This window comes from Chlorocebus sabaeus, chromosome 10, assembly GCF_047675955.1.
Source record: "Chlorocebus sabaeus isolate Y175 chromosome 10, mChlSab1.0.hap1, whole genome shotgun sequence".
NCBI classification, from domain to species: domain Eukaryota; kingdom Metazoa; phylum Chordata; class Mammalia; order Primates; family Cercopithecidae; genus Chlorocebus; species Chlorocebus sabaeus.
This window is the reverse complement of record NC_132913.1, coordinates 116,315,645-116,387,733: the sequence shown is the minus strand read 5'-3', so window position 1 is coordinate 116,387,733 and position 72,089 is coordinate 116,315,645.

The following is a 72,089-nucleotide window of genomic DNA, read 5'->3' as shown; positions in this document are numbered from 1 at the left end:
AACTTTCATTGACAAGCTGCCTCATTCTTTCCCCCATCCAGTCCTGTCTCCAGAGGAAATTAATTGAATCTGTTTCTAATAATTCAGAAAGTCCCATCTCACATTTAATAATGCATGTTTATTTATTAATTTTAGATGTTATCTCCTGGGCTCCTGCTTTGATAAAAGATGATTGAGTGAACGTAGAGTACTTCCTCCTTTTCCCAATTTAGAAATATCACGATTCCCGGGTTCTCTATTGGATAGATTTGTAACATTAAGAAATATACTTGTATTAGTTTTCTAGGGCTGCCATAACAAAGTTCTACAAATTGAGTGGCTTCAGCAGGAAAAAAAAAATTTGTCTTAGAGTTCTGAAGAGCAGAAGCCCAAAATCAAGGTAGCAAGGAGGGTTAGTTCCTTCTGAGGGCTCTAAGGGAAAGATCTGCCCCAGGCCTCTCTCTTCAGCTTACAGATGACCATCTACTCACATCATCTTCCCTCCGTGCATGCATCTGTGTCCTACTTTCCCTGTCTTATAAAGATATGGGTTTGTATTGCCCACCCCCATCCCCTGAATGGCCTCATTTTAACCTGATTACCCCTGCAAAGACCCTGTCTCCAAAGAAGGTCATATTTCAAGGTACTAGGGGCTGGGACTCTAGCATATGTTTTGGGAGGTGGCGCAATTCAACCCAGAACAATTATTATATCTTGATATTATATCTTTATTTCCTGTTCCACTAAGATTTTCCCCAGACACTTCACTTTATAAGATGACAACTGTTAACATCCTTGACCTTCTTTTAAATTCTTCTAAATCCTCTGTCTGCATTTCACTTTTTTGTTTTTTAGAGACGTAGTCTCACACTGGCCCAGGCTGCAGTGCAGTGGTGATTATAGCTCACTGTAGGCTCAAACTCCTGGGCTCAAGGAATTCTCCCACCTCAGCCTCCTGAGTAGCCGGGATTATAGGTATGCACCACCACACCAGAAAAACTGTTTTTCTGTATTGTTGTTCATTTATTTGTCTGCTGCTGGTTTTAAATCTGGAAGGTTTTAGACTCTCTTTACTTTTGGCATTCTTATTTCACAATGGCGTACCTAGGTTTCTGTATGTTACATTTATTTTTCTAGTTATGTAATGTGTTCTCATAATCTTAAGACACATCATGCATAGCAGCCAGTTTGTAAGGGCTCCCAGGGGCCACATTTAAGATACCTATTTGTGTGTCTACAATAAAGATGGTAACAGTGGATAACAAGACATTGACTAAAAGTTCATAAAGACCCATGAATCTTTAATGATACCTGAAGAAAGAGAGAAAGAATGTCAGACAATAAATGTAAACGAAAAGACAACATTTGAAAATATCATTTCACTACTCTCAATGTGACGACTGGCAGGTAAGGATTGTCAATGAATGCTAGTGTTGACTGAACGAAAGGTGGCTGTGAAACAGAGCCCAATCTTCATAGTCTCGAAGTGCCACCCAAGAGTTATTTCTCAATTACATCACAGAAGACAAACCTTCTTAATAGATATATCCATTGTCCCCATCGTAATCAAGTCATCAAACTCAGTATCCTCAATGCTAGGAACAGTATTTTGAATTTCCAAGACCTCTTTCTTAGTTTCTGATTTTTCTTTTTCCTTGACACTATTTTGCTCTCTTATTTATATTTATGTAGTCTCTTCTCAAATAGCTCTAGAGAATAGTAATTTGAAATATTTTAAAATATTTTTGTGTTTATGAATGTCTCCTTCTCCTCCAAAGATATGTTTTATCCGTGATGATATTGGTCTTTGTCTTGTTTCTCTTGCAGGTTTTAATCAAATGCTTAGTATCTTCTGGTAGATGACAATGGGGCAATAAAGAAACACGAGCATCGTGCACTAAGCGAGGCTTCTTAACCAGGCAACGTAGGTGTAATGTGATGACTGGAAGGCGAAATTAATTGCTTCATAAGTTTTGAGCTCTATAGTTTTCTAGGTCCCAGATCTAACCTAAGTTCCTCCCAACCTAGTGGCAGCATCCCTGTGTGTTTCTTAAGCTGTGGTTTCACTTAAACTGTTCCAGTCAATACTCCTCCAAGAACTTTCCATCCTTCAGAAGTTTTTGAGTCTTTTTAACCTCAGATAGCCTTTCTGTGGCTCTTTTTATTATTGTGGGTTTATAGCATTTTTTCCCTTTTTTGTTGTTTTTCAGTTTGTTTTTGCTGCTGTAACCACCAACCACATTAACTCAGTGACTTACAATGTAGATTTATTTCCCACTTACGTTGTGTGAGGGCTCTGGGTCAGCGGCTGCTCTGCTTGACAATGCTGGGCTTGGCTGCCTCCTTATGTCTTCTCATTGTTGCTTCCAGGATGAAGGATCAGCCCCTGCCTGGGATGTGCTGTTCTCAGAGCAGACAACAGGAACACAGGAGTGATAGTGTCAAATCACACAAACCCATTTAAAATTTCTGCTTGGAACTTGACATTAAAACTTTCACTCATGTCCTATAGGCCAAAGAAAGTCACATGGCCAAGTCCAAAGTCAACACGGCAGTTTGACATAGTCCATTTAGAGGAAAGCACGCTCATGACAGGAGATGATATTTGTAAATAATACAAACCTGTCTGATTTGTTCATAAAATAATTTATCATTGGAAAAAATGATAATTATTATTTGTAAATATTAGAGCTTTTCAATACCATTTTAGTGGGTCTCGGTAGGAAGGGAGATGAAAAGATTACTCAATTCATGACTCACATGAAATCAATCAAGTTACTTAATTTCTCTCTGTCTCAGTTTCTTTTTAAAATGAAGATGAAAATAGTGTTTACATCAAAGTGTTGTTGTAAAGATTAAATGAATACATGTAGATAGGGAGATTACATCAGTGCCTAGTACAGAGTAAATAAGTAAATACTTAATAAGTCTTACACAGCATGATTTTGACTATAACCATGATTGATACGAAGAAGATCAATCTAATTCAAATTGATGAACGATCCATCTTTTTTCATCTTTTTGAAAGCTTTTCAATGTTTATTCATGAAAAACATTCTTCCATGGAATACTATGCAGCCATAAAAAAGGATGAGTTTGTGTCCTTTGTAGGGACATGGATGCAGCTGGAAACCATCATTCTTAGCAAACTATCACAAGAACAGAAAACTAAACACCGCATGTTCTCACTCATAGGTGGGAACTGAACAATGAGATCACTTGGACTCGGGAAGGGGAACATCACACACCGGGGCCTATCATGGGGAGGGGGGAGGGGGGAGGGATTGCATTGGGAGTTATACCTGATGTAAATGACGAGTTGATGGGTGCAGCACACCAACATGGCACAAGTATACATATGTAACAAACCTGCACGTTATGCACATGTACCCTACAACTTAAAGTATAATAATAATAAATAAATTAAAAAAAAAAAAAAAAAAAGAAAAACATTCTTCCAAAATGCATGAATATGTTTCAATCGTGGAAACTTCACCACTTGAAATTTACATGAATCATGGATACAGGCCCACACTTACAAGACCATTCCACTTTTTATCACCACTGGAGTTATAGTAGGAAACACACAAGTTGGGGAAGATGGAGATTCATTTCTATTTTTAGAACATACAGTGATCAGTTAAAAATGACTCAAATTCAGAACTCTCAGCACTAACAATACTTTTGCTTCTTTCATTTATGTCATATGAAACTTGAATATTAAACAAACTTGACATTTTGGCAGGGAGGCAAAGTTGCGTTCTGCATCTGGTTTCTCTGAGCAAAAGTATGTAAAGGAAAAGGAATGTGATTACTTTTGCTCCATTATTCTTGGAAAGATAATATCAAATAAGTGTTTGAGAGCTTAAAATGAGTTTTCCCAGGTTGGGGTTATATTTGTTCCTTTTCATTTTTTGTTTGCTTTTGTTAAATAAAATTTATTTATTGCATTATAACAAGTTTGCCATTTTTGGCATGTGTTTTATCGTATCAGTGTTTTTGTGTTACACACCCAGATTATCTGTCTTTGTGATAAGTCTCTGGCAAAAGGTGTGTTCTTACCAATTGTATTAGTCAGAGTTCTCTAAAGGGACAGAACTAATAGGATATATGTATTTTTGAAGAGAGTTTATTTTTGAGGAGAACTGATTCACATGATCACAAAGTGAAGTCCCATAATAGGCCATCTGTAAGCTGAGGAGCAAAGAAGCAAGTCTAATTCCTGAAACCTCAAAAGTAAGGAAGCTGACAGTGTAGCCTTAGTCTGTGGCTGAAGGCCTGAGAGCCCCTGGCAGATCACTTCTGTAAGTCCAAGAATCAAAAGCTGAAGAACTTGGAGCCTGATGTTCGAGAGTAGGAAGCATCCAGCACGGAAGAAAGATGAAGGCTGGAAGACTCAGCAATTCTAGTCCTCCCAACTTGCTCTGCCTGCTTTATTCTAGCCAAGCTGGCAGCAGATTAGATGATGCCCACTGAGACTAGAGGTGGGTCTGCCTCTCCCAGTCCACTGACTCAAATGTTAATTGCTTTTGGCAACACCCTCACAGAAACACCCAGGAACAATACTTTGCATCCTTCCATCCAGTCAAGATGACACTCAGTATTAACCATCACACCAATGCCTACTGCAAAACTTAAGAACTCATGAAGTTCATAAACCAAAACTTAGCACTTTCTCTAATTCTCGCTCCAAAAGGAACTGTATATTTTATACACTCTATTAATATATAGTTGGGATGCAAAATCCTTGTATGTAATAATAGTAAGAAATTAAACATGGAGCCACCCCAGATTTGCGTTCCTTGAAAGACTTTTATTTTGAGAAAGAATGGTAAATTATTTATAAATATTCTAGGATAATAATTAAACCAAACATTATTAGCTTTTATGCTTTGAATGCCATGTGCACAGAGCTAAAATTGACACCCTGGTACTTCAAACTCTCTGCACTTTTCAGAAGATTTGGAGAAAACGGGGCTAAATAAACATACCCACTTCTATCATGGGGGAGAAACAAATCTGAAACTTAAACAAAAATAAGGCCCTCATTTAGAAATTTCTGAAATCCAGAGATTTTCTCATTCACTAACATCCTAGGAAAGTAGCTATGAGAGAAATATCAGAAACTGCCCATAATATGCAAACCGTTGGGTCAGCTTGCAAATTCTGTGAACTTTGTGTTTTTTCTGGACTTCTTCAAGAGGCTAGAGCTCAGCAGAGATGAGTGCCAGAACATTCTGTTTGTAAAAACAGAAGTGGGGGAATAGTCAAAGATTATGTCTGGGCAGGGCAACTGGGTTCTGGTCTGTATACTGAACTGTCTTGTTAAATGACTTTCACACTTCATGCCTCAGTTCTTCTGTGGAATATGACCATATTCATGTTTTAAATGATTTTTAACAGTGTTTTCCAATTGTCCTACATGCTTTGTGGTTATACTTTGTTGACTTTTATTGCATATATGTGTTTTATCTTATAAGAAAATCACAAAGATATGTAGACCCATATTTTCACTTAATAAATAGGAATACCCAGTGTATATCATTCAACACTGCTCATTTATATCTCTAATGCACATTTCCTGCCCTAAAATGTGCATGGTTGCAAGCTTCTTCTGTCATGGGTATTTAAGCCAAGCTGGGTTATGACAGTACTATCATCACATTTTCTTAAATACACAGCCAAAACTCCCTTGAAATGAGAAGATACATATTTGAGGTATCAAGGAGATGTCACTCTCCCCCTCAACTTTAAAATTTTTCCTCAGCTTATAGGAACAGGGAAACACATTGGAGCTGATTGTCAACATCTGGTAATTTGTAGGGTCTTGAAACAATCCCATTAGCTTTGCAGCAGTGTAATTGAATGCAGACAGTGATCTCTCACTGCATAACTATGCATCCCACGGTAATGTCTGCAGAGGAGAGTTCTGGCAGCTTATGTACAGGATGATGCATTTCAGCTGCACTTGTCTCAGTGCTATGGTAATGGTGACCTCCATGCTGACAGGATGGCTGTCTTGGAGGCTAAGGATGTGGACAATCAAAAGAGGAACAGAAGTACAGAACTACTGTACTTACAGAATGTGGAGCACAAAGTGCTTCCTGGAATGGAATAAACCCAAATGGGCTTCTGGGTTTATTTTATACTCTGTGGGGTCTGCATGAGAGACAGCCTGCCAGTTTGTTGCAAGGATCCCATAGGACAAAGAGGTCATGTGTCTATGCTTGCAAAACGTGTCCATATTCAAACGTCCAAGCCTCAGACTAGAGCTGCTACAGGTAACAAGTATTTGCCGAAGGCCTACTATTCCCTGACACTGTTCTAGGTTCATTAGGGCAGAGTAAAACCTAAATAAAACCTGACAACATAAAGTATAAGGCAAATCGCACTCTCATGTACTGCTGGTAGAAGTTTAAATTGGTGCATACAGTTTTGGGGGACTACATCTGGCTAAACAAAAATCTGTACATATATACAAATCTCCAGATATTTCATTTAAAAAATTTAAGTTAGAACAAATATTGCACAAATAACTGAAGAAACATGAACAAAGATATTTATTTTAGCATCACTGGCATGTGTGACAAATTGGGAACTATTTAAATTTGCATCATTAGAACGTAAACAAATAAGAAGTTACATAAGACCATATAGCTATTTAAATAAATTTATTAGGTTTATAAGTAGCAATATGGATAGATCTCAAAATCAGGATTCTGAGTTAAAAAGAAGATACACAAAACATTATTTATATAAGGGAAACATTGATACTAAATATTGTATACAGACATATTTGTGTGAAGTATAAAAACTAACTACAAAGATAACTACCCACTTTATTCTTTTCATTTTTTTCTAGAGGTGAGAAGGACTTGAAAAAGATAACATTTAAAAACTTATTATTATGTTACATTTGTTTTAAAAATAACAGCACTTTAATACTTAGTAGTTTTGTATCATCATTCTGTGGTCCTTGGTTATAGTAGGCTTTGTCCTTTTTCTGTATTTGGTAAGCACTCACTGTTCCTGCCTGCATAGAATTTACAATCTAGGTTGGGATCCACATGTAACATACACAAAACAACTGGATAATAGTCAAGTGGTAAACTCTGCTATAAGGTTTCCTGACAAAAGCATTCAGAGAAGAGAGAAATGCCTCAGAGTCCCCAAGACTCTTTCAGGGGGCGCACAAATCCATAATAACACTGCGATAGCATTTGCCATTGTTACTCTCATGCTTTCAAAACTATACAGTGGAGTTTTTCTGAAGATACCTAGTGTAGGATATTGTAACCAATTGAATGCAGAATGAGATAAGAGAATCCAGCTGTCTTCTATTAAGCCAGACATTAAAGAGATTTTGGGAAAAGTAAGACGATAGTATTCTTCTCAATAAAAATGCTCTTGATTTGAAAAATGTAGTTTTTTAAATCAAAAAGTGTTATTTACATTAATGTATAATGGATTTATTTTATTATTTTAAATAAACTAATAAATAACTATTTCTAAATTTTTCTGTTTTAATTTCTTACACAATAAATATAAATAGCCATGCAACATGTAAACAAGTGCTCTTCTGAATTCCCAATAATGTTTAAGCATCTAAAAGTGCTCATTGCTTGGGCTACTTGGTTCTTGGAAGTGATCCTTAAATATGTGGCATTAAATTCATCAGAAGGAAGTAAAGAGTACTTTTCAAATGGTGTATCATGTATTTTAGTCAGTAATTATTCAGTAAATGTAGGCTTTTATTTTTTTCTTTTCTTTTTTTTTTAATTTTTTTATTTTTATTTTTATTTTTATTTTTTAGACCGAGTTTCACTCTTGTTGCCCAGGCTGGAGTGCAATGGCTCGATCTCAGCTCACTGCAACCTCCATCTTCTGGGTTCAAGCAATTCTCCTGCCTCAGCCTCCCAAGTAGTTGAGATTATAGGCATGTGCCACCAGGCCCAGCTAATTTTATATTTTTAGTAGAGATGGGGTTTCACCATGTTGGCCATGCAGTTCTCGAACTCCTGACCTCAGGTGATCCACCCGCCTTGGCCTCCCAAAGTGCTAGGATTACAGGTGTGAGTCACTGTGCCCTACCAATGCAAGCTATTTTTAAAGTTATGTGGTAGACACTGGCGCAACTGGAAGAAAAATAAGTTTTGTTTCCTGTCCTACAAAAACTCAGTTTAATGCCTATTTAGTTATAAAGTACTGTATTATAGATTGATGTATTGTGAAATGAAAGAGCAAAATACTTTGTAAGTTCATCTTTGATTCTTCCACCAGTATTTTGCTACTTTCTAGAAGTGTCTAGAAAAGTGAAGCCTTGTATGATAGCTTTGGATAAAGAGAAATATGAAGTTGCACGTTTGTTGCAGTCCGTTTGCTGTAACCCCTTTAATAAGCTCTGGTGTGCTCACACCAGTGGCCGTGAACATCCCAAAAGGATAGACCAGGTTAGCTGTGGTAACAAACAACCCTCAAATCTTAGTGACTTAGAACAACAAATGTTTATTTCTCCCTCATGCTCTCTGTCTGTCCACTGCAGGTCAGTGGGAGGCTCTGCTCAATATACAGTCACGTTCCACATAAGGACGTTTTGGTCTACGATGAATAGCATATATGATGGTGGTTGCATAAGATTATAAGTCTCCATTTTTACTGTACCTCTTTTATGTTTAGATATGTTTAGATACATGAATACTTACCACTGTGTTACAATTACCTACAGTATTCAGTAACACCTAGGAGCAATAGGCTATGCCACATAGCACAGGTGTTTAGTAGGCTTCACCATCTAGGTTTGTGTAAGTACACTCTATGATGTTTGCACAAGGATGAACTCACCTAAGGACACATTTCTTGGGGTATAATCCTGTTACTAAGTGACACATGACTGTTTTTATGCTATACCACTTTCCGGCGCTACAATTTCAACATGCACTATCGGTGTTCCCTGCAACGGGAAGAGAAAGGTTGGAAAGTCAACCACCAACAATTATTACAAAGCTTTCCTGGAAGAGGGATACATACCGCTCATATTTCACTACCTGAAGTTAGTTTCATGGCCCTACCTAACTACTCAAAGCAAGAGGGCAGGGGAAGTGGTGGGTAATGCTAATATTTTATTTAACTGGAAGAAGTGAACCAGACATCAGGGAAGTCTGTAGTTGCCTACCACAAACACTGCTTAAGAAAAATAAATGACAGTAAATGTCTAACGCAAGACCGGAGAATTTCTCCAGCTGAATCAAATTCACTAAGGATATTTCTCCAGCTGAATTAAATGTCTTCCAGCTGAATCAAACTTCCTATGGTGTCAGTTTCCCTTCTTTCCTAACCCTTCTGGCTTCATTTCTTGGCTCCTTCTTTCAGTCATTTGCTCTTGGGTTTAGTAGTCAAATTCAGACTATTTACCTTTATTTCTAATGGATAACCTTTATGACATTATTTATGTTCATTGCTTATCTCTATGAATTAAAATTGTGGTCAAGAAGTATTTCACTCCCTTGCCAAATCCAACCCTGCTCAGCTCCAGAATAACCACCAGTCAGGACCACAGTGCCAAATCTCATCATGAACTGGACATCAAGAAGTTTCTACATTCACTGCTATATATGTGTGTGGAGTCTGTCTAAATGTATTCAAATTCAGTTAAATTCCTCCAGTGTGGACATTTTATTTTAGTAGTTTTTTTTTCACTATATTTTAATATAGATAAACAGCACATAAAAAGACATTTAAAAAACAAAACAGAACACAAAGGCATATCTCATATCTAAACATGCCTAGTGCCCAGGAACCTCAACCACATTTTGTGCTTATGTAGGTAGAAATCTCAGGGTTCCTGGTAAATATTGGCCAGTACTTATTTACTGAGTCAACTTGGCTGGCTGAGAAATCTTTCTTTTCTGTTGCTGAGCTGTGCCAGTCTTGCCTGCTAGTGGACAAACCCACCTGGAAGACTGTGCAAGGTAGAAATGCAGGCAAGGGTTCTGCAGTCAGATAGACCTGGGTTTGGTACTTGAATCTTCTGATCAGAAGGAAGAGTACCATAAAGAACCTTCAATTGTGAAGGAACCCGTTCAGATTGGCAGGAGATCAGAGTCACCTGATTCTTTTGAATATTCCAAATTCATGGGCTGGGCACTCCAGAAGAAGAAACTCCACAGCCTTTTCCAGGGCATTTGGGCTGAAAGCACAAATCACTGCTGGTTTCTCTTTTCATTCACTGTAGGAAAAACGTAAAGTAGAAACTTCTTCCAGGAAGAGGATGTGAGGCATAAATAATAGGCAAAAATAATAGAATTAGAGAATGAGGTCTTGAAATTAGTCCACCTACCCATCTAATACTCAGATCTCTCAGTCAGCATTTCATCTAATTGGTCATATGCTTAAGGTTCCCCAGTGGCAGCAATCACAACTGCCCAATAGCATTCGTTATCTTTGGAAATTTCTGACAGTGAGAATTGTATCTTCTAATGTGCCAATGTCTATGACACAGTGATTTGGTCAAGATTTGCATGCATATTTGAAAGGAGCTATGCTGTTAAGATTTCTGAAAAGATGTATTTTATTGTCACATTTTCTTCTCACATAAACTCTTGGAAGAAAGTATTATCATTAGTTCCTATGCTAGAAATTAGAAAACAGAGGCTTGATGTGGTTAAATGACTTGCTCTAGGTGACTGCAGTGCCTTATGAACTGGGAATGAACAAATGTCTGTGCTTTTAAGTATCACCGTGGCAGAGAAAAAATATTAACCCTCTCGTCTTGAGTACAAACGCATTTATTTGCAACAGTGATACTGTTGTTAATACCATATTTGATCAAAAATGTGTGACAATGATTTCAAGTTGGCCATTGATAACTACCGTCATTGTTTTTTCTCTCAAGCTAGTTTTTAGATTTCCTGTGGATAGTCTGTCTTTTCAATATTTCAGTAAAGCTCAGTGCCAGCCACATAATTGCTCAGAACAAAATTGATGAAAGAGTATATGCATGAAATATTCTTCCAATACATCTTAACAAATGGACTGTTTTTGCAGAATAATGTTTCACTTTAATAAAATCAAAGTCTGTACTTTTTCTGAGGACCATAAGTACAGGAAAGCATTTTCAACTAAGTATGTGTGAAATCATCCAGAGATAGAGCTGAGTCACCTCTCAGGGGTCATTTCTCTAACATAACACGTCCAACAAACCAAGCAACCAATTAACCAATCAACCAACCCCCACCCACTGCACCAAAAACAAACAAACAAAAAATCAAACGAAGCTCTGAGCCAGGGTTGATGCAATTTATAAACATATACTAAAAAGTTTCCTGTGCTGTGTGTACATGATGTGCCATTTGCTTTCCCTGAACCACTATACTAAATCAATTGTCCTCCATCAAAGATATTAAAAAACAAGAACAGTGGTGGAGACATGGAACCTTGGCCTCCTGTTCCTGGGATACAATTATTTCTCCCCACTAAAACTTAGAAATTGTATCACTTTGGCTAATTCCCCAGGAAAGCAACAACAGGTGTGGAAGGGACCCACAAAAGGGAGGAATGTAATACATGTCGAGTTTATTTTGGCAGGTAATGAAGGCTCTGGGATTCTCACTTCATTTCTTCTTGTTTTTATTACTTCTAACATTCCTCTTTTTCAAATTTAAGTTTCTGCCATGAATTACACACTTTCGCTGCCCATATTCAGAGAGGTTTAGGTTTACACTCCATTGTGATCCAATGTTTCAATTTCATCCCATCCAATCCAGTCCTGGAATGCCTATATTTTCTGGAGCATTCTGAGCCCTTGAACTTCTAAACAGAAACAGCCAGGTTTCCCCTTTGTTCTGGAAATAGAAGCACAGCCTCCAGTAAGTACACGAGGTCACGATTAACCTCTTTAAACATGTCCTTTTGCCCTTCGAATGATCCAAATTCAATATCCTCAAAGTCCTAGGGCTGTGGGGTTTGAATAAATGCCAGGTGAATTAGAAAAGTACACAGCATTTTAGTCCTTATCAGACTAAAACTCCTTTTCAAAGGGAAGATGGTTGGGTTACAGAAAGCTGTAATCAATAACAATAGAGAATTTCCATTTAAGCACTCATTCAAGCAGAACTAGAGGGAAAAATGTGTTCTCGTACCCATTTGATCTACATGTGAATTAGTGGTTTTGTTTTTGTCTATCATTTTAAGGAATATAAAAAATCATACAACAAAATATTCTTAAGATTACAATCTTTAAATAACACATATGCTTTACTACTTTTACCTTTCTACTTCTATTTCACTAATTCTTATTGTCAGATTACTTTAGAATCCAACCCTTGCTTACACTTTTGAATGTATATACCATTTATCTGCCTCTATTTTTATTCTTTGGAGATTGTTTTCAATGTTTTTCTTTCCCTTTTGTCTGTCATTATGTACTGAAAGAATAATATGAGACCCCCAGGATTCATTGATGGGCCCCTTAGAGAAAAGAAAAGGGCTCAAATAAAGAGATTTGTTTTTGCATAGTCAAATTACTTATTCTTTTTATGCTTTTGATTCCTAGTCTATAGTCAGACTAATAACAGTATCTATCTCAAAAGTTTTTGAGGCTTAAATGATTCCAGTCAAGTTTTATATAATGCTGGGCACACAGTAAACACTAAATACCAGGCTTACTACTAACATTATTTTTGTCTTTGTTATTGAAAAAAAAAAATGTTGTATAAGATATTTGGCCAAGTGCTGTCAGGGATTCAAAATATTATTAAGCACAGATTTTGCCTTCAAAGAAAATACCATCTATGGTAAAGTTGAGGTACATACACAGATAACTAAGAGGAATTATAGAAAATTCTATAAGGGTGGTATTAATAAAGTGCTTGGGTAGTTGGGAAAGGCTCAGGGTTCCTTCTTCTTGGAGGAATCCTCGAAAGTTTTAATAGAGTGATGAAATGTTTTTCTAAATCTTAACAGAGCACTTAAGCATCCTTAAAATATTAGGGGAGAACATTCCAGGTAAAAAGTATGGTGCATACAATATGAATAATGACATGGGACTATGTAGGAAGAAGAATTGGTCACTTGATATGATTGCAATTAAGGTACACACAGTTGGAATGGGAAAGTACACTGGGAAAAGAGTAGACGCCTTTGAGCATTAAGCTAAAACATTTGATTTTCTTTCATTGGCATTGGGGCGATATTCAAAGTTTTGAAGCCAGCTGCTGAAAGAATATTGCAACAAAAATATTAAGCTGAAAATAATGGGACCGTAGACCTGGAAGGACTCATAGACATCATCTAGTCCTATCCTCACATTATATTTTTTGTAATTGGAAAAACAAAAGCACACTTGTGTGCACATGTACACAAAAGTGTTATATGCTCGTTACAGAAAAGAAAATCTACCTCTGAACTCACAAAAACTGAGTTATATTATTCTATATTATCTATAATTTGTATATGTTAAAAATAGTACTTGCTATTACTTACCTAATCTTTGTTTATCCGATTACTTTGTACATTATTCTATTGGTTATTTGTATTTGTGTGTCACTTCATGTTCTTAGCCTATTTCTTGTAAGACTTTCTCACAAATCTCTGTGTGTTTTTTATATTGTTTTGTAAAAGCACTCTATGTCTTATGGGTGACAAATATGTTAACAGGTTTCCTAATATCAACCCATCCTTCAATTTCCAAAATTCAGTTCTCTCAATTTGGCTATATTCCTTTTAAGTGCTGATATATTCAAATTTATACTTAATAAAATGTATAAATGGGACACTGTCTACATATTGGCAGTCTCCCCAAAGGCCATGCGTGAAGAAAATTAGTGCATTTCCCAGCTTCCAAACTGAGGTGCTGATCCACTTATACAGGGTTTGCAAAGGAAGTGATGAAAGCTTGTTTTTTCTCCTTAGCCCATACACACCTCTTGAAGGTAAAAAGAAATTAAGAAAGAAATGGAAATAAAAGAGAATCTCCTTGGAGACTGTTGTTGGCTTTTGTGTCATTTTTTTCTCTCTTCACTCCCCATGTGGAACAGAGGATGAAATGCTTTTCCTTACCTCGAGCTAAGTAACAAAGACTTGAACATATGACATCTGTCCCTAGCAGTATGGTTAAAAAAATATTCTTGGGATATTGCATTTTGCCAAGTTTATAGTAATACGATCTTACAGAACGTCACCTGTTGCCAAGAGAAAAGCCTGTTTCTCCTCCTATTGAACCAGGGTGTGATGTGACTGCTCTGACCAGAGAGCACAGAGAAATAATACTGCTGCTGTGCGACTTCTGAGGCTATATCATAAAATGAAAAAGCCTTTGTCTAACTTTCTTTCTTCAGGATGCTTATTCTGGGGATGCCAGTCGCCTTGCTTTAAGGAAGTCCAACTTAGTCCACATGGAGAGGATACCTGGAGAGGAGCTGAGACCCCAGTCAAGAGCCTGCATTAGGCACTGACATAAGTGAACTACCTTTAGCTGATCCTAGCCCCTAGGCTTCCAGTCTTGCAGCTGAGACCCTCAGCAAACTTCCTGGAATAGTCTCTTAGTACCTTGACTCAGAATCCTTTAGCATAATATATGGTCATCTGGCATGTGTAAGTTTTAAGGTAATTTGTTATGCAGTCCCAGCAACTGGAAGAGAAACACATTTCGTCCCTACCTGCGGAAGACTGAAAATGAAAGGCTGAACCTGGAGCTACATGGTCGTGGCAAAGCAAAGTTATAAAGGGCAATACGTGAGCAAACCACATGTGCAGGACAAGGATGTGCGATCTCTTGAAGAAGAAAGGACAGAAGAAAGACAGAAGAAGGGAAGAGGCCAAGAAGCCATCCTGAAAGAGATTTGGCAAGAGAGAGATGTCTAGAGAGGCCAAGTGACGATGTAGAGGGATGACTGACATTGCACAGTGGTTGAGGGAAAAACAGCCAGTGTAAAGGAAGACCTTAGGCTACCCATGCAGCATATCTAAGAAATCCCGATGAAGACTATAGGAAAAAAAAGGTTTATATGCCTTTGAAGCCCTCAGACACACATGTCATAATCCAGCTGTATTTGCCCAGTTCTATTGTATTCTTCACCACCTTGTCCACTTCCCTCAGGTCCACATGGAAGTTAGCAAGGAGGAGAGACGAAGGGAAAGAGCAAGTGAAGTGGAGATAGATAGTGGATCACATGCCTTAGCTCACTGCAGTCTTTCCAACAAAAAGTTGTATCCAAAGGAGGGAAGAGAGAAGCTTTAAGAAAAGCTCAGAATCATGATTACAATGGAATGGCCATTTTAGTTATGATGGAGCTTATATTCTACTTGGAGAGAAGAGGCAATAAGCAGATTAACAAGTAGAGTGCATAGTATGTGTACTGGGGATATTGCTAGGAAGGAAAATATAGAAGGGTCACTCTGAATAGACAGCAGCAGCAAGGAGAGCAATGTAAGCAAAAGAAATAAATCCATAAATTTGTACACACACACACATATACATGACAAATAGACACAGATGTTTATGTGTATTATGTTAGTTCAGGCTGCCATAACAAAAAAACCCACAGACTGGTTGTCTCAAACAATAGACGTTTATTTTCCCACAGTTCTGGAGGCTGAAAGTCTAAGATCAGGGTGCCAGCAGAATCAGGTTCTAGTGAGGGCTCTCTTCCTGGCTTGCAGATGGCCACCTTCTTGCTACGTCCTCACGTGGTGGAGAGAGCTGCTGTTTCTTCTTTTAAGAATACTCATCCCATCAGACAAGGGCCCAACTTTCAGGACCCCATCTAACTCTAATGGCCTCCCCAAAGGCACCATCTCCACAGTCTCCACACACCATCACATTGGGAGTTAGGGTTTCAACATATGAATTTGTGGTGAACACAAACATTTGGTCCATAACATGTACACACACACACACACACACACATGCACGTGTGTCAGGGGTGGCTCTCAAATTGTATTTGATCAGAGAGCTAAAGGAGGTGAGGTAGTGAGCCACAGGGTTACCTTGGGGAAGAGCATTCCAAGGAAAGGAGAAACTTGCTCAAAGACCAGCAAGCCAGAGTGTTCTTGGTGCATTCAAGGGACAGGGCAGAGGCCAGTGTGGCTGGGTAGATAGGAGAGAGCTAGGAAGAGAAAAATAACAGGTGACGGGATTAACAGGAAATTAGGGACTAGATCTGTGAGGCCTGTATTTAATCTGACTGAGAAGAAAAGTCACAGGAGACCTTTGAATAGAAGAGCGATACAGCATAAAAAGTAACCTTCAGACAATGTGATATGATGATTAGGAGCACAAATACTATAGGATTTTTGAAGCATTTTAAAATAGATAACAATAGGAGTTGCCCGATAAAAGAAATGCTTTAAGTCACATTTCATAGATATTTGATGACTTTGCTTTTAAACGAAGTCAGTGATATTTAGTCAGCTTTTAAATAAAAAAAAAAAAAAATCCTGCAATACACTCCCTAAACAATCTTTCTCCATTATTGTGAGCCTTCATTATTTAAATGTAATTTGTCAGAAGTTCAATACTTAATTAAAAATAGGTGAATGGTTAACATTTTAATCAATGTGACTATTATATGTGGATTCCAATGTAAAAATGTAGAATATTTTTCGGAATTATTGCCTATATATTATTACAAAGAAAAACAGAAAAATATACTATCAGGACCTTTTCATCTTGACCTTGAAATGAAACCGTGGCCTTCAGTTTTCTGTTTCCTTTTTGTATTCATAGCACAGCTTGCCCTTGCAATATCAATTTCTCAACATGTTTTGAAGGGAAGAAGTTGTAGAGGCAAACTTATAAAACAAAATTTCTGTGATCAGATATAATTCTCTCACCGGAGCCCAGGAGTCAGATACAATGCTGCCATGGAGCTATGATTTTTTTCCAGATTCCACTAGCCTCTAAGAAACTATGGAAGTTACTGTTGCTATTTTTCTCTCCTTTCTGTTCAGGTTCCACATGTATTCTCAGTGATACAAGTTTTCTATGTTATACAAAGCAAGGAGAATTCGAAGCAATCATGTGTTGAATAAAAAGAAAAAAGGGGGCCGGGCGCGGTGGCTCAAGCCTGTAATCCCAGCACTTTGGGAGGCCGAGACGGGCGGATCACGAGGTCAGGAGAACAAAATTTTCTTAGTTATGTACTGAGAAATAAAAGATAAATTGGTAAGCATATTTTATTTTTTAATTTGCTTATTACATTGCTACTTATTACATTCGTAGCAAATTTCAACAATGTCTGATATCTGAGGATTTTATAACACTGAATACAATTTGATGGGGCATTCTAAGAAAGGGATTACAAAATCCAGGATCACCCCGCCATTAAAACAGCACTGACCAGATTAACCAACTTTTCCACTAGCTGAGCAATTTCAAATCATATTGATACTGATTTCAAAGGTCCTATTATTTTTACGAAAGAAAAATGGTGGCAGGATTTCAATTATATGATGAAACAGGTTAAGAGACATCCCAAATAATCAATTTTGGCTTCTCTCATGAGCTGTCATGTGTTCTGGCATCACTTAGGCAGTGGCTTCAAATGTACTGATAAACTGGCTGCTCAGTTAAAGGAGCCTTCACTGCTCTGTGGAGAAATGGGTTGAGTAAAATGTGTTTGTTAGTTTGTTTTAAAATAGTAAATATATCCAAGTTAAAGGACTGTCCTTTATAAAAATTCTCTTTCCTACATTTTTGGTGTTAAAATATTTTTGTCCCTTAGAAAATGATTAGTAATTTTTTTTTTTCTGGAAGTGTCTTTCATTTGTTGCTATAATTTGGCTATTGTTCCCTTCCAAATCTCCTGTTGGAATGTGGTCTTCAGTATTGGAGGTGGGGCTTACTGGGAGGTGTTTGTATCATAGGGGAGATCCTTCAGGAATAGATGAATGCTCTCCTTGGGAGGGGGAAGTGAGTGAGTTCTCACCTTACGAGTTCCTGTGAGAGCTGGTTGTTAAAAAGGGCCTGGCACCTCCCCTCGTGCTCTGTTGCTTCTTCTCTCCAGATGTGTTCTCCGCACCCGCCTTTGGCCATGAATGCAAGCAGCCCGAGGCTCTCATCAAAAGCGGAGCAGATGGCAGTGCTAAATTTCTTAATTCATGAATGTATATTCCAGGCCACCATTGTAAGGTTTGTGACATACATGCAGGGGTATTTCTCTGATCAATAAATAAGTATTGACAAAGTGGTTATGCTCAAAACTGATCTAAAATATAATGAAAGAGGAGACTAGAAATGATAGTGGAAATGCTGTTTTCCTTTTTGGGAGTTCTTCCCCCAAATCACCTCATGGCATTTGCACTAGTTGGTGTCACTCTCTTTCCAGGTAAAGGGATGCTGAGTTTGCGGTAAGTTAGTGGTCACAAAAATTGACACTATTCTAGATATTGTAAACAGGAAAAAACTTAGTACCAAGAAACAGATGTGTGCAGAACTATCAGAAGTGTTGGAGAAGTGAAGGTCGAGGAAAACCTCTGCTAACATTTAGGGAATCAGGAATTACTGGGGTCATACGATGCTGCCTCCAGTGATTTCTGCTGCCTGCTGAAGAGGGCAATTCACAGAACTTCTGGAAGTGGCTGAACTTCTCATGACTGTAGTCTGCCCATCATATTATAGCTTCTGCTTTTCTCTCACTTTCTACATTTCACCGAATTGTCTTTCTTGGCTGGAGTTTGTGCCTGTATCATACAAGTAAGGATGTCTATAAAATATAGTTACAGGGTTTTAGCCTTTGAATTGTGGAGGAAAGCTGGGGGGACAGTGACGGTGGTTGCTAACAACAGATTTTAAGGACAGTCACCTAGCTGTGATCCTTTCCCATTTCCTTCTTTTTAACAGAGCCCTGATTGGGATCAAGCATCTACTTCATCCTTTGCTCCAGAAAGAGTTAAATTTTGTTGTCATGGAATTAACCCAGTGATGGTAAATGTGGTTGGAGTGGGCATATAACTTATGTGTAGGGGGCATATCTCTGTGTGTATTAGTGTGTTCTCATGCTGCTAATAAAGACATACCCAAGACTGGGTAATTTATAAAGAAAAGAGATTTAATGGACTCATAGTTCCACATGGCTGAGGAGGTCTCACGATCATGGCAGAAGATGAAGGAAGAGCAAAGGGACGTCCTACATGGTGGCAGCCAAGAGAAAATGCTTGTGCAGGGACTCCCATTTATGAAACCATCAGATCTTGTGAGGCATTCAGTATCACAAGAACAGCACAGGAAAACCTACCTTCATGATTTAATTACCTCCCAACAGGTTCCTCCCACAACACATAGGAATTATGGGAGCTACAATTCAAGATGAGATTTGGGTGGGGACACAGTCAAACCATACCACTGTGTCTCTGCTTTCTATTTAACAGGGACCAAGAAGCATATAACTTAAATTTTCACAGGCAGTCATTCTGAAGCCATGATAAGACCAGGATGAAGTAGGTATTAAGGAAAAAAATAGCGAGGAAACAGAAAACTATACCTTGTATTTTTTAAATTACATAATTTTGCAACTCTTCATATTATTTCTGAAGACTCCCTACTTCTGAGTATTTTATATGTAAAAGTAAGTTTCATTATTTTTTAAGCCAGTTTCTGTCCTGGTTTCTGCGACTTTTGAAAGCAACGTAACTATTAACCCTGACTCAATTTCTGTGCTTTGAAATCCAACAAACGATAGGTGACAAAGGAAGGAGGTAGACAGGTGTTTTCAGAAATTTCTCTGAGTAATTATTTCCATGGTGAAAATACCAGGTACCACAGAAAACTAAGACTTGGGGGGGTGGGTGTCATTGAACCCCTTGGTTCTATTCCGATTATCTGACAGCTCCCAGCTCTGAGTAGACACAAAGCCACATCCTTTCATATCTTTGCTTTGAAGGAGTCTGTATTTTAAAATCTCCCTATGTCCCTGCTGAGTAGGCTGAGCTAGAGGACATGAACAAGACCTTAAGGGCAAGATTTGATAATAAAACTCATGGTGGAATGGGACCCAGTCATTTATGGAGTGCAGTCATAGATGCTGTCTGCTTCCAGAGTGTTTTGACACTGTAAGCATGTTTTTATGGTACCTAGTGACAAAGACTCTCCCTGACCAAACTAGTCAGGCTTGTTTGAACCCTGTGTTCAACTAGGTCTTGGCCTTCCATCCTGGCAGAATCCGGTTTTAGCAAGAATCCTGCTAGGTCAGTTTAGCAAGAGCCCTCACGCCCTTGATCTCTGATCACCCTGGCCTGCTCTTAGCAAGAATCCTGTGTGGTCAGTCTAACAAAAATGTCCCCATCCTTGATGTCTCCTGTTAGTAATTTTCCCTCTGCCAACATCCATCCCCAGACTATCTGCTCCTTGGCTAGACATTTCCACTTGTTCTTGTATTTGAAGTGGAGCCCCATCTCTCCCCAGTTGCTTGCTACAGTTTTGACACTTATTGCAATAGTCCTGAATAAAGTTTTCCTTACCACTTTAGCAAGTGTCAGAATAACTTTTCTTTAACAATAGAATTGGTTCAAGGAGTTGGAAATGAGGTGACCTGAGCTTCAAGTGGATCCTGGTTTGTCCAGAAGTTTCTTTTTTCTTTTCTTTTCTTTTTTTTTTTTTTTTTTTTTTTTGGCACTAAATACCCACTTCTAAGAGACTAAAACTCTAGGCTCAAGAACACTGAGAAATGAAGTTTGTTGTGTAAGCCACCAAGTCTATGGCATTTTTGTCATAGCAGCTGGAGCTATGACAGTGTGTAAACTTTTTCTTTTCATGATTGCATTAATGCGAGTATTTTATGTGCAGAATGTGTTGTGGTGTAGGAATGAAGATGTTGAGCAAAGAAGCTAAGGGCTCCAAGATGAACACTTTTGTACACTTCTGATTGCTGTAGAAACACATCACTTATCTGAACTGTCAGTGCCTCAGACTCTTTACCAGGGAAATAGGATTGGCAATTTGTTTTGCTCATCACACTGAATAGCAGTGGACAATGCCTAATAATTTTGAACTGAGATGTAAAGGTTAATGGGATAAAAATAGGAGGGAAGCTTAGCCATCCAAAGACATTAGCAAACTGGAATTAAAGAAAACACAGGTGATGGACCAAATGCTTTAGAGGAGCTACAACATGCAGTTGGTTACTTCACATGAAAAACTTTCTCCTTCCCTCTCCCTCTTCCAGTCCGAACCTCATCTGACTTATCTGCATTTTGATCCCAATGGGAAGATCTCAATGTTTAGAAAAATCCCTCATTTTTTGCTGTTACTCATAAATAATCAATAGCCACAATAATGAAAAACATAACAGGAAGTTCTTTTTGGCAGTCATTCCTAACAATTTCAAGATGACTGCTCAGCTATTTATGATACAAAGCTGTTTAACTTGGGGAAACTGTAACACAGGTAAAATATGGTCTCAAAATGGAGGAATTTAGGCTTTTGAATATTTTTTAACTCTAGGTTTGGCCTTTCTAGACTCACGGACACTGAAGTCCTTATTAGCCTGTTTTATACACCAGTCAAACCAGTTGTGTTTTAAAATGCATCTGGCAGGCATTATAACCATACTAAGAAGACTTCATTCTAACAGTCCTGCCTCAGGCAGAAGGTTGCTTCCTGAAATGCTCTGGCAATTACTAAATCTTAATACTATATTCACTTAGACAAAGTGTCTCTCTTTTTCAGATATACCTATTTATTAATTCCCAAAAGTCTACCAACGGTAAGTCAGTACCCCACTTTCATTCCCTTGGAGATTGAATATTTCCTGAGCACCTGCTCTAAATCAGAAGACTGAGTAAACCTCTAATAACACATCAGTTACCCATTTCTGAGGCCTCTTTGATTCCCAAATTTCAGTGTGCATCACCTGCACAGCTTGTCAGATCATGGTTTCCTCAGTCTCGTTGCAAGATTCTGTTTTAAATGACTGAGTTGGGGCCTGAGACTGACTTTCTAACACATTTCTCAGTGATGCTGACACTAACTGTCCATGAACCATGACATGGAAGACACCAAAAGAACTTTCCATCTTGGACTTGAAGTGATAGTAAGCTATGACTCCTCATGCTGAGAGCTGGCGAAAGCCTGTTCCAAGCAGCGTACATGGGCACCATGACCCGCATTGCCATACCTACTGGTACTGCCATCCCAGTAACATACTCTGCTGCAGGAGCCAGGAGTTAGCAGCAGTGTTAAATATCAAGTTTCCCATAGCCTTGGTCAAACATGTTCCAAAGCTCATGGTGAGATACAGGGATCTCTGGGCACATACTAGCGATCAGAGCTACATTTTTACAAATTGGTTGGTAAGTCAAAGAAGTAGCCAAGTACAGAAACAGGATAATGAATTCCTTGTAATTTCATTTTTTAAAGACCCACAGGAAGTATACACTCACACACATGCCTATGCAATTGTATAAATGCATATATACATCTATAATCATATTTAATAATGTATATACACAATCATATATAAATATATAATACCTATATAATCATTTAATATATACATATGCTATCATATATGTGTGCACACATATGCACCACACACACACCATCAACCCATTCGTGCATTTTCACACACATCTGTCTTTAAGTTGATGGAACATTTTTCTCCTCTCATTTATTAGATGCTCATTGTCATTTGTATCTTGATTTCCTCTTCAAAGCTGCCTTTGATAGTCACCTTTTATAAAGATGCTGAGCAGTTGAGGGCTAGTGGTGTGGTACAATGTGATTCTGCTGGCTGGGCACTTTCTATGAAGGCACCTGACACTGGCAGAGAATAGCTACCATGTCCCTATTCTATGTAAGAGGAAGCCTAAAGGAAGAAGCTGGTCTCCGAGTTCTTGTCTCAGGCCTGTAGGAAATGTTAACTCCACTAAAGGAAAAGTTCTGATGGGAAAGGAGTGTCCTTCTCTCTTGAATCTCATCAGAAGGAGAAGTAGGAGCGCCCTAACCTATCTGTTGTTCAGAATATGACAAAGACACATTTTTCCTGAGAATACGATGTCAGAGACATGACTGTTCTCAACTCTTTTCTTAGAGTGCACGAAGGGTCATTTTTATTGGTTCTCTATGTAAACCAGGGCCATAAAGCCAAGGTGCAATTTAGTGAATGCAATTTGATAGAGGAAAGAATTGGAGAATTTCTGAGATTATTGATATTCTTCTATCTGTTGCCCTCTTCCTTGTGAATAGTCCAATTCAGCAACAAAGGTGAAGCCATGGGCAGGCTAGCTCTCTGTCCTTTCTTGACATTTATAAAGCTGGGCTGCTTTGTGTGAAGGTCAGGCAGTTTTCCTTTCAGTACGGATTCACATCTGGCTTCTCTGCTTTCATAAGAGGCCTTCAAGTCAAGGCTTAGTTCTGCTCTCTTCCAAGGGGTTGTCAGGGACTAAAACCCCAAACTCGCTGCTCCCAGTTCAGAGAACCTTATTTGTAGACAACTTCCTAAAGAATATGCTTTTGCCTTTTTCTCTAGACTCTCTAAAATTTGTCTTTGATTCAGTAGCACCAACAGAGAGCCGTTCATATATTAAGATGCTGGTGAAACTATTTCAACTTGACAACACTTTTTATTTGTTGGATATTACGTTGTCTAATTTAAGACATATCAGTAAGAGCAGAAGGGGTCTACTTATCCCACTGGTTTCATCAGCATCAAAAATAAAGTTCTGAATGGCATCTTGAAGTTTCTGCGATTTAAAATGTTCTCAGAATTCTCTTTGTGAGTAAATCATTGACTTAATGAAATTTAAATTGTAATTTGTATTTCTAAGTCTATCCAGTGAACATTTATTAGGCAGTTACATTTATGTTTATGAATTAGGAATTTAACCAATAGCAGTTTATTGGGCAACTCGTGAAACCAAGGGCTTTACATGGACCTCTCTTGGTACAAAATCACATTCATTGAGACTTCAACATGGTATAATACCTGTAATTGTAGAACTGCAAATTTTAAGTCTTTCGGAAAAAAAAAAAAAATGCTAAAAGGAAAGTTCCTCCTTTGTGCATAGTAAATTTTCTCCCAATTATCAGCTTTCTTGTATTCTTGAAAGAAACAATAATGACAGGCTGGGCATGGTGACTCACGTCTGTAATCCCAGCAGTTTGGGAGACTGAGGCAGGCATATCACGAGGTCAGGAGTTCAAGAACAGCCTAGCCAACATGGTGAAAACCCAACTCTACTAAAAAATACAAAAATTAGCCGGGCATGGTGGCACTGGCCTGTAATTCCAGCTACTCAGGAGGCTGAGGCAGGAGAATTGCTTGAACCTGGGAGGTGGAGGTTGCAGTGAATGGAGATCATGCCACTGCACTCCAGCATGGGTGACAGAGCAAAACTCTGTCTCAAACAAACAAACAAACAAAACAGCAATGACAACAAACCCTATTCATTGCTCTCTTCTCCTTGCCTTTCCAAGCCTCCCCTTCCCAGCTCGGGGGGCTGTCTTCCCCTCTCTTCCCATGCAGACGCCTCCCCACTGCAGTGCTCTCAGTCCTCCCTTTCAACACGGGATTGGTAACTAGAGGAAGATTCCAATACCTGACTTCTCCCATTGGGTACAGCCACCTAAAAATTGTAATTCTTCACCAGTTCCAACAGCTTTTCAGAAAGGAGAACCTCTCTGGTATTCTGCAGAGTATTTTTTTTTTCCTGTGGAATAATTTGTGTATCCATCCTACAGGGCTGCTTCATGGTCATGTGACTGTACAAGTGCACAGGGCCACGCTCTCTGAAGGGTCTGTTCCTTGGTGAAAGGCTCTGTTGTTACCATCTTGAAATTCCTAACACTTGTGAGTAAGGAGCCCTGCATTTCCTTGGTCACTGCACTTGCAGCTGGCCCTGCCCTTGTGGCATCCCTCTGTTCCAAGGAGTTTGAGAAGTGAGATAGCAACCAGAGGAAAGGAGGCAGGACTGAAAACATCACCAGATCTGGGTTCAAGAGAAAAGTTGGGGGAGGAAGGATAGGAGCAGTTTCCAGGTGCTGGTTTACAGAGCATCCCCACAGATTGCTTGTGCTTGCTTTATTGTGTGTCAGTGCTGGAACACTGACAGGAGTTTCTTTCTCCTCATTCTGAACCTGAGGCTGAGCAGTTAGACTTTTATCAAGAATTATTAGGATGTGATAGTGACTTACAAAACTTTGAAGCTCTGATGAAAGACCTGAGGAAATGCTGGTTTGAGTTCACACTGGAAATAAATCTAGCCTCTTTCAGTATTTATGCTGCAGGTCACATTTCACATTTAAACATTATAATAAATTCCCTATTAGGCTCCTCTGCTAGTAAAACGAAAAGCATTTTCTTTAATCCCTAATCAACTTATCATTTATTTATATGACAGTTGAAAATTTTGTTCCTCTTCCTTTTTTTAAAGAGTAATATAAAATTTTTTTTAATAAAAAAGTTATTTTATGTTGTTTTTGGTTTTATAGAAATGTTTGGGAACAATATATAGAGATGTAGTAAGCTTTGTTATTACTTCTAGAGTATTGTGTTGGACCAATGTTGATGGAGAGTTTATTACCTGAACTGAACTGCCACAGAAAGGAGCCCTTGTTTCGTCTTCATGCCCCCAGCGTAAAACAAGACCTGGCACACAAAAACACTTCATAAAAATTTATGGAAAGTATAACATTGAAAATTTTGTGGGGGAGTCACGCACAGTGGCTCATGCGTATAATCCACAGAGTGATACCTCATCTCTACTAAAATTAAGAAAAAAAAAATTAGCCAAGCATGGTAGTGAACATCTGTAGTACCAGCTACTTGGAGAGTCGACGTGGGAAGATCCCTTGAGCCCAGGAGGTTGAGGCTGCAGTGAGCCACGATCACACCACTGTACCCCAGCCTGGGGGGAACAGGTGAGATCCTGTCTTAAAAAAAATTTGAATTCCAATAAAAACGCACAAAAATAATTTTAAAATGGTTTGCTTTATAGTAATATGTACTATATTGATTTCCATTAGGCACTTTACATAAATTACCTACACTAAGCCTTATGTTAACCTTATAAATTACTATTATGAGTTCCATTTCGAGATGGAGAATTGAGGTTCAAAGAAATCAATAGTTTTTCCCAGGTCTACCTATTTTTAAAAGTTTCTTAATAGACTTTGGTAAGTATGTAACCTAATTATGAATAAGGATGTTTTCAATCAGAATAAGCTGTGGACTAATAACATTTTATACTCTACTGTAGAAAATTGAAGAATTGAAAATTGAAACATAAAGAAAAGTACAACATTCCAAAGAGCCTCCTCACTGACTCACTCAAAGGACGAGCAAAGGGACAGGAAACTACTAAAGAGGACGCATGCTTCTCAGCAGTCAACTCAGACCCCCTGGAACACTGTTGCAGCCTCAATCTCCCAGGAATGAGGGAAATTGTAAACATTGAGGTAGTAAACAATAATAGGCAGTTTATGATATATAGTGACTCCACCTTTTACTTCCGATGGCTCTTGGGTAACAGAAATTGACCCCAGGGTGAACAGGAAGGCAAGGTATAAGTCTGTGGTTCAAGCTACACAAAGGAACAGGGTACAGGGAGAGTTCTGGTGCCAGCTCCCCACCGGGGGGCTCAGCGCTTGTTCTTTTAAGGAAGTTGAGGTGGGAAAAAGGAGAGACATATAGGCATGTTTAGGCGGGGTCTTCTTTGCACTTGAATAGGAACTGTCATGCCATAACATGTGTTGCACATACAGAAAATGGCAGATAGGACCTGTCTTGGGCAGAGATTTTAGTATTACAATGAGATTATAATGAGAAAAAAGTCAACGAAAGGTTAAACAAAAGTCGGTGAAAGGTCAGCACTGAAGTCCCTCTTGTCCCCAAACAGCTGGATCTGGTGAGGTTCTTATTAGGAATGGCAGAGTCGCACGTTAGCAACCTTGGAAGACATTACTCCAGGAGATAAATGATTAGGTTCTTCCTTTTATGGTTAGGCATTTCGCCTGGTTGTCTAGGTTAGGAGGTGTCCCCCTTTCTGCTACTGATTTGGGTTAGCTCGTTGAGGGAGACAAGAAGGCAGGGGAGGGGATATGCACAAACCTGTGAGGTTCATTGGGATCCTAATTACCATGTCTCTCTTCGGCCAGAACCTAAACTGTCTTACTTCACTTTTAAGTATGAATTGAAAATGGCAGATTAAAACAAAAATGAATCTCCCAAGGAGATGATTTGCAAAGAATGTAAATAAATATCTGATATGGTTTGGCTGTATCCCTACCCAAATCACACCTTGAATTGTAATAATCCCCACATATCAAGAGCAGGGCAGGTGGACATAATTGAATCATGGGAGCAGTTTCCCCCATACTGTTCTTGTGGTAGTGAATAGTCTCATAAGAGCTGATGGCTTTATAAATGGCAGGTCTGCTGCACAAGACTTCCTGTCTGCTGCCATGTAAGACATGTTTTTGCTTCTCCTTTGCCTTCCACCATGGTTATGAGGCTTCCCCAGCCATGCTGAACTGTGAGTCCGTTAAACCTCTTTCCTTTATACATGACCCAGTCTTGGGTATGTTTTATTAGCAGCGTGAGAACACAGACACAATATCTGTCCTCAGGAAGGTGGAGGACAACTCTCCCCTCCTTAAGTGTTGGCTGCACGTAGTGACTGTCTTTCAAAGAGGACAGTATGGAAGGGGGCTAAAAGAGTCACTTGACAGTGGAGAAATCTGACAAATATGACTTCAGCCAGGTGATCAAGGTCAACATCAACAATAAAAAGTCACGTTGTTCTTGACATGAGGTCATGAGATGGTACTTTACCTCTACGGTCGCAATCTCCAAAATCCAAACCCCTATCTAACTAAGAAAAACATCAGACACACCCCAACTGAGGGAGGGTAGTTCTACAAAACACATGACCAGTACCCCTCAAAACTGTCAAAAAAACTGTTATAAGAAACAGAGACTATGAGACTCAGAGTCAAGAAGATCCTAAGGAGACATGATGACTAAATGTAATATGATATTCCAGAAGGGATCCTGGAACAGAAAAAGGATGAGGTAAACACTAAGGAAACTGGAAAAAGTTAGTGTAGTAAGTACCAATATTGGTTTATTAATTGTGACAACTGTAAAATATTAATAGTAGGGGAACTGTGTATGTGATTAATAGGCACTCTACAATCTCCTCAATTTTTCTATAAATGTAAAGCTATTCTAAAATAAAGTGTTTATTTTTAAAAAATGGAAAAGGGAGTTTTACTATAGACTTAGCCCTATTAAATTACTAGAAAGCTTTCTTGATTGAGTTGTTTTTGCTACAAAACCAAAAGACATGCTTGATGAACATTTCATAACCAACTTAATGATGATTACCTCCCACAAAACAGAAGAAACCATGCTGTCCCATAATGAACCTGTTGCCTCTAGCATGCACTCACCCCAGATTGAAAGCAGGGAGTCAGAGGCAGTTAGAAGGAGCAGGTGGTATCTGATGACTAGGCTGTGACTTCAGGTCTTTAGAAGGCCCAGGAAGTGAGGCAGTCTCCCTCCTAAGTGCCTACCCTTCCTGAAGCAAGGGCTGAAAGAGCCAGGAGGGTTTCGTTTAGTGTGTTCCAAATGAGTTAATGGGTGACATACCAGTGAGTATTTTCTATCACATTAATTTTAATGTATTCTACTTGTCTGATGTAAAAGACTCAAAATGACCTCCCGGTGTTCCTAATTAGTGCTCTCAGTACAACTTCTTTATTGTTTCTCAGAAGTGGTTTCTGTTATGTTTCTAAATTTAGAAAAAAATTATAATTTATATAAGTTTTGCATATACCTTGGGAATTGAACAGGAGATTAATATCTATGTGGAATTATCATAAGTAAAACAATTTATTAAGATAATACAGTGTTAGAAAAGGTTTAATGAGACTTTCATAAAGACATGTGAACCACAGATTTTCTGTGGCAGATGCATAGGCACATGTCTTGCTTGCGAAACACTGATTAAAAGTGCTATGTGGCATGGAAGATAAGAAAGGAGCCCATGTTTATAAAATCAAACTGTAAATTTAACCATAGGTATAAATCAATAATCTCAACTTTAAAAATAGTTCAAAGATTGCATATTTTGGTCTGTTATTTAAATTATTTTATAATTTGGAGGTAAGCAGAAGAAGATGGCAGAATAGAAGACTCCACCAATCATCCCCCAAAGCAAGGACAGTAATTTAACAACTATCTACACACAAAAAAATGCACCTCCAAATGAACCAAAAATCAGGTGACCACTCAGAGTACTTGGTTTTAACTTCATATCACTGAAAGAGGCACTGAAGATGTAGAAAAATCAGTCTTGACTTGCTGATGCCACCTTACCCCCAACCCCCCACAGTGGCAGTGTGGCACAGAGAGCATTTCTGTGGGCTGGAGTGTGGAAGGGCATGCAGCAATTGTGAGACATTGAATTCATTGCTGTCCTGTTAGAGCAGAAAGAAAAACCAGACCAAACTCAGCTGATGCCTGCCCATGGAGGGAGTATTTAAATTAACTCAAATCACAGGGGAATCACTGATCCCAGCTGTCAGAACTTAGGTTCCCACAAGCCTTGCCACCTCAGGCTAAAGTGCTTTGGTGCTGTAAATAAAATTGGCAGATGGACTACTTCCATAAACACTGATATTTTTAGGCAAGTCCTAGTACTGAACTGGGCCCAGAGCTAGTAGACTGTAGGGATGGCACACGACCTACTGAGACACCAGCAGAGGTGGCAAAAGGAATGCTGGTGTCACCCCTATCCTAACCACAGGCTATACAAGTCACAGCTCCAAAAGAGACCATTTCCTTCTGCTTGAGGAGAGGAGAGGAAAGAGTGGGGAGGACTTTGTCTTGCATCTTGGATACCGGTTCAGCTAACAGCAGAATAGAGCACTGGTCAGAGTGATGAGACCCCCTTTCCAAGCCCTAACTCCCAGATGACATTTCTACACACCCCTTGGGCCAGAAGGGAAACCACTGCCTTGAAGGGAAGAATCCAATTCTGGCAGCATTCATCACCTACTAACTGAAGAGCCGTTGGGCCCTGAATAACCAGCAGTGATACCCAAGTACTACATTGAGGGCCTTTGGTAAAACCTTGAGTTGTGCTAGCTTCAAGTGAGAGCACATTTTCAGCTGTTTTGGCTTCAGGGTGAGACTTCTTTTGCTTGAGAAAAGCAGAGGGAAAAGTAAAGGGCACTTTGACTTGCACCTTAGGTACCAGCTCAACCATACCAGGGTAGCACACCAAGCAGGCTGTTGGGTATCCTGATTCCAGGACTTGGCTTTTGAACAGAATTTCTGGACCTGCCCCGGGCCAGAGGGAAGCCCACTGCCCTGAAGGCCTAGGTCCAGGCCAAGCAGCATTAATCACAAGCTGACTGAAGAGCCCTTGGGTCTCAAGGGAAAATAAATGGTAGTCTGGTAGTACTCCTTGTGGTCCTGTGGTAGTGGTGGCCATGGGGTGAGGCTCCTCTGCCTTTAGAAAGGAGAGAGAAGAGTGGAAAAGACTGTGCTTTGTGGATTGAGTGCCTGCTCAGCTACAGTACAATAGAGCACCACATAGACTTCTAAGATTTTTTAGTCTAGTCCCTGGCTCCCAGCACCTCTGGACCTGCCTGAGACCTGGGGAATATAGCCACCCTGGAGGGAAGGGCATAGGCCTGGCTGGCTTAACCATCTACTGATTGTAGAGCCCCAGGGCCATGAGTAAACAGAAGAAGTAGCCAGGGAGTAGATACAGCAGGCCTTGGGTGAGACCCAATGTTGTGCTAGCTTCAAGACTGACCTAGTACAGTCACAGTGGTGGTAGCCACAGAGGTGCTTATGTCACTCCACCCCCAGCTTCAGGTGGTCCAAAATGCAGAGAGCAACTCTTTTTGTTATAGAGAAAGTAAGGGAAGAGAACAAGAGTTTGGTAATGCAGAGAATTCTCCCAGATCTTATCTAAGACCATCAAGGCAGTACCTCTAAGAGTCTAAAAGAACCATGATGTAACTGGGCTTGGGGTGCCCCCTAAAGCAGATATAGCTTAGATAACAACACCCAAGTCCTTTCGAATACCTGGAAAGCCTTCCCAAGAAGAATTAGTATAAAAAAGCCCAGACTGTGATGACAATAATAAATACCTAACTCTTCAATGCCTAGACACAGATGACTTCACCGAATGAACTAAATAAGCCACCAAGGACCAAACCTGGAGAAACAGAGGTATGTGACCTTTAATAGACAGAACTCAAAATAGCTATTTTTAGGAAACTCTAAGAAATTCAAGAAAACACAGAGAATAAATTCAGAATTCTTCTAAATAAATTTAACAAAGACTTTGAAATAATTAGAAAGAATCAAGCAGTAATTCTGGAGCTGAGAAAGAAAACTGGCATGCTGAAGAACATATCAAAGTCTTTTAATGGCAAAATTGATCAAGCAGAAGAAAGAATTAGTGAGCTTGACGATAGGTGGTTTGAAAATCTACAATGAGAGGAGACTAAAAAAGAAGGAAGCATGCCTCCAGAATGTAGAAAATAGCCTCAAAAGGGCAAATCTAAAAGTTATTGGCTTTAAAGAGGAGGTAGAGAAAAAGACAGACGTAGAGAATTTATTCAAAGGGATTACAGAGAATTTTTCAAACCTAGAGAAAGATATAAATAATCAAGTACAAGAAAGTTTTAGAACACGTGGAGATTTAACCCAAAGACTACCTCAAGGCATTTAATAATCAAACTCCCAAAGATCAAGGATAAAGAAAGAATCCTAAAAGCATCAAGGGAAAAGAAATAAATAACTTATAATGGAGCTCCAGTACATCTGGCAGCAGGTTTTTGAGTGGAAGCTTTCCAGGCCAGGAGAGAGTAGCATGACATATTTAAAGCTCTGAAGAGAAAAAATAAAAGCTTTACCCTAGCATAGTATATTCAATGGACATATTCTTCAAACACGAAGTAGAAATAAATATTTTCCCAGACAAATAAAAGTTGAGGAATTTTATCAACACCAGACATGTCCTGAAAGAAATGTTAAGGGGAGTACTTAAATCAGAAAGGATAGGGTGTTAATGAGAAATAAGTAATCACTTGAAAATACAAACTGACTATAATAGTAATAGTAGGTACACAGACAAACAGAATTATATAACACTGTAACAGTGATGTGTAAACTGCTCCTGTCCTAAGTGTAAAAATTAAAGAAAGAAGCAAACAAAAACAGTAACTACAACAACTTTTCAAGAAATAGACAGTACAATAAGATATAAATAAAAACGACAAAAAGTTAAAAAGCGGGGGGAAAGTAGAGGTGTAGAGTTTTTATTAGTTTTCCTTTTGCTTGTTGTTTATACAAACAGTTTTAAGTTGTTTTCAGGTTAAAACAATAGGTTATAAGATAGTATTTTCAATACTCATGCTAACCTCAAACCAAAAAAATGCAATTAATATCCAAAAATATCAATAAACTAAATCATATCATGTGAGACAATCACATTGACTAAAAAGAAGGCAGGAAAGAAAGAAAGAGAAAGAAAAGAAAGAAAGAAAGAAAGAAAGAAAGAAAGAAAGAAAGAAAGAAAGAAAGAAAGAAAGAAAGAAAGAAAGAAAGAAAGAAAGAAAGAAAGAAGAGAAGACAACAAAACAACCAGAAAAGAAATAACAAAATGACAGGAGTAAGTCCTAACTTATCAATAATAACATTGAATGTCAATGGACTAAACTCTTTCGATCAAAAGAAATAGAGTGGAATTGCAAATTGTGCTATAAACATGCGTGTGCAAGTATGTCTTTTCATATAATGACTTTGTTTCTTCTAGGTGGGACCCAGTAGTGGGATTACTGGATCAAATGATAGTTCTACCTTTACTTCCTTAAGGAATCTCCACACTGTTTTCCATAGTAGTTGTATTAGTTTACACTCCCACCAGCAATATAGCAGTGTTCCCCTTTCACCATATCCACCCCAACATCTATTGTTTTTTTTATATTTTGATAAGGGCCATTCTTGTAGGAGTAAGGTGGTATCGTATTGTGGTTTTAATTTGCATTTCCCTGATGATTAGTTATTTTGAGCATTTTTAATATGTTTGTTGGCCATTTTTATATCTTCTTTTGAGAATTGTCTATTCATGTTTTTAGCCTACTTTTTGATAGGATTGTTTTTGTTTGTTTGTTTGTTTGTTTTCCTCCTAATTTGCTTGAGCTCCTTGTAGATTCGGGATATTAGTCCTTTGTTAGATGTATAGATTATGAAGATTTTCTCTCACTCTGTCAGTTGTCTGTTTACTCTGCTGACTGTTACTTTTGCCATGCAGAAACTCTTTAGTTTAATTAAATCCCATTTATTTATCTTTGTTTTGGTTGCATTTGCTTTTGGGTTCTTAGTCATAACATTTTTGCCTAAGCCAATGTCTGGAAGAGATTTTTAATGTTGTCTTCTAGAATTTTTATAGTTTCAGGTCTTAGGCTTAAGTCCTTGACTCCCCTTAAGCTGATTTTTGTATAAGGTGAGAGATGAGGATCCAGTTTTATTCTCCTACATGTGGCTTTCCAATTATCCCAGAACCATTTGTTGAACAGAGTGTCCTTTCCATACTCTGTATTTTTCTTTCTTTATCAAAAATCAGTTGGCTGCAGGTATTTGGATTTATTTTTGGATTCTCTATTCTGTTCCACTGGTCATGTATTCCTATTTTTATATTGGGTCCATACTGTTTTGATGACTATGGCCTTATAGTATAGTTTGAAATCAGGTAACGTGATGCCTCCAGATTTGTTCTTTTTGCTCAGTCTTGCTTTGGCTGTTTGGGCTCTGTTTTGTTTCCATATGAATTTTAGAATTGCTTTTTCTAGTTCTGAGAAGAATAATGGTGAAATTTCTATGGAAATTACATTGAATTTGTAGATAGCTTTTCACAGTGTGGTCATTTTCACAATATTGATTCTAGCCATCTGTGAGCATGGGATGTGTTTCCATTTGTTTGTGTCATCTATGATTTCTTTCAGCAGTGTTTTGTAGTTTTCCTTGCAGAGGTCTTTCATCTCCTTAGTTAGGTGTATTCATAAGTGTTTTAATTTTGTTGCAGCTATTGTAAAATGGGTTGAGTTCTTGATTTGATTCTCAGCTTGGTCACTGTTGGTGTATAGCAGAGCTACTGATTTGTGTACATTAATTTTGTTTCCTGAAACTTTGCTGAATTCTTTTATCAGTTCTAGGAGCTTTTGGGGGGGAGTCTTTAGGGTTTTCTACATGATACAATCATATCAGCAAACAGCAACAGTTTGACTTCTGTTTACTGATTTGAATGTCCTTTATTTCTTTCCCTTGTCTGATTGCTCTGGTTAGGACCTCCAGTACTATGTTGAATAGAAGTGGTAAGAGTGGGCACCTTTGTCTTGTTTCAGTACTCAGAGGGAATTATTTCAACTTTTCCCCCATTAAGTATTATGTTGGCTGTGGGTTTGTAATAGATGGCTTTTATTACTCTGAGGTATGTCCCTTGTATGCCGATTTTGCTGAGGGTTTTAATGCTAAAGGGATACTTGATTTTGTCAAATGCTTTTCTGCATCTGTTAAGATGATCAGGTTATTTTTGTTTTTAATTCTGTTTATGTGGTGTACCACATTTATTGACTTGCATATGTTAAATCAGCCCAAATGCCCATCAATCAATGAATGGATAAAAAAGTGGCATATATTATGGAATACAACTTAGTCGTAAAAAGGAATCAATTAATGGCATTCACAGCAACCTGGCTGTAATTGGAGACTATTATTCTAAGTGAAGTAACTCATGAATGGAAAACCAAACATTGTATGTTCTCACTCATAAGTAGGAGCTAAGCTATGAGGATGCAAAGGCGTAAGAATGATACAATGACTTTGGGGGATTGGGGAAAAGTTGGAAGGTGTGTGAGAAATAAAAGACTACAAATTGAGTTCATGTATATTGCTTGCACGATGTGTGCACCAAAGTCCCACAAATCACCACTAAAGAACTTACTCATGTAACCAAATACGACCTGCCCCTCAAAAACCTATGGAAATAAAAAAAATTAAAAATACAGAATTACCTATTTTTTAAAAAGACATAGAGTGGCTGAATGGATTTTTTAAAAAGAACCATTAATTTGTTGCCAAAAAGAAACACACTTCACACATAAAGACACATATAGATTGAAAATAAACAGATGGAAAAATATATTTAATGCCAATGAAAATCAAAAAAGGGCAGGAGTAGCTATACAATAGATTGAAATCAGATACAATAGATTTCAACACAAAACTATAAGAAGAGACAATAAAGTTCACTGTGTAGTGATAAAGGGGTCAAGTCAGCAAGAGGACATAACAATTTTAAATATGTATGTACCCAACACTGGAGCACACATGCATATAAAGAAAATATTTTTAGAACTAAAGAGAGAGATAGACTCCAATACAATAATAGCTGGAGACTTCAACACCCCACTGAGCAGATCTTCCAGACAAAAAATTAACACAAAAAATTGGACTTAATCTGCACTGTAGACAAAATGGACAAAATATATATTTACAGAATATTTCATCCAGTGGCTGCAGCATACACATTCCTCTCCTCAGCATGAGTCATTCTCAAGGATAGACCATATGTTAGGTTAAAAAAAACAAGCCTTAAGACATTTTAAAAATTAAAATATTATCAAACATTTTCTTTGACTACAATGGACTAAAACTAGAAACCAGCAACAAGAAGAATTTTGGAAACTATAGAAACACATGAAAATTAGACAACATGCTCCTGAATGACCAGTGGGTCAATGAATAAATTGAGAAGAACACTGAAAAATTTCTTGAAACAAATGATAATGAAAACACACATACCAAAATCTATGAGATACAGCAAAAGCAGTACAAAGAAGGAAGTTTATAGCTGTAAGTGCCTACATCAAATAAAGAAGAACAACTTCAAATAAAGAACCTAACAATGCATCTTAAAGAAAGAGAAGAACAAGAGCAAACCAAATCCAAACTTAATAGAATAAAAGAAACAATAAAGATCAGAGAAGAAACAAATAAAACTGAATGAAGAAAACAATACAAAAGATCAACGAAACAAAAAGTTGGTCTTTCAAAAGTTAAACAAAATTGGAACATGTTTGGCCAGACTGACTAGGAAAAAAAGAGAGAATATCCAAATAAATAAAATCAGAGATGAAAAAGTAGACACTACAACTGATACTGCAAAAATTCAAACGGCCGTTAGTGGTTACTATGAGCAACCATCTGCCAATAGATTGGAAAATCTAGAAGAAATGGAAAATTTCTTAGAAACATACAACCTGCCAAGATTGAACGAGGAAGAAATCCAAAACCTGAATAGACCAATAATAAGTAATGAGATTTAAGCCATAATAAAAATTCTCCCAGTAGAGAAAAGCCTGGGACCTGATAGCTTCACTGCTGAATTCTACGAAACATTTAAAGAAAAACTAATACCAATCATACTCAAACTGTTCTGACAAATAGAAGAGGAGGGCCTACTTACAAACTCATTCTACGAGGCCAGAATTACCCTGATACTGAAAAGGAAAATATATCAAAAATAAAGAAAACTACAGGTCAGTATCTGATAAATATAGATGCAAAAATTCTCAGCAAAATACTAGCAAAGTGAATTCAATGATACATTAAAAAATTCATTCATCATCACCAAATGGGATGTATATCCAGGATGCAAGGATGATTCAACATGTGCAAATCATTCAATGTGATACATCACATCAACAGAATGAAGGATACAAACTATATGATCATTTCAATTGATGTTGAAATAGCATGTGATAAAATTCAACATCTCTTCATATTAATAAATCTCAAAAAAACTGGGACTAGATAGAACATACCTTAACATAATAAAAGCCATATAAAACATATCCACAGCTAGTATCATACTGAATAGGGAAGAAATGAAAGTCTTTTCTCTAAGATTTGGAACATGACAAGGATGCCCATTTTCACCACTATTATTCAACAGAATACTCAAAGCCCTAACTAGAGCAATCAGAAAAGAGAAAGAAATAGAGAGATCCAAGATGGCCAAATAGGAACAGCTCCAGTCTACAGCTCCCAGCATAAGCAACACAGAAGATGGGTGATTTCTGCATTTCCAACTGAGGTACTGGGTTCATTTCACTGGGACTTGTTGGAAAGTGGGTGCAGCCCACAGAGTGCAAGCCAAAGCAGGGTGGGGCATTGCCTCACCTGGGAAGCCCAAGGGGTCGGGGAATTCCCTTTCTAGCCAAGGGAAGCAATGAAAGACGGTACCTGGAAAATCAGAACACCCCCACCCTAATATTGCACTTTTCCAATGGTCTTAGCAAAAGGCACACCAGGAGATTATATCCCGTGCCTGGTTTGGAGGATCCCATGCCCACAGAGCCTTGCTCACTGCTAGCACAGCAGTCCGAGATCGAACTGTGAGGCGGCAATGAGGCTGAGGGAGGGGATTCTGCCATTACTGAGGCTTGAGTAAGTAAACAAACTGGACTGGGTGGAGCCCACTGCAGCTCAAGGAGGCCTGCTTGCCTCTGTAGACTCCACCTCTGGGGACAGGGCATAGTTGAACAAAAGGCAGCAAAAACTTCTGCAGACTTAAACATCCCTGTCTGAAAGCTTTGAAGAGAGTAGCGGTTGTCCCAGCATGGAGTTTGAGATCTGAGAACAGACAGACTGCCTTTAAGTGGGTCCCTGACCCCTGAGTAGCCTAACTGGGAGACTCCTCCTAGTAGGGACCAATTGGCACCTCATACAGCCAGGTGCCCCTCTGAGATGAAGCTTCCAGAGGAACAATCAGGCAGTAACATTTGCTGTTCTGCAATATTTGCTGTTCTGCAGCCTCTGCTGGTGATACCCAAGCAAACAGGGTCTGGAGTGGACCTCCAGCAAACTCCAACAGACCTGAAGCTGAGGGTCCTGACTGCTAGAAGGAAAACTAAAACAGAAAGGAATAGCATCACCATCAACAAAAAGGACATCCACACCAAAGCCCCATCTGTAGGGCACCATCGTCAAAGAGTAAAGGTAGATAAAACCACAAAGATGGGGAGAAACAAGAGCAGAAAAAATGAAAATTCTAAAAACCAGAGTGCATCTCCAAAGGAATTCAGCTCCTTGCCAGCAATGAAACAAAGCTGAATGGAGAATGACTTTGACAAGTTGATGGAAGTAGGCTTCAAAAGATCGGTAATAATAAATTTCTCAGAGTTAAAGGAGAATGTTCAAACCCATTGCAAAGAAGCTAAAAGCCTTGAAAAAAGATTAGATGAGTGGCTAACTAGAATAAACAGTGTAGAGAAGACTTTAAATGACCTGATGGAGCTGAAAAACATGTCACGAGAACTACGTGATGCATGCACAAGCTTTGGTAGCTGATTCGATCAACTGCAAGAAAGGGTATCAGTGATTGAAGATCAAATGAATGAAAAGAAGTGAAAAGAAAAGTTTAGAGAAAAAAAGTAAAATGAAATGAACAAAGCCTACAAGAAATATGACACTATGTGAAAAGACCAAATCTACGTCTGTTTGGTGTACCTGAAAGTGACAGGGAGAACGGAACCAAGTTGTAAAATACTCTTCAGGATATCATCCAGGAGAACTTCCCCAAATTAGCAAGGCAGACCAACATTCAAATTCAAGAAATACAGAGAATGCCACAAAGATACTCCTAGAGAAGAGCAACCCCAAGACACATAATTGTCAGATTCACCAAGGTTGAAATGAAGGAAAAAATGTTAGGGGCAGTCAGAGAGAAACGTTGGGTACCCACAAAGGGAAGTCCATCAGACTAACAGCGGATCTCTCAGCAGAAACTCTACAAGTCAGAAGAGAGTAGTGGCCAATATTCAACATTCTTAAAGAAAAGAATTTTCAACCCAGAATTTCATATCCAGCAAAACTAAGCTTCATGAGTGAAGGAGAAATAAAAGCCTTTATAGACAAGCAAATGCTGAGAGATTTTGTCACCACCAGTCCTGCCTTACAAGAGCTCCTGAAGGAAGCACTAAACATGGAAAGGAACAACTGGTAACAGCCACTTCAATAACATGCCAAATTGTAAAGACCATCAATGCTAGGAAGAAACTGTATCACTTAATGAGCAAAATAGCCAGCTAACATCGTAATGACAGGATAAAATTCACACATAACAATATTATCCTTAAATGTAAATGGGCTAAATACCCCAATTAAAAGACACAGACTGGCAAGTTGGATAATGAGTCAAGACCCATCAGTGTGCTGTGTTCAGGAGACCCATCTCATGTGTGGAGACACACATAGGCTCAAAATAAAGGGATGGAGGAAGATGTACCAAGCAAATGGAAAGCTAAAAAAAGCAGGGGTTGCAATCCTAGTCTCTGATAAAACAGTCTTTAAACCAACAAAGATCAAAAGAGACAAAGAAGGCCACTACATAATGGTAAAGGGATCAATTGAACAAGAAGAGCTAACTAACCTAAATATATATGCACCCAATACAGGAGCACCCAGATTCATAAAGCAAGTCCTTAGAGACTTACAAAGAGACTTAGACTCCCATACAATAATAATGGGAGACTTCAACACCCCACTGTCAACATTAGACAGATCAACGAGACAGAAAGTTAACAAGGATATCCAAGACTTGAACTCAGCTCTGCACCAAGCAGACCTAATAGACATCTACAGAACTCTCCACCCCAAATCAACAGAATATATACTCCTCTCAGCACCACATCACACTTATTCCAAAACTGACCACATCGTTGGAAGTAAAGCACTGCTCAGCAAATGTACAAGAACAGAAATTATAACAAACTGTCTATCAGACCACAGTGCAATCAAATTATAACTCAGGATTAAGAAACTCACTCAAAACCACACAACTACATGGAAACTGAACAACTTGCACCTGAATGACTACTGGGTACATAACTAAATGAAGGCAGAAATAAAGATGTTCTTTGAAACCAACGAGAACAATGACACAACATACCAGAATCTTTGGGACACATTTAAAGCAATGTGTAGAGGGAAACTTATAGCACTAAATACCCACAAGAGAAGGCAGGAAAGATCTAAAATTGACACCCTAACATCACAATTAAAAGAACTAGAGAAGCAAGAGCAAAAACATTCAAAAGCCAGCAGAAGGCAAGAAATAACTAGGATCAGAGCAGAACTGAAGGAGATAGAAGACTAATAAAGAAGAAAAGAGAGAAGAATCAAATAGATGCAATAAAAAATGATAAAGGGGATATCATCACTGATACCACAGAAATACAAACAATCATCAGAGAATACTATAAACACCTCTATGCAAATAAACTAGAAAATTTAGAAGAAATGGATAAATTCCTGGACACACACACCCTCCCAAGACTAAACCAGGAAGAAGTTGAATCCCTGAATAGACCAATAACAGGCTCTGAAATTGAGGCAATAATTAACAGCCTACCAACCAAAAACAGTCCAGGACAAGACAGATTCACAGCTGAATTCTACCAGAGGTAAAAAAAGGAGCTGATACCATTCCTTCTGAAACTATTCCAATCAATAGAAAAAGAGGGAATCCTCCATAACTCATTTTATGAGGCCAGCATCATCCTGATACTAAAGCCTGGAAGAGACATAATAAAAAAAGAGAATTTTAGACCAATATCCCTGATGAACATTGATGCAAAAATCCTCAATAATATACTGGCAAACCAAATACAGCAGCACATCCAAAAGGTTATCCACCACAATCAAGTTGGCTTCATCCCTGGGATGCAAGGCTGGTTCAACATACGCAAATCAATAAACATAATCCATCATATAAACAGAACCAAAGACAAAAACCACATGATTATCTCAATAGATGCAGAAAAGGCCTTCGATAAAATTCAACAGCCCTTCATGCTAAAAACTCTCAATAAACTAAGTATTGATAGGACCTATCTCAAAATAATAAGAGCTATTTATGACAAACCCACAGCAAATATCATACTGAATGGGCAAAAACTGGAAGCATTCCCTTTGAAAACTGGCACAAGACAGTGATACCCTCTCTCACCACTCCTATTTAACACAGTGTTGGAAGTTCTGGCCAAGGCAATCAGGCAGGAGAAAGAAATAAAGCTGTTCAATTAGGAAAAGAGGAAGTCAAATTGTCCCTGTTTGCAGATGACATGATTGTATATTTAGAAAACCCCATCGTCTCAGCCCAAAATCTCCTTAAGCTGACAAGCAAATATAGCAAAGTCTTAGGAAACAAAACCAATGTGCAAAAATCACATGCATTCCTATAAACCTGTAACAGACAAAGAGAGAGCCAAATCATGAAGGAACTCTCATTCACAATTGCTTCAAAGAGAATAAAATACCTAGGAATCCAACTTACAATGGATGTGAAGGACCTCTTCAAGGAGAACTACAAACCACTGCTCAGAGAAATGAAAGAGGGCACAAACAAGCGGAAGAACATTCCATGCTCATGCATAGGAAGAATCAATATCGTGAAAATGACCATACTGCCCAAGGTAATTTATAGATTCAAAGCCATCCCCATCAAGCTAACAATGACTTTCTTCACAGAATTGGAAAAAACTACTTTAAAGTTCATATGGAAACAAAAAAGAGTCCACATTGCCAAGACAATCCTAAGCAAAAAGAACAAAGCTGGAGGCATCACGCTACCTGACTTCAAACTATATGACAAGGCTATAGTAACCAAAACAGCATGGTACTGGTACCAAAACAAAGATATAGACCAATGGAACAGAACAGAGCCCTCAGAAATAATACCACATATCTACAACCATCTGATCTTTGACAAACCTGACATAAACAAGAAATGGAGAAAGGACCTATTTAGTAAATGGTGCTTGGAAAACTGGTTAGACACATGTAGAAAGCTGAAACTGGATCCCTTACTTACATCTTATACAAAAATTAATTCAAGATGGATTAAAGGCTTAAATGTTAGACCTAGGAACCATAAAAACCCTAGAAGAAAACCTAGGCAATACCCTTCAGGCCATACCCTTCAGGCAAGGACTTCATGACTAAAACAACAAAAGCAATGGCAACAAAAGCCAAAATAGACAAATTGGATCTAATCAAACAAAAGAGCTTCTGTGCAGCAGAAGAGACTACTATCAGAGTGAATAGGCAACCTACAGAATGCAAGAAAATTTTTACACTCTACCCATCTGACAAAGGGTGAACATCCAGGATCTACGAAGAACTTAAACAAAGTGATAAGAAAAAATCAGACAACGCCCTCAAAAAGTGGGTGAAGGATATAATCAGACACTTCTCAAAAGAAGACATTTATGCAGCTAACAGACACATGAAAAAATTCTCATCATCACTGGTCATCAGAGAAATGCAAATCAAAACCACAATGAGATACCATCTCATCTACCAGTCATCTACCAGTTAGAATGGTGATCATTAAAAAGTCAGGAAACAACAGGTGCTGGAGAGGATGTGGAGAAATAGGAACACTTTTACACTGTTGGTGGGAGTATAAACTAGTTCAGCCATTGTGGAAGACAGTGTGGCAATTCCTCAAGGATCTAGAACCAGAAATACCATTTGTCCTAGCAATCCCATTACTGGGTATATACCCAAGGATTATAAGTTATGCTACTATAAAGACACATGCACATGTATGTTTATTGCAGCACTATTCACAATGTCAAAGACTTGGAATCAACCCAAATGTCCATCACTGATAGACTGGATTAAGAAAATGTGTCACATATACACCATGGAATACTATGCAGCCATAAAAAAGGATGAATTCATGTCCTTTGTAGGGACATGGATGAAGCTGGAAACCATCATTCTGAGCAAACTATTGCAAGGACAGAAAAACAAACACTGCATGTTCTCACCCATAGGTGGGAATTGAACAATGAGAACACTTGGACACAGGGTTGGGAACATCACACACTGGGGCCTGTCGTGGGGTGGTGGGAGGGGGGAGGGATGGCATTAAGAGAAATGCCTATTGTAGATGATGAGTTAATGGGTGCAGCACACCAACATGGCACATGTATATATATATATGTAACAAACCTGCATGTTGTGCACATGCACCCTAGAACTTAAAGTATAATTTTAAAAAAGAAAGAAAAATAAAAGAGAAAGAGCTAAAGTGCATCCAAATTTGAAACGAAGTCAAATTATTCTTATTTGCAGATGATATAATTTTATATTAGGAAAAAACTAAAGATTCCACAAATAAACTATTATAACCGATAAACAAATTCTGTAAAGTTGTAGCATACAAAATCAACATAGAAAAAAAATACTGGGATTTCTATTTGCCAAAAGTGAATACATTTTTACAAAATTTTAAAAAGTAATGTCATTTACAATAACCACCAACAAAATTAAATACCTAATAACTAACTTAACCAAAGAAGAGAAATATCTCTATAATGAAAACTATAAAACACTAATGAGAGATTGAAGAGAACACAAAACAATGGAAGGATAGTCCATGTTCATGAATTGGAAGAATCAATATTGTTAAGATGTTTTACTACCCAAAGCAATCTTCATATTCAATGCAATCCCTATCAAAATACCAATTACATTCTATGCATAATTAAAAAAAAAAAAAAAAAAAAACCCTAAAACTTATAGGGAAACACAAAAGACCCAGAGTAGCTACAGCTATCCTAAGGAAAAACAACAAAGCTGAAGGAGTCACATTACCTGTCTTCAAATTATACTACAGAGCCATAGTAACCAAAACAACATGATACTGGTTTTAAAAGAGACATAGACCAATGCAACATAATAGAGAACCCCAAAACAAATTTACACACCTACAATGAACTCATTTTTCAACAAATGTACCAAGAACATTCCTTGGAGAAAAGATAGTGTCTTCAATAAATGGTGCTGGGAAAACTGGATACCCATATGCAGAAGAATGAAACTGGGTCCCTATCTCTTGCCATATTAAAAAATCAAATCAAAATGGATTAAAAGCTTTAATCTAAGTTCTTAAGCTATGAAACTACTATAGAAAAACATTGGAGAAAATCTCTAGGGCTTTGGTTTGGGCAAAAATTTCTTGAGCAACACCTCACAAGCAACCAAAATAAAAATGGACAAATGGGATCACATTAGGTTACAAAACTTCTGCACAGCAAAAGACACAATTAACAAATTGAAGAAACAACTCACAGAATGGGAGAAAATATTTGCATTCTACCCATCTGACAAAAGATTAACAACCAGAATATATAAGGAGCTCAAACAATTCTATAGGACAAAAAAATCTAATAATCTGACAAAAAAAAAAAATGGGCAAAGATTTGAAAAGACATTTCTCAAAAGAGGATATACAAATGGAAAACAGGCACTTGAAAAGGTGCTCAACATCACTGATCATAAAAGACTTGCAAATGAAAATTACGATGGGATATCATCTCAAACCAGTTAAAATGGTCTATATCCAAAAGACATCTGATATTGTTTGGCTGTGTCCCCACCCAAATCTCATCTGGTGGGAGGTAATTGAATCATGGGGGTGGGTCTTTCACATGCTGTTCTTGTGACACAAATAAGTCTCACGAGATCTAATGGTTTTAAAAATGGGAGTTTCCCTGAACAATCTCTCTTCTCTTGTCTGCTGCCATGTGAGACATGCGTTTCACCTTCCACCATGATTGTGAGGCCTCCCCAGTCACGTGGAACTGTAAGTCCATCAACCCTCTTTATTTTGTAAATTGCCCATGTAAATTGAATATGTCTTTATCAGCAGCGTGAAAATGGACTAATACAACAGGCCATAGTGAATGCTGATGAGAATGTGGAGAAAAGGGAAGTCTCATACAAATTGGTGTGAATGTAAATTAGTACAACCACTATGGAGAACAGTTTGGAGGTTCCCAAAAAAACTAAAAATTAAGCTACCATATGTTCTAGCAATCCCACTGCTGGGTGTATACCCAAAAGAAATGAAATCAATATATCAAAGAGATATCTGCACTCCTATGGTTGTTGCAGCACTGTTTGCAATAGCCAGGATTTGGAAGCAACCTAAGCATCTATCAACAGATGAATGGATGAAGAAAATGTGCTACTTATACACATGATGTACTCTTCAGCCATTAAAAAATAATGAGATTGTGTCATTTGCAATAATATAGATGAAACTGAAGATTATTATGTTAAGTGTAATAAGCCAGGCATAAAAAGGCAAACATTATATGTTCTCACTTATTTGTGGGATCTAAAAATCAAAACAATTGAATGCATGGACACAGAGAGTAGAAAAATGATTACCAGAGGCCAGTAAGGATAGTGAAGGGAAGGTTTGGGGAGTGTGGAAGGGGAGAAGGAGATGGTTGGTAAGTATTAAAAAAAAAAAAAAAAGAATTAATAAGACCTACTATTTGGTAACACAACAGGGTGACTATAGTCAATAATAATTTAACTGCACATTTAGAATTAACTAAAACAGAGAGGGACCAAGATGGCCAAACAGAAAGAGCTCTGGTCTGCAGCTCCCAGTGAGACCAATGCAGAAGGTGGGTGATTTCCAACTGAGGTACCCAGTTCATCTCATTGATACTGGTTAGGCAGTGGGTGCAACCCATGAAGAGCAAACAGAAATAGGGTGGTGCATGGAGCTGGGGGACCTCCCTCTCCCAGCCAAGGGAAGCAGTGAGGGACTATGCTACCCACCTGGGTACTACACTTTTCCCAGGATTTTTGCAATCCAGGCATCAAGAGATTCTCACATGAGCCAACACAACCAGGGCCCTGGGTTTCAAGCAAAAAACTGGGCAGTTGTTTGGGCAGACACCGAGCTGCAGTAGTTTTTTCACACTCCAGTGGTGCCTGGAACTCCAGTGCAACAGGACAACCACCCCCTCCCCTGAAAAGGGGGCTAAACCAGGGAGCAAAGCGGTCTCACTTGGTAGGTCCTACTCCCGTGGAGCCCAGCAAGCTAAGAACCACTGACTTGAAATTCTCACTGCCAGCACAGTAGCCTGGAGTTGACCTAAGAGGATGAAGCTCAGTTGGGGGAGGGGCAATCGCCTTTACTGTGGCTTTTGCAGGTGACTTCCCCCTGACAATGCTAAGGAAACTGGGAAGTTTGGACTGGGCGAAACTCACCACAGTGTGGCAAAGCATCTGTGGACAGATTGCTTCTTTAGATTTCTCCTCACTGGCCAGAGAATCTCTGCAGAAAATGCAGCAGCTCTAGTCAGGGGCTTACAGATAAAACTCTCATCTCCCTAGGACAGAGGGCCTGGGGGGTTGGACAGCTGTGGGCACAGCTTCGGCAGACTTAATTTTTCCTGCCTGCTGGCTCTGAAGACAGGAGCTGATCCTGACAAGGGATTCTCCCAGCACAATGCACCAGCTCTAATAAGGGACAGATTCCCTCCTCAAGTGAGTCCCTGACCCCCATGCCTCCTGACTGGTAGAGACCTCCCAACAGGGTTCAACAGACATCTCATACAGGAGCACTCCAGATAGCATTAGGCCAGTCTTCCTCTGGAATGAAGCTTTCAGAGGAAGAAGCTTTCAGAGGAAGAAGCACGCAGCAATCTTTGCTGTACTGTAGCCTCCACTGGTGATACCCAGCCAAACAAGGTCTGGAGTGAACCTCCAGCAAACTGCAGCAGACCTGCAGAAGAGGGAGCTTGACTGTTAGAAGACAAACTAACAAACAGAAAGCAGCCACAACAAAACATCAACAACCCCCACACTCCCACCACAAATCCCCATCCAAAGGTCACCACCCTCAAAAGTCAAAGATAGACAAAACCACAAAGATGAGGAAAAACCAGTGCAGAAAGAGTGAACATTCCAAAAGCCAGTATGCCTCTCCTCCTTCAAATGATTGCAACACATCTCCAGCAAGGGTACAAAATTCGACAAAGAATGAGATTGAAGAATTGACAGAAGTAGGCTTCAGAAGGTAGGTAATAAAAAACTCCTCTGAGCTAAGGGAGCATGTTCTAACCCAATGCAAGGAAGCTAAGAACCTTGATAAAAACTTACAGGAACTGATAACTAGAAAAATCAGTTTAGAGAGGAACATAAATGAACTGATGGATCTGAAAAACAGAGCATAAGAACTCCGTGAATAGCTAAATCAATCAAACAAACAGAAGAAAAGATATCAGAGATTGAAGACCACCTTGCTGAAATAAGGCATGCAGACAAGATTAGAGAAAAAAAAAAGAATGATAAGGAATGAACGAAGTCTCAAAGAAATATGGGACTATGTGAGAAGACCAAACCTATGACTGGTTAAGTGATGAGAGGAATGGAACCAAGATGAAAAACACACTTCAGGATATTATCCAGCAGAACTTCCCCAACCTAGCAAGACAGATCAACATTCAAATTCAGGAAATACAGAGAACATCAGTAAGATAGTTCACGAGAAGAACAACCCGAAGACACATAATCATCAGATTCTTCAAGGTCGAAACGAACGAAAAAGTGCTAAGGGCAGCCAGAGAGAAAAGTCAGGCCATCTACAAAGGGAAGCCCATCAGACTAACATCTAATCCCTCAGCAGAAACCCTACAAGCTAGAAGAGAGTGGGGGCCAAAATTCAACATTCTCAATGAAAGATTTTTCAACCCAGAATTTCAATCCAGCCAAACTAAGCTTCGTAAGTGAAGGAGAGATAAAATCCTTTCCAGACAAGCAGATGCTAAGAGATTTAATCACCACCAGGCCTGCCTTGCAAGAGCTCCTGAAGGAAGCACTAAATATGGAAAGGAAAAACTGGTACCAGGCACTGCAAAAGTACATAAAAATATAAAGACCGGTGACACCATGAAGAAACTGCATCAACTAGTGTGCAAAACAGCCATCTAGCATCATGATGGCAGGATCAAATTCACATGTAACAATACTAACTTTAAATGTAAATGGGCTAAATGCCCCCAAAAAACACAGACTTGCAAATTGGATAAAGAGTCAAGACCCATCAGTATGCTCTATTTAGAAGACCCATCTCACATGCAAAGACACACATAGGTTCAAAATAAAGGGATGGAGGAAAATTTACCGAGCAAATGAAAAGAAAAAAAAAAAAAAAAAGCTGGGGTTGCAATTCTAGTCTCTGACAAAACAGACTTTAAAACAACAAAGATCAAAAAAGATGAAGAAGGGCATTACGTAATGGTACAGGGATCAACGCAACAAGAAGAGTTAACTATCCTAAATATATATGCACTCAATACAGGAGCACCCAGATTCATAAAACAAGTTCTTAGAGACATACAAAGAGACTTAGACTCCCACACAATAATAGTGGGAGACTTTAACACTTCACTGTCAATATTAGACAGATCAATGAGTCAGAAAATTAACAAGGATATTCAGGACTTGAACTCAGCTCTGGAACAAGTGGACCTAATATATATCTACAGAACTCTCCACCACAAATCAACAGAATATACATTCTTCTCAGTGCCACATGGCACTTATTTTTAAATCGACTACATAATTTGAAGTAAAACACTCCTCAGCAAATGCAAAAGAACTGAAATCGTAACAGTCTCTCAGACCACAGTGCAATCAAATTAAAACTCGATAAAGAAACTCACTCAAAACCACAGAACTATATGGAAATTGAACAACCTGCTCCTGAATGACTCCTGGGTTAATAACAAGATTAAGGCAGAAATTGAGAAGTTCTTTGAAACCAATGAGAACAAGGAGACAACATACCAGAATCTCTGGGACATAGCTAAAGCAGTGTTAAGAGGGAAATTTATAGCACAAAATGCCCACATCAGAAAGCTGGAAAGATCTCAAATTGACTCCCTAACATCACAATTAAAAGAAATAGAGCAGCAAGAGCAAATACATTCAAAAGCTAACAGAAGAGACGAAATAATTAAGATCAGAGCAGAACTGAAGGAGATAGAGACATGAAAAATCATTAAAAAATCAATGAATCCAGAAGCTGGTTTTTAAAAAAAATTAACAAAATAGGTCGACTGCTAGCAAGACCAATAAGAAATGAGAGAAGAATCAAATAGACACTATAAAAAATGATAAAGGGGATATCACCACTGATCCCACAGAAATACAAACTACCATTGGAGAATACTATAAATACTTCTATGCAAATAAACTAGAAAACCTAGAAGAAATTGAGAAGTTCCTGGAAACATACGTTCTCCCAAGATGAAACCAGGAAGAAGTCAAATCCTGAATAGGCCAATTAAAAGCACTTAAATTGAGCTACAAACCAAAAAAAGCCCAGAACCAAATGGATTCACGGCCGTATTCTACTGGAGGTACAAAGAGGAGCTGGTACTATTCTTTATAAAACTATTCCAAACAATTGAAAAGGAGGGACTCCTCCCTAATTCATTTTATGAGGCCAGCATTAGCCTGATACCAAAACCAGGCAGAGACACAATAACAAGAAAAGAAAACTTCAGGCCATTATCCCTGATGAACATCAATGCAAAAATCCTCAATAAAATACTGGCTAACTGAATCCAGCGGCACATCAAAAAGCTTATCTACCATGTTCAGGTTGGCTTCATCCCAGGAATGCAAGGCTTGTTCAACATATGCAAATCAATAAATGCATTCCATCACATAAACAGAGCCAGTGCAAAAACGACATGATTTTCTCAGTAGATGCAGAAAAAAGCCGTAAATAAAATCCAATATCCCTTCATGCTAAAAACTCTCAATAAACTAGGTAATGACAGAACATATCTCAAAATAATAAGAGCTGTTTATGACATACCCTTAGCCAATATCACCATAATGAATGGACAAAAGCTAGAAGTATTCCCTTTGGAAACTGGCACAAGACAAGGATGCCCTCTCTCACCACTCCTGTTCAACAAAGTACTGGAAGCTCTGGCCAGAGCAATCAGGAAAGAGAAAGAAATAAAGGGCATTCAAATAGGAAGTCAAATTGTCTCTATTTGCAGATGATAGGATTCTATATTTAGAAAATCCCATCATCTCAGCCCCAAAACTTCTTAAGCTGATAAGCAACTTCAGGAAAGTCTCAGGATACAAAAATCAATGAGCATAAATCACAAGCATTCATATACACCAACAACAGACAAGCTGAGAGCCAAACTATGAATGAACTCCTATTCATAATTGCCACAAAGGGAATAAAATAAGTTGAAATACAGCTAACAAAGGAGGTGAAAGACCTGTTCAAGGAGAACTACAAACCACTGCTCAAGAAAGTAAGAAAGGACACACACAAATGGAAGGACATTCCATGCTCATTGATAGGAAGAATCAATATTGTGAAAATGGCCATACTGCCCAAAGTAATTTATAGATTCAATGCCATTCCCATCAAACTAACATTGATTTTCTTCACAGAATTAGAAAACACTACTTTAAATTTCATATGGAACCAATAAAGAGCCCATATAGCCAAGATAATCCTAAGTAACAGCAACAACAACAAAAAAACAAAGCTGGAGGCATCATGCTACCTGTATTCAAACTATACTGCAAGGCTACAGTAACCAAAACAGCATGGTACAGATACCAAAACAGACATATAGACCAATGGAACAGAACAGAGACCTCAGAAATAATACCACTCATCTACAATCATCTGATCTTTGACAAATCTGACAAACACAAGTGATGGGGAAAGGATTCCCTATTTAATAAATAATGCTGGGAAAACTGGCTAGCCATATGCAGAAAACTGAAACTGAACCCCTTCCTTACATCTTATACAAAAATTAACTCAAGATGGATGAAAAAATTAAATGTAAAATCCAAAACCATAAAAATCCTACAAGAGAACATAGGCAATACCATTCACGACAGAGGCATGGACAAAAACTTAATGGTGAAAACACCAAAAGCAATGGCAACAAAATCCAAAACTGACAAATGGGATCTAGTTAAACTAAAGAGTTTTTGCATAGCAAAAGAAACTAGTACCAGAGTGAACAGGCAACCTACAGAATGGGAGAAAATTTTTGCAATCTACCCATCTGTCAAAGGTCTAACATCCAGAATCTACAAGGAATTTAAACAAATTTACAAGAAAAAACAACCCCAACCAAAAGTGGGCAAAGATATGAACAGGAACCTCCGAAAAAAGATACTTATATGGCCAACAAACATATGCAAAAAAAAGCTCATCATCACTGATCATTAGAGAAATGCGACTCAAAACCACAATGAGATATAATCTCATGCCAGTCAGAATAGTGATTATTAAAAAGTCAAGAAACAACAGATGCTGGTGAGGCTGTGGATAAATAGGATTTTATTTAGCTTTTACACTGTTGGTGGGAATATAAATTAGTTCAACCATTGTGGAAGACAGTGTGGCAATTCCTCAAGGATCTGGAACCAAAGAATGAAATCATGTCCTTTGTAGGGATATGGATGAAACTGGAAGCCACCATCCTCAGCAAACTAACACAGTAACCAAAAACCAAACACCACATGTTATCACTCATAAGTGGGAGTTGAACAATGAGAACACATGGACACACGCTGGGACCTTTCAGGAGCTGGGAGGCAAGGGCAGGGAGAGCATTAGGACAAATGCCTAATGCATTCAGAACGTAAAACCTAGATGATGAGTTGATAGGTGCAGCAAATAACCATGGTATATCTATACCTATGTAACAGACCTGCACATTCTGCACATGTATCCCAGAACTTAAAGTAAAATAAAATAAAATTAACTAGAAGAGTACAATTAGATTGTAATATAAAAAGTAAATGCTTGAGAGGATGGATACCACGTTGTCTATGATGTGATCATTACACATAACATGCCTGTATCAAAATATCTCATCTACCCCATAAGTATGTATAACTACTATGTTCCCACAAATATTATACATACATACACACACACACACACAATATATACACATACAAATAAAGAATTTGTCAGTGACATCTTTCATATTACCATGGCTAGATTTCATTCCAAATTATTGGTAATTGTTCTTTACTATATTTATTGTGGCTAAAGGAAGACACATTCTAAAAACCTGAATCGGGTTATCAATATAAGCAAAAATGTATGTTGTGGTGATAATTTAACTATTAAAAAACCCACTTTACTTGTTCCATTTTTTAATGTACTTCATAACGTTAAAGCATAATCATGGAGAAAATTCCCAAAAGTTCTACCTAAATATTTTAATGGTAATTATATATGGTTAAGGATTATTATAATGTTATTTTCTGTTTTCCTATGTATTATTTTAATGTTTTCACTCTGAATGTATGTTACTTTTATAATTGAAAAACAATGCTGGTACTTTAAATCATGAAGTATATGACAACTAACACTTGTTCCGTTAAACATTTACTATTCAATATATTTACAGTGAAGTTACTGTGAAATTGTTAGCTTGATCACAATAAAGTAAGTTTCATTACTAATGTAACAATAATTACTACCATAATATAGTATAAACTTATTAATTACCAGTCTAGTAAATTCTACTTTAGCAGAAAGATAATCTTGGTTTTGTTTGTAATAAAAGAAGAATTTTTTTAAGCAATCCGATAGTGTTCCCAAGCTTATCGGAGGATGTTAATATAGTCAAGAGAATATTTGGCTTATTGAAACCCTTAATAATCCTCATTTGCATATGACTATTTTACATGCATTTATTTTGTATACTAAAAAGTATGCCAAAGCACTATCTCATTCTTTCTCATAAACTGCTTATGACTAAGAAAGTGTGACAGAGAGTATTTGCTAATTTTGTATGTGTGGTAACTGAAGAACAGGGGGCCAGACTACACTGATATGTAGACTAGGAGGTGACTTTTAGGTTTCCAGAAAATTCCCTGGTCTCCAGCATTATCTTCCACTTCTGCCTGTTGCCTGAAATTTCTTTTCCATTCATCTAGAACTAGATCTAGAATTGCCATTGATCTAGAACTAGAACCATGATTCCAAATATAAATATCTCAGGATGAGATCACATTGATTTCATCATGCTAATGTGGAAATTACTGATGGAGGATTTTCCGAAAATAAGATTTGCTTGTTGGCTTCTTGGTTTATTTGGATTAGGAATGTGTTTGGGGGAGTCACTCCTGAAGTAGATGATTAGGAAGGATAGTGAAAAAACATATTTAGGAGAAGCATAAAGGAAAATTGGCAGTTGATCAAAAAGGATGAAGTTGGGCTTCTGCACACATTTACTTGGACCTAGTAATCAAACAAAACAACTTGTAAAAACATAGTGGAATAAATATAGGTTTATTCACTCCTCCTCAAAATCTACCCCAAATAACACATGATGGAAAATTATAAAAAATAAATACCATCCTCAGTGATATAAGGGAATGTTGATAACCTAAAATCATATTCTTTTTGAAGTCTGTCTCCCAAATAATGTGAAATGTACCCTGAAATAGGTAAAGAAACTCAAAGCTATGCATTCATCCTCAGCCCTTGAGCAGGAAACAGAATTAAGGTTTCTAGTCACGCTTGCCCTATCTACAGATACTTTGATTAGACCTTGGAGATCTAGAGTTAGTGTAACCCTTTGATAGAATTTGGAGTGTCCTTTTAGAAAGTGCTAAATTACTGGAGAGGTAGAAGTAAAGGAGATTCCACATAAATAATGCCATTTCTACTTGACTATGGCCCAAACACTGAGCACATCAAGAATGTCAAAGGTGAGGCTGGGAAGAGCAGGAACACTTAGTGCCTGTCACTTGCTGGCTTTTGAATGCTCAAAATTTGCGGAGCATGTACTCATAAAGCTAAGAAGGAAAGTGGAGGAAGATGCACTAACAATGCCTGATTGGATGACATGTTTGGGACAAGCAAACCCAGTAAAAGCTGCAGGCTCTTTCAGCTTAATTCTCCTGTTTATAACTTAGAGGTAATTAGCATAGGACCTGTGCATAGATACTGGGGAAAAAATTCAAAGAAAAGAAACATAAGCAAAAGTCAGATGAAAGATGCAATATGCATAAGAGAGGGCATACTCATTTTTAAAAAACAAGAAAAATTGCAAAAAATGATAGTTCATAGTTTCAAAGTTAACTACAGGTGATATGATTTATTGTTGTTGTTCTTTTTTTTTCTTTTTTCTTTTTAAGGAAAGCTCAAAGAAGAGCCTCAAGGATTCAGAAAAGAGATTGTATCACAACACCGGGAAACAGAAAGCAAACTAATGGTGCACAGAAAAGCCAAGGAATAATAAAGCAGAAAATATTACAGAGATGAAAAAAGCACACTGCACACTAGAAGCAACAAAAAATAGAATAAGTGTAACTAAAATGTTTCCTCTTGGCCTCTTAATGCAAACCCAAAATGAATAAAAAACAAAGACTTTGAAATTATTTTGGAGAATATATGAATATATGACACAGTGATCCAACATACAGACAGAACAATAGAACTGAAAAAATAAGATAAAAAATATAATGGGAGAACACTTTCTTAAAATAAATTTGTTAACATGCAAATTGAAAATGCACAATGTCTGGGATAAACAGTGTTGAAACAGAATGGTCAAAAATGAAACATATTCTGAAATTCAAGAATAAAGAAAAAAATTATATAAGCATGTGGCCTGAAAAGTAAGTCACCTATAAAAAAATAAAAGGGAAATATTGATTTCAGCACTCTCCACATTCAGTGCTGGAAGAACATGAGTTAATGTTTAAAAAACAAAATTTGACAGTGTTGTAACCAAAGGCTAAGAAGAAAGAATAGTCATTCCTTGGTATCCACAGGGGACTGGTTCCAGGACCTCCGTGGACACCAAAATATGAGGATACTCAAGTCTCATATAAAATGTCACAGTATTTGCATGAAGTGTATACACATCCTCCCATATATTTTAAGTCATCTAGATTACTTATAATACCTAATACAATGTAAATGCTATGTAAATAGTTGTCATATTGTATTTTTGTGTTTTATTGTTGTATTGTTGTTATTTTGAATATTTTTGATCCACGGGTAGGTCTGCATATGTGGAAGCTGCGGATATGGAGAGCTGATTTTACAACTAAGAACTTTATATCTATCCAAGGTTTTATTCGAGTATAAACACAAAGAACAGATTCTCAAGCATGTAAGAATTCAAGAAATAAACACCAGAGAGCTCTTGAGAAACGATCACCCCCTCAAAAAACAAAACACACACAAAAAAAATCCCTGCTGTTTGTCTCATTTCAGTCAAAAGACTTGCATCAAAGTAAGCAATTAAGAACAGAAAAGATGAAGTAAACAAAGCGGGAGTGAGCATTCATCACTTTAAAATATAACATTATGGTTAAATCACTTTGGAAATTATGATTACAGAACAGAATTTTGTTGTAAAGCCCAATAATAGTAAAGCCCAATAATAGTAATAATAATCAAGATAAAGAACAGGAGTAGTAATGCTTGTTTATTTCCTCTTCCTTCAAAACAAGAAGCCAATTGATATATACTAAAATAATAAACACATGTACAGCCTCTTGATACTGTTATGAACTCCCACTACTTTAATTTTGGGGACAATTTCAGAAACAATTGCTATCTCTTTGTTGAAGAAAGAGGTATCTTAATTTTAATAATTCCTTTGCTTTTACTGCAATTCATTATTCTTCTGTTAAACACAATTAAATATATGCTCTGTAAAGTAAAAATAACAAGGATGGCTTGATTTAAATTTCTGACTAGCCTTTCTTCCTTTACACAAGAGGCTGTGGAATTTTGTGGTTGATGGTGTAGACTCTGGAGATGAGTTTAAAATAATGAACACACTACCTACCATTTGTAGCTTACACCTTGCTGTTTCAGTTTCCTCATTAGAAAAGTGAGAATAAAGATAATATATATCTCACAGAATTATTCAAAAAACGAACATGTCCATTACTGTAAAGTGTTATCATTGTCCCTAAGTTTATTGTAAGTACTAAATATGTCACTTTTCTGTGTTGTTTTATTTTTTGATTTAGCTAATATGTATTTGGAAAATAACATCATTATTCATTAAAAATAAATATTTTAAATCCAGTGAGAGGACAAACTAGGACACAACTAAATTTCCTTCCTGTATACTCTTTCTTCTGCTCTATTTATGGAATTACGCCATTATGACCCTTCAAGAAACTCTTCTCCAAATTTTTATTACTACATAGCAGTTCAGAATCTAATCTCTCTCTCTCTCTCTCTCTCTCTCTCATATCTACCTATATATATACACACACATATATACACACACATACACATATATACTCTCTCTCTCTCTCTATATATATATATATATAGACTAACATACACACGCATACTTTTTTTTTCTTTTACCTGCATGGTAGGTGTTTGAAAGGAAAACAATTCAAAGATAATAACTTTAAAGCCATTTATAGTTCAGGTATTGCTTTGTATTAAATGTCACTTGGAGATGAATTCTATTGTTCAGAAAGTTCCATCTGTTTCTCTAACTTGCACAATATCAAATTCTTAAAACCTTATGTATACTGGCATTTCAAGAACAGTTCCTGAAATTAATCTGGTGTCATAATTCTGTTGTTAATTAGAAATAAAACAACCCCAAAGTGTCTAGCATCTGTAGGTACCTGCCCATCTCATGGAAAATTCTAGAACTAACAATGTGTTCTGCTTGGAACAGCAGATTTATATGGGCTAATGATATAAATAAATGATGTTATGGGGATGTAGGCTTGATTGCCCAATGATGAGATTATGAAATTCTGAAATACACTGAAATTTAAATGAACACACCAAATGTCAGGACTTAATGCTTCATTCCCTTCAACTCTGAATGCTCTGAAGGAAAAAGATCTTGGTTGCCTTGACATAGACCAGTGAAACCTAATAGCCCAGAACAAACCCATTCATATATGCTCAGCTAATTTTTGACAAAGGTTCCATTAATATACAATTGGGGGAAAGTATAGACTCTTTAATAAATGGTGTTGGAAAAACTTGATATTGACACGCAAACCTTAAAATCAGATCTTTCTCTTATATCATACACAGAAATGAATTCAAAATGGTTTAAAGACTGGACCTGAAATCATGGCACTCACAGAAGAAAACATGATGGAAAAGCTCTCTGACTTTGGTCTCGGCAATGATTTTTTAGATTTGATCTGAAAAGTACAGAAAATAAAAGTGAAAATAAACAATTAGGACTACATCAAGCTAAAAACTTCTGTACAGCAAATGAAATAATGAAGAAACAAAAAGGCAACATACAGAAAAAAGAAAACATTTGTAAACCATATATCCAGTAAGGTGTTAATATCCAAAATATATAAACAACTCATATAACTTAATTGCAAAAACAAGCAACAAAAATAAACAAAAAACACCCCAGATAACTCAAGTTAAAAATGGGCAAAGGACCTGAATAGACATTTTCGCAAAGAAGACCAAAAATAGCCAACAGATACGTGAAAAGATGATCAATATTATCAATCATTAGGGAAATGTAAATCAAAATCACAATGAAGTATCACCTCATACCTGTTAGAATGGCTATTATCAAAAAGCCAAAAGGTAAATGTTGGCAAGGGTGTGGAGAAAAGGGAAACTTCATACTCTGTTGGTGGAAATATAAATTGGTACAGAACTTTCAGAAAACAGCATGGAGGATTCTTGGAAAATTAAAAATGGAACTACCAAATGGATGAAGTTTAATGAGGTATAGTTAGTGAAAAGAGAGATTGCAATAGGAAGAGAGAAGATGAAACAAAAGCAAATTAAAAGCAGTTCAGGGTTCCTTATTTATCTTTTCCACCCTAATATAAATTTATGAAAAAAATCTTAACCCATGGTACATAAGGACCACTCTGTTTTTGGGGGAAATACAAGAACAATAACAGAGAACACGGCCTTGAGAGAAACAGTAGAAATCCTATACAAGAAAACCAACCGTTGGACATTTGAGCCTTTTAAAAAGGGTGTTTAGAGTTAGAGCTGGCACCGTTAGGAAAATCATTAATATTTTTTAAAATTTAGAAATGAGTAGACTTATTTTTATTTTTTGGAACTCTTCAGACCTGAGCACCCCATCCAGTGGACATCAAAACTAATATTCTTTGGTGTCATGTCTAAGAAGGCTGTCAGTGTTCTAAAAATAGCTGATGTTGTTCATTTAACTTGGCATAGTTCATCAAGGAATTGAACTATCCTCTGCCTGGCCCAGGAGGTTGTAACTTCTCTCAGACTGTCTGGAAATGTCTAAATTTGGTTTTCCATCAGGTAGCTTCCTCTAATTTCCTTCATGCTCATATGGTATATTAACAACAAAATAAACCAACCACATCTCCGTGGAAACAAGCACAGATGTTTCAGAATATGCCTGCAGAAAGAACCCATCAATGAACAACCTGTAGTTCTTTAATTAATTCAAATATTTTGCTGTCAGCTCTCTCTCTTTGAAGCCACAGATTTTTTTTCATTTTGAGATTCACTTTTTACCCGGTAATAGAAACGGATAGGTTTCTTTGGTCCCACTGTGTCAAGATTTAGAAACAAGACTCCTTGAAAATCACAAGCTGTGGAGTAATTCATCTGTAATTACAATTTGGAGCCTTTTATCCTCTCGATTAAGGTCACATCATAGTCAAATGGATAGCATTGCTCTTCTTTTATTATATCAAGCATTTCATTTTGGAAGCGTTTCTCCTAGATGGGCCAAAATATATATTTCTATTTAATAAGTCAGAATCTTATACAGCTCTGTTTTAACAATTATGCAAACTCCACCTAAAATTTTTCTTGCATTAATCCAATATCCATGCTTTTCCCCCAAATATTCCTGTGAGCCAGAAGACCACAGCTTTTTATTTTTTTCTTTTTTAATGTTATTGTTCATGTGGAAATGGTGTCTGAAATCTGACCTGGGAAATAGATTTTACCTGCCTGAATTCCTAGGTTGGGGACAGATTACATTTTTTTTCCTCTACTCTTGGGCTGTGCTGAAAGAACATCAATCAAATGACAAGACAAGTGGACTGAAGCTTAACACTGGAAGAAATTACCATATGGATTTATTTGATGGCATAAGGAAATATTTTGGATGGAATATAGTTGTGTTAGTAGCTTATTATAAATAATAACACATATTATTGATTTTTTAATGTTTACTGATAACATTCTCATGAACTTGAATGAACTTGTCCCCTGGAATTCACATAGATGGGGGAAAAAAAGGCTCAAAGGAAAAGCAGGTTAATGTAACAGGTAAGGGTGAAGCTTGAATCATGCTTTTTGGTTTGCCAAATGGCAGTGGTCTGGAGAGCACAGCTTTGGGAAGGTAAACTGTTCACACACAGATGCTAAGAATGCCCATTGCTCTACTCTCAGCCCCATCACGAGTTGAGGTGGAAAATAAGAGAGGATAAAGTCCTTACCATATCTCCCCCTTGTAACTGATTTCTGCTATGGAAAGCAAAGCAAAGCAAAGCAAAGGAAAGAGAAACAAAACAAAACAAAACAATTAAAGGCACGATTTCAGTCTTTACGGATTTTTATCATCTGATAGAATTGTTGACACTAATCACATGAATCAGATACATACAACTTTTAAAGCTCTGTATCAACAAACACTGATTTTAACCACTAGTGATGCTAATATGAGACTAGAGAAGCTTGTTTTAAATTATAGCCCATTGATCATAAACCAATTCTTAAAATTGTGGTAACCTCTGTCATAATTACTGAATTCTTATTATTGGATGAATGTTCATAATTCTTAAGGCAACTCATAGCCCATACTGTTTCACTAGAAGAAATCTAATCTTCAAAGTATATAAACAACAGTTTAAGTCTGGGTGGGACAAAATGCTGATGTATATTTATGAAATTTTACTCATGTATGTTATATATAACTCAGAAACTAGAGTCAGTGTTACTCAGGAAAGATATGATGAAGCACATTCTTTACAAAAATTTTACCCCGGAATTTTTATGCTGTTATTATTAAGGGATCTATGAGTTTCTCTCTCCTGGGATATCTTCTGGAGCTGTAAATCGTGCCTCTGAATTTGATTTCTTAAGAGTTACCTAAAAGTTGTAAAGGTCGTTGTATGACAACCTCCCAGAATTCCTAAATAATACCTTAGTTTCTAAATTTCTAGATATTAACACTTCACTGAATCAATGCTAAACAAAGGAAACCTTGAGAATTGTATGAGATCAAACAAAGATGACTAAGTTTTCCATTACAATCATGATTATTTGGACTCTTTCACCCCATTTATAGAGAAAAGGATATAGATCATGTTTAATGTTTGAAGGGTCATTTTATGATACAAATACAATTCACAATTAATAGTGAACATTATGGTTTTATTCTACATAGTCACACAGTCTAACAAGCTCTCAAATTAACATTTACCCACTCTGGGATTAAGGACTGAATTGAGAAAAGAAAAATCTATCATTACTAGCTAATAACATATTAATAGATGGGAAAGATTGCAACCATGGACATAATAAAGGAAATTGAATGAGGTTACCTGGATGAAGGAATCACAAAACTAGGTTGCTTGGGAGAGAAAAACCTCATCTTGTCTTACCAGTGTGGTCTGATATGATGGCAGGAGGGTGGGAGACAACAAAGGGCAAAGCTCATCTACCACCTTGAGTATCAGTTTAAAAGTTGGATCTAGAGTGTTATGGGACACCACAAAGAATCTCAGAGTATGAAATTTGTGGCATGCAGGTATAGGTAGGTGTTGTCAACCAGACCAAACAGATTTTGGGGCATTCTGGAAAAGAGAGCCTGAGGATAACATTAACTCACACTGCTGCCCCCAAAAAGTGATAATTGCAACGGATGTTGATAGATGCCAAAGGATCACTACATTAGTGGAGAGATGGAAAGGTACTCAATAACAACCTACTACGAACTAGGCTAAATAAGAAACCTGAGTTTTGAAGACTTTAAACACCCAGCTGGCTTCCATTATTGGCCACAGCCCCTCTGGTCTATTCAAGACAACCAGAGAGAGTTTTTCAAAACCCAAGTCACTCCTCTGCTCAAAACCTGTCCCGAATCTCCTTTCACTCAAAGTATACATCAACGTCCTCACAGTGACTCTCAGGTCTTACACGATCTAGCTGTTTTCCCTTCTCAGGCTTTATGTCCTCTTGCCTAGATCCCGCCATATGCCCACTCTTCTGTTTCTTAGGTTGTGGCTTAGGAACCTTTGCAAGCTCTTTTCCCCTTGCCTAGATTGCTCCTCCCCAAGATGTTTGCTAGTTAATATGCCACCTCCTGTGTCTCTGCTCAAAGGGCACCTCTTAAATAATATTGAACCTACCCTGGTGTTTTGAAATTGCAACCTACATACTCTTTCCTCTGCTGCCATTCCCAATCCTCTCACCTACTTTGGTTTTTCTTTTATTTCCAGCTTCTACCATCTTCTTACAAAGTATGTGATTTACATATTATGTTCCTTATTATTCTCCCCTTGCCTAGAATGTAAGCTCAATGAAGATAGAAATCCATGCCTGTTTTCTCTAATGTATCCCAAATGCCTGTGCTTAATAATGAAAAGAACATAAGCAAAAGTTGTAAGAAAGAATAAAATAAATGAATGCAGAAACTGACTGATGATTACAACGCAGGTGAGCTAGGATTTGTATTAAAGTTGCTTTCTACTATTCTCTCAGTAGATGTAGACTAAGTATGCTACTGGGCATTGAGTAGAAAAAAGAGCCAATGTCCAAGCCACTTTTACTGTCCATGAATACAGGATTGGCTACAAAATGACCTTGAAACCTCTGTAGTTAGATTAAAAGTGCAGTAATGCACAGACTGAGACCTTTGTTCCCATCAAAAAGGAGAGTTTTGATTTCCTTATGGTCCACTTGTAGTCGTGTTCTTTATTAACATAGGTGTCCTTGAGTCTGATCAATCAGAACTTTTCCCCTGCGACTTACTGAGCCAATGGCTTTAATTCAAAATGTAATAATAAAGCTGTCATCAGCAGACGAATGCAAGCTGCTGTTCTGTGTCTGCTTTCCTTCCGGTGTCTGCTGCTAGCCACCCTCATGTTCTCCGTGGTAAGAGTGGGGCTGCTGTGGGGGTGGGCAGTGGACTTAATTAAATCATTAACCTTCCTCACCAGTTCTTTTTAAACTAAGAAAAACACATCCCAGATGTAATTGGGTATTAATATGAAATATGGGTCTTTAAGACTCCCTCCTATTCCGTTTTTAGAACACAGATGTAATTATCATGCCTAGCTGAGCGTGCTGTAGAAGGTGAACTAAATGATGGCCCTAGAAGGCATGCATAATTGGAATGAGACCCTCTGAGAAACGTGATGATGATTTTTATAATTCTGCCCAAATGTGAGTCTCTCTTCATGGAGCCCGTGAGCTTAGCATTGCTTGACATAAATGGGATTACTGGGTCATGACAGCCCAGGTTCTCTTGCCAATAGCACTTAAGTCATTTGGAGACAATACAGTAAAGGTCATCAATGTAGGTGGACTTTCACCTGATGGGGGAGGTCTGGAGCTTGAGTGAGGGAGTAGAAAAGAAAATGAGGGGTCATCAATCAAAGCAGACTGCTGAGTTCAGGCTGTGTAATAGGCAAGGGCTCCCAGCCGAGGCCCTGAAGTCAAATCACAAAGAGGGTGCTTCAGCCCACTTTTCCACTCAGCTCTAGCTCTTCTCCCAATTCTTTCCAAGTAACTGTTTCAGGACTCTATGTTGAAGGCTTAATTTTTCAATAGTATCCTTTATACCCTCCTGCTCCAAATAAGCCAGAAAAATGTGCCAAACAAAGCAGAAGAGGCATATTCCTGCCTCAAACCCTATTTATAGCAGCAGTAGTTATGCTACCTTACAGTTCCATTTTGATAGGGTTTTGAGTGAGGATGTCTGCTTCTGTCCCACGCATATTCCTTAACCTTAGGTCTGGAGTTAGAAGGAAGGAAGGAAACCAGTTTTTGTAGAACTTTCTACATGTGACTCACTTTTGTATGTTATGTTTTTTAGTCTCAACAAGAACCTGGCAGGAAATATACTCATATTTCTAAATGTGTCAAAGAGCAAATGGTTGAGAGAAGAGTTAGGGAAACTTTCCCTGAGTCACACAGATAGAAAGGACAGAGCAAGAAGCTGGCTTTGCCCCTACCTATAAGGCCCACTAGTCTATCTTACTAGGGAAAACCCAAGGAAACTTCTAATCATGGTTGGTTGCCTTTTAATTGCTCAGATTGTCCCTTTCACCCTTGGCTTAGTTTTAATATACACATAGGTGAAGCAGAAGTCAGAGATGCATTGCAGAGTCTACTGTAGAGAGCCAGTCTTTAATTTACAATGAACTAAATTACAAAAAATCTAAATAACCAGATTTTTCACCCTTGGCTTACTTTTAATATACACATAGGTAAAGCAGAAGTCAGAGATGCATTGCAGAATCTACTGTAGACAGCCAGTCTTTAATTTACAATGAACTAAATTACAAAAAATCTAAATAACCAGATTTTTCTGCCATACATAAAATTAAAAAAAAATTTTTTTAATTGGTGAAACTAGAATAAAGGAAACTATGAGAGGTAAGAGTAGATGGCAATAAAACTAGAAGAAAAGGTTGGCCTGCCCGCCTGGCTGGGCTGAATACTTTTAGTCTTACTAAAAGCTCTGCACAAATGGACTTCTCAATTCAACTCTTTTAGCCCCTGAAATGTCATGAAACACCAGTTCATTTAGGTTGATAGGCATTCAATGCTGGAGAATGCAGCTGCCTTCAGATGCTTTAACGGGCTATCAGTCACTGACCCATTGGGAATTAATTTTAGGAGATTGCTTCTTTTTTTTTTTTTTTTTTTTTTTTTTTTTTTGGAGACGGAGTCTTGCTCTGTCGCCCGGGCTGGAGTGCAGTGGCCAGATCTCAGCTCACTGCAAGCTCCGCCTCCCGGGTTTACGCCATTCTCCTGCCTCAGCCTCCCGAGTAGCTGGGACTACAGGCGCCCGCCACTTCGCCCGGCTAGTTTTTTGTGTTTTTAGTAGAGACGGGGTTTCACCGTGTTAGCCAGGATGGTCTCGATCTCCTGAGGAGATTGCTTCTAATGCTCAGTGTAAGTGCATCTGCACTGGGGGATTTGGAGTCAGGCCTGTATCAGGAGGAAGTTGAAACATGAAATAGATTGAGTTTAAACAGAACTTAGCGGAATAGGTGTTTCCTACCGCAGGAAGGCTCTTGTTGCCTAGGAATAGCAGAGGTGCACAAGGCCTGTAGTTCTGAGCTCAGAAAAAAGGGAGTCGATGCATATATGGCCTAGCAATGGTTGATAGTCTGGGATGAAGAAAAGGTGAACAGTCTTTTTCAAATAAGACAGTAAAGATGTATGTCGTTGGACCTCTGGTGGAGCAAGGATGGATGTGATTCTGCATTTCTGTAGAAACACAGATTGTGTAGGTACCAAAAATAAAATCTGCAAATTTGCACCAAAATAATATGATAGCTTCTTTATCTTATTTTGAGATTTTCTTATTTGGTGATCCTTTTAGAATGTTTTCAGAAATCTCAAAGAGAACAGAAAGGTTTCCTTTTGCTTAGTATCTCTCAAGCTGGCTGCACATTCGAATCACCGAGGGGCAGTGTGATATAACATGGATGTCCAAAAATTCTGATGTAATTTGTCCATGGTGCAGTTCAGGCTTCAGTTTTTTAAAAGTTCCTTGGATGTTTTATTGTGCAGCCAGCATTGAGAATCACCTCATTAACTTAAAGCCATGTAATCCTGAGCTTCAGACATTGAGCAGAGGATCACATAATATTGCTTTTAATCCACTCCCAACCTGTGGCTATAAAAAAGTGAAACCCATTTCCTCTTTCGAGGGAGAAAACATCAGTGTATCTGCAGCTTGGAGAGCAGGAATGGGTCGGTGCTTTCAGAATGCAAGAGGTGGCACCCAGTGCTAGCAAATTATAGCAGAGGATGTTGGGGCAGATGTGCTTTTGATGGGACTGCATTTTCTAATCATCGGGTGGAAATTGTGCTCAGCAGACTGTGTCTGACTACATCAGAGGTTGGAGTCATATATGAAATGAATATCTGAGAAGCCTCTCCCTAGGAAAGCCAGAAAAACAGGGCAGCTAAATTCAATACCTGAGTTAAACATAAACAGTAGAGAGACTATAATATTAAATATTAATAAATATTAGATATAAATAAATAAATAAATAAATAAATAAAGGGTCTTATGTGGTGTAAACAATGCTCTGGACCCTGGGGGAAACAGAAATGATTGCGGTACAGACCATCTTGTTGGAGAGCCCACTTATTACTGATGGATAGACAGCTATACAACTGGGACATTAGGTAGGAGATAAGGCAGCATCTGGAGACATCCCAGAGAGTGGTGCTGAAATGATTACAATGCAAAGGAAGAAAAGACCCAGAGAAGGGATTTCAGAGCCAGAGGCATCTATGTTTTTATCTTGCCAGTTTCAGCCACTTGGTATATGTGTGGCCTTAATTAAGGCAATTAACCTCAACCTGAACCTCACCATTTCCCCTTTGAAATAAGGAAACCAAGTTCAACGTGTTGTTATAACAATTAGTGATTATGGATGTTACATGCCTCGCACAGTTACTAGGAAATGGTAGCTTTTGGGTGAGCACAGGAAAAGGGGACTATAAAGTTAACATGACCATGTAGTTGACTACTGTTATTGGGACTTGCAGTATAAAGGGGCATGTTTTAATAATTATGCTGCAATAACACTCTAAACTTGGAAAATCCTAGGTAACCATTATATATGGTCACCTTATAAATGATACTGATAAGGTGTCACTGATCAGGCATCAAGGGCATAAGATTTGAATTACACCGTCTGGTTCAAATTTTGTGTACATTGTTCTGATGTGGTGACTCATGCCTGTAATCCCATCACTTTGGGAGGCTGAGCTGGGTGGATCACAAGGTCGGGAGTTCGAGACCAGCCTGGCCAACATGGTGAAACCCTGTCTCTACTAAAAATATAAAAATTAGCCAGAAGTGGTGGAGTGTGCCTGTAGTCCCAGCTACTCAGGAGGCTGAGGCAGGAGAATTGCTTGAACCTGGGAGATGGAGGTTGCAGTGGGCCAAGATCTTGCCACTACACTCAAGTCTGGGCAACAGAGTAAGATTCTGTCCCCCACCCCAGAAAAAAGTTGTGTACATCACTCACTAGCTATATAACCTTGAGTCAGTTAGTTAACCAATCAGAATCTCAGTTTCCTCAATTACAAACTGGGATTGATAATAGTACCTTTCATATATAAGTGTGCAAATCAAATGTTTAATATTTGTAATGTCTTTAGATGAATCTATAGGACATCTTAAGCACTCAGGAAGTTCCAGTTAATGTTATTATGGCTAGAAATAGTGATAGATTTACAATTGGAAGGGGGAGAAGCAGGGGAAAAAATGGAAGTCAATTGTTGCAAAAGAAGAAAAGGACTCAATTCAACAGATGTGGATATAAGAAGAGCAATATTGACTTTTGAAAGAATAATTTACTAGTTTAATGGGATCTAAAAACTTGCAGAATGAGTGAACAAGAAAGAAATGTAGTCTTTGCCTATAGATCAGTCTTCCTAAAGGCTTGGTGGTGAACGATAGAACCCAAATGGTTGGAAATTGGAGGGGAGGTAGTATTGAGGAAAGGAAGTAGAATCCTTTGGGTATTCTTAAAGACAAGGAGGAAGGTGTTAATGGAGTGGGTGAACTTCAAGTACAAAGGATAGTAGGGGTAATTAACGATCAAAGTTCTTGAGGTAGGGATAGAATCATGGTCAGATAGATAGGATCTAATCTTAGAAAGATGAGAAGAAATTGCCCTTATATTCATTTTTTATGCTTTATGCTGCTGGAATGAGAGAACAGAGTATGGGAGTGGACATAGAGTAATGTCCACATAGAAGTCTAGCTTACTCCATGGGTTCTTGATCCTCTGCTGTTCTTGGGGGTTTTCCTTCCACAACCATTCTAGTTTATTCTCCGTCTTCACAAAGACAATTTTGCAATTCCCTATATGATTTGCTGTCATCCTAAAGAAATACATAGATGAATAATAGAAGTAAATAAACTCTGTTGAGTCTACATCATTTAACGGTTATCTAACCACTCTCCTTGTCCAAACTTTTTGAAAATTGATCTAAATTTGCCTAACCACATGGCCTCCTCCCGTTCATTTCCAAACCTATTGTCACCTGGGTTTTGACCCCTTCACTCACATCCACCATATTTCTAGTCGTTATCCTTTATTTTCATATTGAGAAGTGAATAGGTTTTATTTTTAATTTTTAATTTTTTTAGTGCTTACCTTACTAGACCTACCAGTTACCTAGGCACTCAGCATCCTTCTAGAACTTTCCCACTGTGTTCTCCTGGTCCAGCGTCTACATCCCTGACTGTTGCTCCTTTGTCACTCACAGACTCTCTTATTCTAGTCATGTTTTCAATGGTGTTCTTTGAGTTCTATCCTCAGCCCACACATATTCTCACTCTTCACTGTTCTCTGGAGATATAATTCACTCCAACATTTTAAAAACTGCTCCCCTGTTAAGATAACGATTTTCAAACTGGTACGTTTATCGAGAGTTTTAAACTCTTACACCCAACGCCTTGATTAAAGTCTCTGGGATCTCAAACAGGTACCTGAAACCCAGCATTTATAAAATGAAACTCATCATCAAACCACTCATTCTGTTTCCATATCCCCATAAACTCTGCTTACTAAAAGTCCCAGTGTAGGTTCTGAAGATAAAGTGCCTGAGTATAAAACTCAGCTCCATCATTTCCCACCTGTGTGACCTTATGTAAAACATTCAACATTCCTATACTCCAATTTTTTCTTCTAACATGAAAATAATGGAATTTAGCTATCTTGGGTTACTGTGAGGATAAAGTTTTAAAAAAGTGAAAATCATGTAGAAGAATGCTTAGTGTAAAGGTGCTAAATTAAAGATAGCTATTATTGCTATTTCAATATTCTCATTCTCTCTTTTCATTGGAGCATTTTAGCCTACCCATGTACTCACACTAGAAGCTTAGGGAATGTTTCTGATTCTGCCTTCCTCAGTATCCACATCTACCAATGGCCAACCCTCAGTAATTTTGCTAAGCATTTTAAAAAATCTGTCTTCTCTTTTCATTTATGGTCTGTACTATTTCCTTAATTTAAAACCCCACCAAATATTTTCGACATTACTGACAGTGTCCCAAAGGGCCTCTGGACTCCAGGTGTGTCTCCCACAAATCCATTTTAAACCCAGTCCCTGGACTTTAATTAAAAGACAAACGTGACACTGGAACACTCACATTTAAAACCCATAGATGGCTCCCATGTCTACCCAACTAAGTCAGGTTCTCAATATGGCATGTGAACTATGAGCCTCATGCCAGATCTTGAAGCATGTATGGGAGTGTCATGGAGCCCTGGACACAAAAGCTAAAAAACTGATTCAGCTGGATTGTATGGACTTCCAAAGAAAAGAGACTGGTGGTTGATATGAAGAGTGTAGAGTAACAGTACTTTTTCTGCTCATTTTCTTCCTAAAAAATTATTCTCTTAACTCATGCATATGTGTGTATGTGTGTGTACATGCTGCATGAAACAGGAACCATGAAGTAGATCAATACTGGTAGTGTTAGGGACAGCAATGGTGCCATGGAGGTGGGGGGAAAGTCTTGGTTAAGGAAAAAAAAGGCCACAAAAATGTTGAAGCAAAAAACCCAATTTTGTATATTGGAAATGTAGAAAAATTAGTTTACACTAGAAATAAGAAGAGATGGTAGGTTAAAGTCATTAGAAAAATAAATGATCATGATTCTTGGCCTCAGGAAAACTTTTAAATAAAATATAGATAGATATATTAGATAGAAAGATGTATGATAGATAGATAGAAATATGTGTAGCTTTATATTCTTTTTTTTTTTTTTTTTTTTTTTTTTGAGACGGAGTCTTGCTCTGTAGCCCGGGCTGGACTGCAGTGGCCGGATCTCAGCTCACTGCAAGCTCCGCCTCCCGGGTTTACGCCATTCTCCTGCCTCAGCCTCCCGAGTAGCTGGGACTACAGGCGCCCCCCACCTCGCCCAGCTAGTTTTTTGTATTTTTAGTAGAGACGGGGTTTCACCGTGTTAGCCAGGATGGTCTCAATCTCCTGACCTCGTGATCCGCCCGTCTCGGCCTCCCAAAGTGCTGGGATTACAGGCTTGAGCCACCGCGCCCGGCCTAGCTTTATATTCTTATATATATTTTACATTTATTTATATAGTCATCTCTCAGTATCAGTGAGTATTTATTCCGAACTCCTTTGGATACCAAAATTCATGGATGCTCTGGTCCATTACATGAATAAAATCTATACTCATCTTCCCATATACTTTAAATTATCTATAGGTTACTCATAATACCTAATACAATGTAAATATTATGTAAATATTTGTTATACTGTATTATTTTCTATTCGTATTATTTTTATTGTTGCATTGCAATTTTTTATTGTCTTTTTTTTTTTTTTTTTTTTTTTTTTCCCCAAGTATTTTCTATCTGTGGTTGGCTGAATCCACGGATATGAAACCTGCAGATGTAGGGAGCTGACTGTCTGTAGGCAGATATTTGTATCTATCTATTTATTTGTCTATATAAATATCTATAGCTATATTTACATATACAAGGCACTAAAGGAATATATGGAAATGTATGGAAAATAGTTGTAAATAATTTTTAAATTGGGTTGTCATAAACAGGAATAAATAATTTAATTTGTGATTTTAAGATATCAAGACAGAGTAAGATTTGATTTTAGATACCCTAATGTAGATGAAGAGACCATGCTGGAGACTAAGGTGGAAGAAAAGGATCAGGAGTTTGACAGTCATTTGGATAATGACCTGAGAATCTAGGTCAAGTGTGCCTTAAGATTCACACTCTAACAGTAGTATAATGTCTAAGTTGAGGAAAAACTTTCCATTCAGCTGGGTTTTGAGTGGTGGGGGCTTTCTGATCCCCAGGTATGTGAGAAATTCTAGGGGTGAAAGCTGAACACACAGAGGTATCGCCTGCTGAGTGCTGTCAAAATTATCAATCACATTCAAAAGTGAGGACATATCATGCTGGTGTGTGGATGGCCATGGAATGAAAGCACAGAGCAGCAGTTGGGATTACGTAGAAATTTACAACAACCAGGAAAAGTCAGGGGAACACAAAGTGGTCACGTTCAGTGAGGTTGGCAGAGGCAGCAAAGAGATAGTGTTTGCTCCTGACTCAGGAGGTCAGGAAGTTAGTAGAGTTGATGAAGCAAGTAGGGTCGATATAGTTTGAAGTTTGTCCCCTCCAAATCTCACGTTAAAATGTGATCCCCTATGCTGGAAGTGGGGCCTGGTGGGAGGTGTTTGGGTTACGGGAGTGGATCCCTCATGAATGGTTTGCTTCCCTCCTTCCAGAAATGAGTTTATGTGAGATCTAGTTATTAAGGAGTCGGGGATCTCCCCCATCTCTTTCTCACTCTCTCTCAGTGTGTGACATACTTGCTCCCCTTTTACCTTCCATCATGACTAAAAGCTTTCTGAATCCTCACTGGAAGTCAAGCAGATACAGGTGCTATGCTTGTACAGTCTGCAGAACTGTGAGCCAAATAAATCTCTTTTCTTTACAAGTTACCAGTCTCAGGTATTCCTTTATAGCAATGCAAAATAGACTAACTCAAGGTGAATCAAGTTCTGGTTCTAGGACAGAGGCATGTTGTTACTTGTTCCTATTTTTGTTACCTCTTCATTTGTGAAGTGGGCCTGTGGGTACCCATTCCATGCAGAAGGCAACCAAAGGCCTTCCAACAAATGCTGTCTTTGGTGAGAACAAAAGGTTGGGATCATCTCATGTAAAATTAATTAAGGGTAGTGTAAGGTGCTTTTGGTTGCAAATATCAGTGAAACCAGAGGCAGGTGGTTACAGATTTAGTTTTCTTAGCAGTAGAAGACCCAGTTTCTTTCCATATTACCACTCTGTTTTCTGTACCCATTGGCCATCATCCTCCAGCTTGCTTCCTCATGGTCACAAAATGGAAGCCACAGCTTCAGATACCACACCCTTAGACAACTGTCGACATACAACCTCACCAAGGGGTAGAAAAATATAGAAGCTTCTTTTTCCAACAGTTTTTTTTTTTTCATAATAACCAGTAAAACATTTCTCAGGTCACTTTGAGCAATAGTTTTCCTCTATCTTCTTGATCAACATTTTTGTCATATCTATTCCTATATTGATTATTGCCAAAGGGAGTGGAATACCCATGAGTGAACTAGACTAATTGTCATCTTCCAAATGTGGGTATAGAACAATTTCCCCATCCTGAGCATATGAGAGGAGGAGGCAGGACCATATGGACAAGGGGGTTGACCATCCTGTCGGTAGTATCTGTCTTCAGAGTGTTTCACTGTCATTGAAGTTGCCACATTAGAGAAGAGAATCATGTCTGGATGAAATATCTTAGAAAAACTACTCTCTCTCATTATTATAAGGTTTGACTCCATCACCAGTTGGGGAGATTTCCACTTGGCCTGGACTGTGCTGCTACCCTCATAGGTCTTTGCAGGAAACGATTGGAGAAGGAGCAGATTGTTGGACAGTACTCCCATTGCTAAAACATCAATAACTTTTCTAAATTGCCAAAGTAGAGATTCAGACTGAATGTACTTCCAGGTATATCTCTGCAAATCAAGACTGCAAATGTGTTCACCTATCAGATGGACCCACCTTAGAAAGAAGAGCACTGCAGGTAGGGTGAGACCATCACAAAATGTAGAGCTAAAAATGTATTATTTGCAAGAAAAGCTTTAAGTACATTAGTTTGAAGAGTCAAAGTCTAATGATAGCCTAGAGTATAACTTTAATTTCTTGAATTACTTGAACAATGGCATTGCATTTGTTCTATCTCAGAATTAATGAGGGGAAAAAAAACCTATAACTTAATTATAAATTTCTAAATTTGTCCTGCCTTGGGAGATAGATTATAGTGGAAATTATTGAACTCAATGTGCATTAAGGGTCACTGTTTATGATTCTCATATATTATTGATGCAGATATTATGCTGACTGTCCTTCTAAAAATTATTCCAGGATATAGCCTATGAATTTGTAATGGATATGTGGGTGTGTGTATGGGTTGTC